General features: G+C 40.0%; 3 protein-coding genes across 10 annotated transcripts; 1 reads left to right on the forward strand and 2 right to left on the reverse strand.

Moving 5' to 3' along the window:
- Positions 1–804: 804 nt before the first annotated feature.
- uimc1 (ubiquitin interaction motif containing 1) lies at positions 805–14,638 on the reverse strand. 2 transcript variants are annotated; one of them, XM_081390349.1, is made up of 17 exons: positions 14,240–14,638; positions 13,503–13,578; positions 13,271–13,398; positions 12,658–12,912; positions 9,829–10,338; positions 8,802–8,844; positions 7,938–8,032; positions 7,200–7,571; positions 6,826–7,071; positions 6,497–6,558; positions 4,928–5,043; positions 4,790–4,854; positions 4,450–4,678; positions 3,779–3,839; positions 3,576–3,684; positions 2,540–2,588; positions 805–2,414 (listed from the first exon to the last, which is right to left on the reverse strand). In XM_081390349.1, exons 1-17 carry the CDS (start codon positions 14,342–14,344, stop codon positions 2,212–2,214), a joined length of 2,724 nt encoding a protein of 907 aa, XP_081246475.1. In that variant the 5' UTR covers positions 14,345–14,638; the 3' UTR covers positions 805–2,211. The 2 variants fall into 2 exon arrangements, with proteins under 2 accessions (XP_081246475.1, XP_081246476.1); XM_081390350.1 differs by having other exon boundaries at positions 13,039–13,398; positions 14,240–14,567.
- Positions 14,639–15,232: 594 nt separating this feature from the next.
- znf346 (zinc finger protein 346) lies at positions 15,233–22,741 on the forward strand (the record flags this gene model as incomplete). 7 transcript variants are annotated; one of them, XM_081390358.1, is made up of 8 exons in its annotated part: positions 15,233–15,338; positions 15,675–15,804; positions 16,147–16,250; positions 18,020–18,112; positions 18,212–18,359; positions 19,125–19,409; positions 20,745–20,844; positions 20,928–22,741. In XM_081390358.1, 7 exons carry the CDS (start codon positions 15,684–15,686, stop codon positions 21,061–21,063), a joined length of 987 nt encoding a protein of 328 aa, XP_081246484.1. The 7 variants fall into 7 exon arrangements, with proteins under 7 accessions (XP_081246484.1, XP_081246488.1, XP_081246487.1 ...); XM_081390362.1 differs by having other exon boundaries at positions 15,249–15,338; positions 15,657–15,804; positions 19,125–19,340; XM_081390361.1 differs by having other exon boundaries at positions 15,249–15,338; positions 19,125–19,340.
- A 35,075-nt stretch (positions 22,742–57,816) lies between these two features.
- Positions 57,817–68,723, reverse strand: fgfr4 (fibroblast growth factor receptor 4). Its single transcript, XM_081390348.1, has 20 exons — positions 68,094–68,723; positions 66,943–67,126; positions 65,103–65,284; positions 64,877–65,015; positions 64,387–64,647; positions 64,201–64,290; positions 63,951–64,117; positions 63,724–63,847; positions 62,806–62,996; positions 62,566–62,704; positions 62,278–62,471; positions 62,028–62,173; positions 61,819–61,940; positions 61,618–61,728; positions 61,343–61,533; positions 60,556–60,678; positions 60,199–60,269; positions 59,826–59,963; positions 59,638–59,743; positions 57,817–59,545 (listed from the first exon to the last, which is right to left on the reverse strand). Exons 2-20 carry the CDS (start codon positions 67,031–67,033, stop codon positions 59,369–59,371), a joined length of 2,763 nt encoding a protein of 920 aa, XP_081246474.1. The 5' UTR covers positions 67,034–67,126; positions 68,094–68,723; the 3' UTR covers positions 57,817–59,368.
- Between the last annotated feature and the right edge of the window lie 3,366 nt (positions 68,724–72,089).

The raw sequence follows: 72,089 nt of genomic DNA on the forward strand, positions 1-72,089 counted from the left end.
CAGTTCAGCCAGCTAAACAAATGGCTAAAACCAGCCGAGACCAGCTAAAACCAGCAGAACACCAGTTTAGCCAGCTAAACAAATGGCTAAAACCAGCCGAGACCAGCTAAAACCAGCAGAACACCAGTTTAGCCAGCTAAACAAATGGCTAAAACCAGCCGAGACCAGCTAAAACCAGCAGAACACCAGTTTAGCCAGCTAAACAAATGGCTAAAACCAGCCGAGACCAGCTAAAACCAGCAGAACACCAGTTTAGCCAGCTAAACAAATGGCTAAAACCAGCCGAGACCAGCTAAAACCAGCAGAACACCAGTTTAGCCAGCTAAACAAATGGCCAAAACCCCTCTAAAACCAGCCTGGGAGACCAGCTAAAACCAGCTAACTAGCCTAGCTTGTTTTAGCTGTTTGTTTTTTTAGCAGGGATGGTTTATAATCTTTGATTTTTTGAACATAAAATGTGTGAAGTACAGGCTTCTTTCAAAGATTATATGTACCAAGTTTTCCTTATTATTGTTGTATGTGTATCACACTCTAAACCCAAACGTTCTTTGTTTTGTAAGATGAAATGAGGGTGGAGCATTTCCAAGAATTTCTACATAATCATACACATACAGATCCTCTCCAGCAGATACCGAGACAATATTCACATATTTCAGTGTCAAACCACATGGGAACTTGTTTTGAGGCTTTGCAAATAATCCCTGCTCTTTATGTCAGTTGTGTTTATTTAATAAATTTGATTAAATATTTTCTTTATTTAAACATAAAATAATCATAAAACTTATCAATAAACTTCAATTTGTTCACATGAATTTTTAATGCATATAATACGTTTTTTTTTACAGTGTTTACTAATGCATTTTTGACATTTCAAGTGTCAATATTATTAGTTCATGTTTTATGGATGAACATGAATTAACAATGAACAATGTTGCATTTATTATTAACCTAACCTATCTATAAAGTAGATTAATTATGTTGTTACATTACATCAGGAGTACTAATTCATCATCTAATTACATTATCATATATACTGCAACTAATGCATTAACATTGAGCCTTATGTACTAAAATAAAACAGAAAAAGTGTCATTAAAAAAATGACATGTTAAAAACTTAAATGTATTGGACCTTGAAAGTTTTCCCATTTTATTTTCCACTGCAGATATGGAGTGCAGAAAACTTGCTCTGTCCATACTTTAGGACATTCTCACATAACTGGGTCACAATTTCAATACAAAGTGTCCCACAGAGAGACGTCACCCCCTCCCTCACTCTGTGACATACATTCCTCCTGTTTCCCTCCATATTCTCTTTTCTTTGAGGACATTTGCACATGTGCAGGGGGAAAGCATGAAAACAGATCAATTCTTCAATCATAAGCTGAATTTTCACCTTCATTACTTCAGTCTTCAGTGTCACATGATCCAATATGCTTCTATATGCTGATTTGATCCTCAGTTATTATCAATGTTGGAAAAAGTGTGACGGAAATATAAAAGAAATTACAATGAAGTGCTGTATCATACGAATTCCACAAGATGGCGCTGCCACCCCACAAATCAAATTACATTACACAATACGAAAAAATCACACGCTGCTTATTCCAAACCTATGATCCTGAGTGTGTGTGTGTGTGTGTATCCAACTAAAAAGAAACCACAATGGCGTATTAATGTTGCATTACTTCATTCCTTGTGGCTTAAATATTTCTAGTCAACCTGTAGTTCATCAGGGCGGAACACCAGTGCAACATTAACTAGCATGTTTAGAGAAAGACAACATTTCTGTAAGCCCTTAAAATATACCCAGCACTTAATGGTACGTGGTAAATATTTGCAAGCTTCTCAATGAAAATGTAAAGAAAAGCTTGCTGTAAAGGTGCGCTCACAAAAATTTCGATGAAGCACCGCTCAATTTAAAACCAAGCAACTTTCTTTCATATGCGTGGGGAACTTTTTCTCCCTCATGTTAAACTCCGATCGTGAACTTTCACTGAAGAAAAGGGCGCAGGCAGAAGTATGTTTGATAGGTTAAAAACAGACACTTAATATAAACGTCATGAGCTGTCAATATCATTTAATACACATTTATAACACAACAAAGGCTTTAAATATATAAATTTGTGCATTTTTCATTTTATAAAAAGCCATAGAAATGGAGAGGCATTGAAAAGCACAGACACCAGTGTTACCTAAAAGCACGTCGACACTATCTTTTGAATTTTCTTTTTCTTGAGAGTCTTAGGCTGTTCTTAGAGAAGTCAGTAAGGCAGTCGGTGTTCTCTGATCGAGGACTGAAGGTGTTACTGGGACAGGAAGCCATCGACGAGGAGTCTACGCTTTCAGACGTCCCCGTCATCGCAGGATCGGCAAGACCGCTGGGGACATCAGATGGTCCAGGTTCATCACCGCCTGAAAGTGAAGAATTAAATATAATAAAAAGCCTCATCGCTCAAGCTTTATTGGCATATACAGCAGAAATCCAATCAATATGCAAATGTATTCAATAAATGTAAATGTAAATCAATATTACACACCTGTGGGTCTCCGTTCTGTCCGCTCCAGAGCAGAAAGTAGGCCGTTTTCCTGCAAAATCACTACAATAATGAAACTCGATACAAACACAGGGCTCGACATTAACGCTTGTCAGGGACGAGTGGATTTTTTGGAGGGGCAAGTGAAAGAGAGTTATAATTGCCCGACCGGACAAGTAGCCTGATGAAAACGGCAATAACAAAATAACTAGGGAATCACCAAATTGCGAGAACGATTCTGCATTCATTTAGCATAAGTGCCAATTGATAGTGGATAATAATATAACATTTATAATGTACTGACGGTAACCAGGTTGCGCTATCGAGGCGAGGAGAAATGGAAACAAATGATCGCAGCACACACACAAAGAAACTCAAAATGTGGAGTTTTTCGATTTATAACATATGATACAGTTAAGCAACATCACACGACCAAGAGTGTGAATAACACTGATTTAACATGACAGTTCAATAAACAAGTAATTCATATTAAGTCACTTCGATTTTAGACGGTTGAGTCAAAGATTCAATGACTCATTGAACGAATCGTTTGAATTAATGACTCACTCATTAAGACGGTCACCTGCCGCCACCTACTGGCGGTTTAGTGTTTAAAAGTATCATTCTTTCCAACATTTCTTATTTGTATATTCAACAAAATGTTTTAAAACAAATCTATTTAAAGCAGTTGTAATTTTTTAGTGTAAATTATTTCATTTGATTGGTAACAGCCCTATGGTGTCTTTTATTTCTAATTTAATTTATTGATCAAATTTAAGAATTTAAAATGAAAGATAAAGCATATATTTATAAGATTAGAGGGAAAAAATGCCCTTTATAAAGCTGAAAATATCATAAATATGCAGATTTAAATATGTCAATGCTGAATATTGCTTCAGAATAAATAATATTTACAACACAAAAAAATAAAAATAAATTAAGACAATGTCGAGCCCTGACACATTACAAATCCTTTCAGAGAACGCAAAACATTTAAAAATGATGAGTAAGCATACTTGTTTCAGTATGTAACGGTCACCTGATTAGTTCCCGGGTCTTTCTTTTTAAAGCACGACTCAACATGTTCTGTATACTCCTGGGGAGAAACCAACTCCTGACACAGGAAGCACTTCTCCATCTCTGCTGATCTGTGAAGAAAAAGACCATTACAATGTGTGTCATGTCTTTTATGACACTGCTATTGTAATTTATTCTCAACATGTTCATGTTTGCTTCACCTACTTGCCAGATCGCTGAGACGCCTCTGTTAAATTTCCTCTGGTCCTCTTCCGTCGGGCAACAACTACAATAAAATAAAATATTTCATTTCATTGATTGACCTTTTCCACAAATATCTCACAGACAATAGACTCTATGCACACCGACTGCATATGCACTTCCACTAAAATCTCATGTCTAATTGATATATACATTTATATATTAATACATTATTAACATTTAAGTATAACCATAACGTTTTAGTAATAAATCCCAGAAGCGTAATACCTTTGATGTGAAGGTGGATCGGATCAATGCTAATTTGTCCTGTTATGTGACACTTCCTGAAGATTTAATTTTGTGCTAAATCTCCATACCCTGCACAGCACCGGAAGTCACGATGGACACTGATGTTAAATGTGCATAGAGTCCATTATAACAATCATAATATTTGCATAATGAATACGATTGATCTTCTTCCCTAGATCTATTTGCTACAGAGCTGCTTTATAGCTGAATTGAACTCATTTCATACTCACAGTTACTGAACGGAGCTGAATAATCGCAGAACTGATTTCAGCTCAATAATGACTTTACTATTGTCTTTCATTTCCATCACTGAATCATTATTTTCCTGTTTAACCCTGCTTTGAAACGATCTGCATGGTATAAAGCGCTCTGTAAATAAAGGTGACCTTGTGATTGTTCTTCCTGCTGGTCTGCTTCTCCGTCACAGAAAGCTGCGTGGATCTCGATCCTGCTGAAGGGGAAGAGTTTAGAGCACATGGGACACGCCATCCTCTGACCGTGAGGAGGAGCAGCTTCTGCTGGATTGATCTCCTGCTCCATCATCTCCTCCGCTGCCACAGACGCACCATCTCCCTCCTCCACCTCCATCACCTCGCTGGCAGCGTGAGACTGGGGCTGTGAACCAGGGAAGCTCTCTTACAATTACAAGGTCCTTCAATCTGCTTGTAAATAAAAAGTGTATTTCTTTAAGGATGCTGCGTGTGTGTTTGTATAGTGCTACTGTACCTGTGCGGGACTGGCGGGACTGGTGATCATTAGCTCTGGTGAGCTGTTTCCAGTCATCTGAGTCTCTGTATTCACATTCAACCGAATTATGTTTATGCCACAGGAAAGGCTTTCATCATCTACTGAGGAGTCACTTACCTGGACAAACTATGTCATCCTCGTCACAACCCTCATGAGTCTGGGCTTCCTGTTCCTCTTGCTGAGCTGGACCCTTTATTTGAGTTTCATCTGAAATATCCCACGGAGTTTTCTTCCTGTCAATGAGATGCGATACGACAGCTTTATAATACTTTTATGATGCTACTTGTCCATTTTTAGAGCTTCAGCACCATCCACTTCATCACTTTTGAGTAAATCTTTCAGTTCTATGCCAACTATTCCTTCAAATACTGTATATGTGACCCTGGATCACAAAACCAGCCCCCTAAGTCGCACGGGTATATTTGTGGCAATAGCCAACAATATATTTTATTATGCCAAAAATCATGAAGATATTTTGTACATTTCCTACCGTAAATATATAAAACATTTATTTTTGTGAGTGAATGCAGCACAAACATAAATGAACAACTTTAAAGGAGATTTTCTCAATGTTTCGATTTTTTTGCACCCTCAAATATCTCGGCCAAATATTGTCCTATCCTAACAAACCATACATCAATGGAAAGCCTATTCATTCAGCTTTCAGATGATGCATAAAGCTCAATTTAAAAAAATGTACCCATGTGACTGATTTTGTGGTCCAGGGTCACATATAAGAAATGAGAAAAATAAAATGGGTACATATGCAATAAAACAAATGTAAATTATATACAATACATTTATATTATACTATGATAAATTTTTTCTTTGATGAACAGGAGGTTCAAAAGAAAAGCATTTATTATATAAATCTTAAATAAATGAATAAATAAATTAAATATAAATCTTTTGTAACATAATACATGTCTTTTTAACTTGCAGACCGTATATTAGACCATACAATGCATTACAAGGCATAATTACTACATTGAAAATACTTTTATAATGCATTCACATAAAGGCTTTAAAGGAGAACTTGGTAGCTTTTTTAACTTAATAAAACTGTCTAGAAATCATTTGGATGGTTAAACAACCTGTTCTGGTGATATTGGTGACTTTCCCCGCTCCCCCCAGCGTTCCCAGGCGGAAAACCAACCTTGCAACTTGTTCACTACCGTCCCGGCAAGATAGAAATTGGAAGTCTTGTGAGAAGCGAAAGCGAGAACGAGAACGAGCGCGAAACACAAATTGCTTTACGGCAATTCGACATAAACACACACGCATTTATGATGTATTACCAGATTACCCACCTCAGTAGACATAGCTCCACGCGATACAGTTGGCTTGCTCCGATCAAAACAAACGCACATGAGCAGCGGTAGAGAGGGGGAGGAGGCTGCCGCAAGTGAGTTTTTTACGACTGTGTTGTGAAATATACGCCCCACCACAGCTGTAGGGGGAGCTCGTGGGGAAAACATGCGACAACAAAAGGGAAAATCAGCGAAGAAGTGACTAGAGTTCGCTAGAGTTGCCGAGTTCTCCTTTAAGTAAAGTGTTACTGATGAAGCCTTTTTAAATGTGGTGCTGACTGTGTGCTTCTGACATAAGCATAAGGAAAAGAGTTCTTTCAAAGGGTAGAATGTGTGACATAATTGGTGGAAACACCAGAACTACACGCTATTTTACCTGAAAGATCTATTTGCAGCTGCAGTTGCAGGCTCCTCTTGGCTGAGGAAAGGGCTTTTTTCCTGTTGAGAAGGCAAACAAGATATCAGCAACAGGTGCTGTCTTTGTTACAGTCAATAACTGGAGTGTCATCTTGTGGTTGATGATGGTATTACACAAAAAAAAAAAACCCTACAAAGCTACTTGGAGCCATGGATCCAAGCAGACATGCTGAAATTCTAGTTCTGACAACAAAATCAGTTAATTTCACATGACACCGACATCCCTAGATCTAAAAAATCACCCTGATATAGAGATTACAGTAATACCAAAACCAGTAGACTCACTACCTGCTCATCTTTTGTCTCTGGAGAAGACACGACTACGTATGTTTCGTTCTGTCCTCCCTCAGCCTCCTCCTGTGACCCCACCACAGACCCCTGCCTTTCTTCCTCCCTCGCTTCTTCTACCGCTTTTCTGTTCTTTTCCTTCCCTCCCTCTTCTTCATTCTCCTCCTCATCCTCTGACAGCTGAGGAGCTCTGTTGCGCTTCCATCTCCTCCCACCGAAAGGCCTCTCCGAGGACCCAGGCAACACCTAAAAACACACAAATGTATCATTTGGCAATCTTGAGGATTGAGGAATATTCATAAGGAAAGCTGATCAGTTTCAGATTGTTCCTATAAACGCTGTAATGTGACGTTTTGACAGTTGCTGTCACTCACTGGCTGCCCCCAATCTGCTTTGCGCAGCAGCTTTCGCTGGGCCTCCTTCAGGCTCTTCTCGTACACCTCCATCTGACACATGATCACACGCGTGTACTCGTCCGGGCTTTGGCCCATGGGACAGAAAGGCACTCCCCAGTAGTAGGAGATCGTGCATGGTCCTTTTCCCACTGAAGTACGTGTAGGTTTACGGTCAGAGGTTTGGGATTCAGCACCTTTGGACGCTCTTGAGTCATCCTCCAGGACAGACCGAGACGTTTGTGTGTCTTGTGTGGAAGGATCGAGGGTGATGGTAGCTGAAGAGATACAGGACTGGTTTGGAGAAAGCTTAGGCCTGATTGAAATCTTCTTGACCGGGCTTGGGAAGAGAACCTGCAAATGACATCATTTTCCAATTCTGGTTAAACCTGGATGTTTACATGTAGCCATTGGAATATTTTTGTAATCAGCATATTCCCAATAATCTAAGACATGCACATATTATATTTTTTGGACATGCACTGATACAAGTGAATGTTCATTTATGTGGATATTTTGACCCAAAATTCTGAATACAGGCATTCGATTCGAATTTCTAGAAACCAGAACATTAGCTGTAACTGGTTATGGCAATATTGTGCTTATAAGGGGCTTACATAATCGGAATACATTCAAATACTGATTATATCCTTGTGCATTAACATGCAGTTGTTTTAAATTTACAAACTGTTAACTTTAAAAGTACCGTATCCTGCCTACCTCTTCACTGCCATCATCTTCCTCATCATCATCATCTGCTAAATGCAAGACCATGTGACTGGTGATTTCATTCCAAGACTGGTTTGGAGCTTTTTCTGCAGATTAACACATGATGAAATGATTAGGGTGAACCCAAGTGTTCAGAATCACAGATATTGTGCACTACCGTTCAAAAGATTTTTTGTTTTTACATGTTTTTGAAAGAAGCCTCTTGTCAGACTTCTTACATATGTTTTTGTAGGATTCGTTGATAAATAGAAAGTTTAAAAGTCCAGCAATTATTTGAAATAGAAATCTTTCCTAACATTACATGTCTTTACGGTCACTCTGTATAAATACGGTAGAGTATGTCAATAGGAGCTTTTCAACTTTTATTTAAATTTTTTTTTTAAAAAGGCTGAATAATTGGCCTTGCTGAATTAACATTTGTATGGAACCATCGCACAGAGAACCCAATAACTTGTCAGGCCCTGTCGGCAGGAACCAAACTCGCTCTGTGTGGTGACGAATACTACAAAACACAGCTCAGTCTTGCAGCAACAGTGGGTCAACCACACATGCAACTTGAAGTAAATGCTTTTCTATTGCCAGAACTCACAATCAAACTGCCTTACTTCTATACTCAACACTAAGCACTTCGTTTGACATGACAATACATCCCTAAAGTACCACTTAGAAATGAACTATGCAAGTTAATCTATATTTGTGTGGCAGCATCAGACAAAGATGGCAAGTTGAAAATTTTAAACTCTTGGTTCTAGGCCATATGTCTCAGAGTAAATAGAGCAAACAATGCCAGTATGGCCACAGTAGAGAGGAGGAGTGTAAGAAACAAGATACCAGTGTCAGATTTTACATTCTCACCCTGAGTGGTTTGATCCTCCACTTGCTTTTGGTCAGGAGTTTTCTGTTAAAATGATAACACAATAGAGTTAGAACACAAATAGAGATGATAGATAGAGTCAGGGACGTTCAATCTCACCTCTGGAGATCTAGGGCGAATCCCAATTCACATTTTATGTATCCTATACAGAATGAGAACGTATGGGTAACATAGTAGGTCAAGGGTTTTACAGATACTACAATATTTCCAGAGATTTTTACACATAAGACCCTCTTGGGTAGCTCTCCAAAAGCAGAATTGTGTTATTATAAGTTAAATCTCTGAAATAAAAATGATTAGAACATGCATTACAGAGGAGTAAGGCCTGTTGACACCATGGACGATAACTATCCACACACCAATGCAGAATAACGTTCTGCTTCTGATTACAGAACGATTTTTAAAACTATATTTTTATTGTTATAGTTGTCATCCTCGGTGTGAATTGGCCTTTAATCCAGTCAAAACCTGATAAAATAGAACTAGTCTTTACAAAAAACATGTGAATTGGATTAGAATGAAGCTCTCTGAAGAATATACACACTAATGTTCAAATGTAAGGGGTTGGTGAGACTTTTTAATGTTTTTGGAAGAAGTCTCTTATGCTCACCAATACTGCATTTATTTAATCAAAATACAGTAAAAACAGTATGATTCTGAATTTCTTACCATTTAAAATCCACTTTTCATTTCAAACGTAATAATAATTTATTCCTGTGATGGTAAAGCAACATTTTCAGCATCATTACTCCAGTCTTTAGTGTCACATGATCCTTCCATCATTCTGATTAATATGCTGATTTAGTGCTTAAGATACATTTTTTTGTGTTAAATGTTAAAAACAATTGTGGTACTTAATATTTTTGTGGAAACCGTGATACATTTACTTTGCTGTACAAAAGAACAACATTTACTTGAAATACAACAAAAAAAATCATAGTAATCCCAAACGGTTGAACAGTAGCGTAACTGATAAACATCTACACAGTTTTAAGCTGTGCTACTTACACTTGTTTCAGTGACGTCTTCATTGCTGTTTTCGGGCACACATTTGGGGCTTGATTTCTGGGATCTTCTAGAAGGTGAAAGGCACGAATCTGGATCTGTGCTCAAACCTTGGCTTAGCTGTGGTAAAGGAGTGTCTTCATCAGGTATTTGAGTATCATCTTCCTTCCCGTTAGCATTTGATTGGCCATCTTTGTCCTCTGGCAGATCCCTTGTTGGTCTGAAGCGATCCTGAGTGTAAACGGGCCATTTGGAAAGAGGTGAATCCTTCTGTGGGGACAGAAACCTGTCAGCGCAGGTGGAAGTGGCAGTGCTGTCCTCTGTGTGAAAGTTTATCGAGCCTGCGCTCCCCGGGATGAGTTCCTGACTCAGTTTCTCCACACACACTATAGGCTGGCGAATGAAGCTGCGATGCCTGGGGAAGACAGGGGACAACTGGGACTCTGAGCGAGATTTGAAGAGCTCATCCTCCGGAGTGTCTCTGATAACTGTCAGTTTATCTGAGGTCTTGTCCTGGGAATATGCATCAACATGTGGGAAACAAAGGGGAAGGTTAATACTTTTATAATTAAAGGGATAGTTCACCCAAAACTTTAAATTCGTCATTAATTACTCACCCTCATGTCGTTCCAAACCCGTAAGACCTTTGTTCATCTTCGGAACACAAATGAAGATATTTTTGATGAAATCCGAGAGGTTTCTGAACCAACTATTGGCAGCAACGTCATTGCAACTTTCAAGACCCAGAAAGGTAAAGACATTAGCCAAGTTTCCATCCACTTGTCAATCGAATTATCTTAAGTTCGGTAAAAAAAACTCATGCGAATAAAGCTGGTGAAAGTGTGTTTCCATCCAACGGCTTTAAAGCGAATAAAAACCTGTGCGTAATGACGTCACATGCTGTTTTGCGATCAAATTGGTATATCGAATTGATTTGAGACATTTTAAGGTGTTTCCATTAATTTTCGCACTGAATCGCACAACATTCAAGCAAACATTTGTGAACAAAGTTTTGCTAGACAAAATGGATCGCACCATATAACGTTTCCATCAGCGTTTATCGCATAAGCCGTATATCGATCAAGATAAAATCCGATGAGACCGAACGCATTTCATTTGACTCGATATTCATGAAATTCAATCGAATTTTACTGTTTCCATAAGGCATTTTTCATTCGATATCACTTACTGTAATTCGGATAAAAACGTGTGGATGGAAACATAGCTAATATTGTTAAAATAGTCCATGTGACTACAGTGGTTAAAAAATGTTATGTTATGAAGTGACAAGAATACTTTTGTGTGCAAAAAACAAAAACGACTATTAAACAATTTCTTCTCTTCTGTGTCAGATCTCCTATTTCGCTGTTCGCGTAGTGTAAACAGTGCAGCGCTTCCGGGCCGCCTCACTATTGGCCGACGCTGGTCACGAGAGCACCACAACACATGCGTGTGATGCTGCTGACGCAGGAGCTAGTATAGCCAATATTGAGACGATGTTCTGACGTAGAACCAGGAAGCGCTGCACTGTTTGCACTACGTCAACAGCGTAGGAGAACGACGTGGAAGAGAAGAGATTGTTGAATAAAGTCGTATTTTGGTGTTTTTTTTCGCACAAAAAGTATTTTCGTCACTTCATAACATTAAGGTTGAACCACTGTAGTCACAGACTATTTTAACAATGTCTTTACAACTTTTCTGGGTCTTGACAGTTGCAATGACGTTGCTGCCTATGGAGGGATCAGATTTCATCAAAAATATCTTTTAGAACGGTTTAGAACGACATGAGGGTGAGTAATTAATGACAGAATTAAAATTTTTGGGTGAACTATCCCTTTACCCCTTTAACTATATATGAAATAAAAGTCCAAAAACTGTATTTTTAAATGAACCTTTAGACCTTTTTTTGTTGTGTTGTGTATCATATACAGCAAAAAAGGCCTTTTACTTTGCTAAAACAGTATAAACTATGAATCAGATGAAAGAAGGTATATAATAGATTGCGTACAAAAGCAAGGTTGAGATCATTTTGACAATTTAGAGGCCTTGGAAATTTGTGTATCAAATATGATACAGTAGGCTTTATAGGGTTAAAGGAACACTCCACCGTTTTTTGAAATAGGGCTTATTCACCTTCTTTCCTACATTTAGATAGGTGGGCAAATGCATTTTTGTCTCAGTGCATGCATTGTTTTAGTTTGACAGGGTCGGCACTAGCTTAGCTTAGCATAATGAATGGAATCCTTTGTTGCCAGCTAGCATGTCCTGAGAAAAAGTAATATAAAAAATAAAAAAAAACCACCTAATTACTTCCTGTGGCCTGCGTATTCACAACGAGTACAAATAGCGATGCAGATTAACACTAGGCGATTTCCTAGGCAGGTATTGACTTGGGACTATATTAGGCGGAAGCACAGGCGAAGCACTGCTACTTGGGCGCAGAGATATCATGCCCAAGTAGCAGTGCTTCGCCTGTGCTTCCCCCAAATATAGTCCTTAATATATAAGTCAATATCTGCCTAGGAAATCGCCTAGTGTTAATCTGCATCGCTATTTGTACTCGTTGTGAATACGCAGGCCACAAGAAGTAATTAGGTGGGGGTTTTTTTTTTATATTACTTTTACTCAGGACATGCTAGCTGGCAACAAAGGATTCCATTCATTATGCTAAGCTAAGCTAGCGCCGACCCTGTCAAACTAAAACAATGCATGCACTGAGACAAAAATGCATTTGCCCACCTATCTAAATGTAGGAAAGAAGGTGAATAAGCCCTATTTCAAAAAACGGTGGAGTGTTCCTTTAAGAAGAAACCCCATTTCATAAAAACTAACCTGAGAGGGAGCAGGAGTCTTGGAGACCTGAGTTAAACTCCTCGATGAAAGTTGCGAGGAGGTCACCTGTGACAGATCAGGCATTTCTAGCAGCGGACTAGTCTTTTCCCTCTCATTCTCGCTGTGTCTCTGATCTTGCCTGGGGTAAGACAGCTTTCGTCTCAAGTGCAATACTGTATTTGCTACATTCTGCTGTGGTTGACCTGAAGAGCTGGCTGCTTCATCCTGACCCTCTGAGTCTTTTACAGCGCTCTCCTGCAGAAACACACACAGCATTTTTGATTAATGCCATTCTGCTCTTTTGGTATGAGACTTGTGACTTGTGAGACTTAAGGATGGAATCCACTACACATTTGCACAGACTTCATCGCATCGACTTACATGTACCGTCATGTTTAACTTTTACACAGGTTGACACAGTTCCTGAGGTCTTATAAGACAGCTGTGACATTTTTTGGCGGCGCCGGGTTGGTAGATGCACCGGGGACCTGATTATAGCACTTAAACACGGAAAAAGTCAGATTTTCATGATATGTCCCCTTTAAAATCTGTTCCCATTTTTAAAAGTCGTGTAGTGGATTCCAGCCTTTATGAGAAAAAGTGTTTCCCCAACATGAAGACTTTCTTCTATGGCTTTCTGCATCTCGTTGTCTTCCAGCTGTCGTCTCTCTTCGGCAGCGCTCTCCGCTTCCTGAGCGCTCAGTCTCATGGCCAAGAGCAGCATCTCTTCTTCCGTCATCTCTGAAATTTCAGAGAATTGAGGCACAGAAGGGTCTGAATGAGATGTACGCCTAATATTTCAGGCACAATTTATGATTTGTTAAGAAAATCTTGAGTTGCGGTACCTCGTAGTTGGGACTCGTTCTCTCTTCGTCTCCTCCGGGATGTCCGAGAGGACCGTTTAAGGGGACTATCATCCTCCTAAGGATAAAAAGGTCAAATCTAAAGTCGGTTTATTGTCATTTTATTCCTTTTATTTAAAATGAACCACAGGTATGTATAAAAATGTCATAGTTATAAAAATCGCATGAAGCGGAAGTTGCAATTGTCCTTTCTTCACTATTGTGACGTATATCCAAGTGAAACGGCTTCTGGAGCAAGAAGAAATGTAGGGCGGGACTTGATTTTGTCCATGGGAAATTGATGGTTTGCTATTGGTCAATCTCATGTGAGTGACAGGTTGTCCTGCCCTTACATCATCAGAGAAGAGAAGTTGTTGCAAGAGGGAAGGGAAATTATTTTGATTAAAGATTACAGGGGCACATTTTTTTTTTTTTTTATGTTGTGCATTGAATCTAGAATGTTTGGAAAAACAAAAACAATACATTTTGCTATTCCATTTGGTGACTTTACTGGCATTGAAATGAGCACAACACAACACAGCCAACTGAGCCAATACTAAATATGTAACGTTAGTACTAACAATGTTTAGCAGAAACAGTTATTACCATGGTATTTCTTAAAGGAGAAGTTGTTGTTTTTCCCACTTAACCAACTCTCAAACCTTTAAACGAGAACACGAGAACACACACACACACACACACACACACACACACACTAGGTGGTACACAGTACACAGTACCTCTTGATCAGAATCAGATATGACCAGGGTCTCCTCATTGTGCTCCACTCTGCTGACTTTAGCTCTTCTTCCGCTTTCATCCGATGTGCGCTTCCGGCGGGGCATCCTGCGACCTCAATAACATTAATTTTCCCTCTCTCTAACTTACACACCTTTTGACACGCTCTCTGAGGCGCTACCTCAGCTAACTGCTCAGAAACTTCTACTGAACGCGTTCAATGTTCATATCAGGTAATACAATGTTAGTTCGGCTAGTCAAAGGCTCGAAAAACAAGGATTTCAATTCCAGGAAATTTTCACAAGCGACGAAACTAGAGTCACGTGAGCCAAGAGAGACCAAGAAAGACGTTACGTCATAGCCGAGAGCGCGCGCGCTGGATCGAATCATTTCCGTGAATCGGTTTGTTTCAAAGAACCGGTTCAATGATTCTTTTACGTCATTACGTCGCCGCATGACGCTGAATTTTAAATGTACAAAAAATATATAAAAAAATAATCCATGGGTTCTCAAGACATTTAACAAAAAACGCAAATGCAATAATAAAATACATAAAAATAATGAAATTAAAGGACATTACAAAAATAAATTAATTTACCAGATATTTTTAGGGGATTTTTTATAGACTCAAAATAAGTTTCAAGGGCTGTTTGCAAAATAACCAATAAGGGTTTTAACTAAGTCACTCCACTTACTCCAATGAATATGATTTTTTTTTCTAATATCAAAAACAGATCCATAATATATATACATGTTAATTTGGGTAAAGTAAAACTGTTGATAGATTGTTATCAGCGTGGTATATTAATCCTCCAACGTTTAAATAAATCGCAGTAATTACTTTATAGGCGCATAGCTTATTATATTTTTTTCAAATTTATTTTACAATGTTGTTTATAATTTCATATGTCCCAATTTAGTTTGCTGAAGACACAATTCAGCTAATAAAAACTAAAGTAAATATCCTATAATTTTCACCAACAAAATTGTGGTTCAGTTAGCGCGAGAATTGGATCGATTTAGAGTCAGACCACTTCCTGAATATACTAATTGGACTCAAAATTTATTCTCAAACCAGCACGCGTCAGAACAGCATTTGAGGTGATAATAATTACATATATGTGTCAAATCTATGGTCTTAAGGCGAATTAAGAGGTTATTTTGCGTTACTTCAAATTGTAAGATGGTAAACAGCTAGTTGGACGATTCGCCGCAACTTAAAAAGAATGCCAACTTCACTTGCCAAGTTAAAAAATTAACGATAAACACTTCAATTACGCTCCAATTATAGCAACACGACATGTTTGCCTAGTCTAGATTCTCTCTTACATATCCTTGTGTCATGCGCATTGCTTGGCGCATATAAATAATTTTGTGAAGCATGTAGGATAAATGGTGCACATATTTGTTTGTAAACAGAATAAAAATGGGTTACAGCGTTTCGGTATGAAGAGACTTGTGCGGCGCATGTCTCGTCTGCGCATGCGCAACCCGCCTCCTGCAACCATCATGGCGCAGCAAGAGCCGAATGGAGATTTTCCATATTTACCTTCAGGGGCGGCCGAGGGTAAGAGATCGGCGACACTCAATCAGAATAAATGGTGTTACTTTCGATGCATTATTTATGCGTAAAACATGACATTTATTCCGAGAATGTACAGTGCCTGAGAGTGGGAAGGAGTGTAAAGCATGGTAGCCTAGCTCAAGCTCTCAGGACTGCTGCTTTAGTGTCTATAGGCAGAACAGTGTACACAAGGTCGATGTAAGACATAGTCTGATACTTGCAATTAAATGCATAGAAAGTCTATTTTAGGTCTGCATACTTAGCCTTGTAGCTTTTTTGTATGTTTCTTGTATGCAACAATGAAATGCCCCTAGTGATTGTTTCTGATGCTGACCTGTCTTTCAGTGAACCGAATGATAAAGGAGAACAGTGACTTGTTCTCCGATTCTCAGTGTAAAGTGTGTAGCGCTGTCTTAATCTCAGAATCCCAGAAACTTGCACATTATCAGGTAAGCTTTCACATTCACATAGACAAAGTTTATATGATCGCAACACGTCCTTTGTTCGTCAGCCGATATAGAGTACAAAACGTGGTTTTAAGGGCTAAATATTGATTGCAAGTATTTCAGGCTGTGTTCACAATGACATGCTAGCATACTACTCGTACTATTTCTGCAGTATGCATACTTTTAAAAAAAATGTATGCATGCAATACTCAGATGACTAACTGAATTTGATTAACTCTGCAGTATATAACAGCACACTGTGCTGAGTGCTATCAGAGACAGTGTATTGTAGATGCAGGACACTTAGGCCTAAATTATATTTAAAGGGAGAAATTTGTACGCCCAATATGGTGCTTTTAATGAAGAAAGTTCCAAATAAGAGAGTGTAAAACAGAGTATGATACTGTTCATGACAGAATGAATTGCTGATTTGAAATAAAGCCTATTATTCAAATGTTTAGTTGAATTAAGGGTGTGTTCACACTTGGCATGTTTGGTTCGATTAAAACGAACCCTGGTGTGATTGCTCATGGTTCATTTGAATAAGTGTGAACGCTGTCATCCGGAATCCAGGGATTCCCGCCTCTGTTTTGACTCATTTACACACTTTATTAGCTCTTCACGAGTTATCAGCTGGTCAAAATACCATCATATGGAGCTACGCACATATAACAAGCGCATTTATCCAAGCACACAGCGTTGTTTTTGGATGTTCGGTAAGTTCCGTAGCGAAATATAGGCTATGTCATAAAAGCCAACCAATCAGGTTGTGAACATATCCATATGCCTGTAGGTTCAGTATCTTTAGGTTTGGTGTTAAAAATACCAATGTGAGCGCTAAGCGGACCAGGACTAAATGTTTTTTTTTTTTTGGTTCAGGCCAAACAAACCAAACGAACCAAACTACTACGATGTGTGAACACACCCTAAATATTTCCCAAGATGGCCGCCGAGTCAGCTGGCTTGCTTTAAAAGGTACTTTTGTGTACAAAATACAAGAAGTGCGCATAAAAAGAAGCAAGTGCGCAAGGCTGTCCCAGGTTGGAAAAATGCCAAAGTTTAGTGCCCACTGAATCCACACTCTCTCTAAAACCGCTTCAGAGCAGTATTTGAGTCTTAAGCCCAAAGTATGCTTTGGATGTCTGCGTTATAATTTTCATCATCAAGAGGATCCGCCAATGTCTACGCACACTTTCACACACGCGCACAATTTTTACTTGACTTTAATTTTTACAAAACTATTTTGTACGTGTGTCCCATCGGGTAATCTAAGTTCTACACACTTGCGGTCTTCACGCCTAACTCTTGGGCCAAATACAGGAAATATGGCATGTAAGTAGACAAGGGGTCAAGTGCAAAGGCTGTATCCCACAATGCAATATGTTCAACATGACCTTCGCATAACCCATGAAAATCATCTGGTCATTTGATCTGACTGTCAAAGTTTAAGAATTGTTTTTTTTTTTTTCAAATGTGAATGAAAAATGCTATACATATTTCCAAAAAGACTGATTACCCCTTGCTGAATAAAGCTTAGAAAATGTTTGAGGTCTTGTGACAACTGTAGTGTACTACTGGATAAAATATTTATCATTGTATGTACAGTATCATACTACACCCTGTTTCACATACTAACCTATGAATAGTACTTGAGGATGGTATAACTTTAGTGGTTAAAGTTCCTGTCCCATGACAGGACTCACTTTCTAAAACATCAGCTTAAGGACAAATTAGGACCTTCTCAATGTTAACCTTCCTGTCTCTTCTTGTAGAGCAAAAAACATGCGAGCAAAGTACGCCGGTATATGAGCATTCACGGTGATGAGGAGCCTATTGCAAAACGGTCTAAGTCTTCAGATGATGCTGTAAGTCAGATGAGCAACCAGATGTCATGGAGACTTGCTGAATATTAGATCACGGATACGTTTGTGTCCTGTATTAATGGGCAGTGTTCTGTTTTGCAGACAAGTAATGTCGACGAAGAGGCCAAATACAAAGCCTGCAATGTGTGCAACATGGCATTCTCTTCCCCGGTGGTGGCACAGTCACATTACCAGGGCAAAGTTCACTCCAAGAACCTTCACCTGAAGACCTACGGTCAGCAGACTCCTGGTAAGAAGACTTGATTATCATTCAATTTAGTATTTGAAATACAGGAATGAACAAACTGAGCTGTACTCTTGTTTTTTATAGTAGATTGAATGCTTTGCGATCAGTTCTTTTGCACTGGGTATTTTTGTAATGCATGAAACCTAAAAATGTTTTCAAAATCTCTTCCCTTCCCTCTTGCAACAACATTGCTTCTCTTTTCTGATGACGTGTTTACTGACACGAGGGCGGGACAACCTGTCACTCACATGAGATCGACCAATAGCAAACCACAACAAGCCAATCAGTTCCCTATGTTTCACTCTGATATACGTAACAATAAGGAAAAGAAAAGACTTCAGTTTCATGTTGACTTAAAACATATAATGTAGTAGAGCTTCACGATTAATCGTTAAAAGATTGTGATCTCGATTCATAACCCACGTGATCTTATACCTATATGACAACTATTCGGCGACATCTATTAAACCTTTGACAAAATCATGATGGAACATTCAACGATCTCCCACGATTCTGAACTGACTACTAAATAAAATAACAAGTAGAGGTTCTGATCAAATATTTATTGCTGCAGTTTATTTCAAAATTAATTAGAACAATTTTTAAAAAATGGTTTAAATGAACGATTCAATGACTGACGACTTCTTCTTTTTCACATGCTAATTGTAGACAATATTCAGTAAATATTACACAGCGCGCTAATATTATATTCCGAACTGGTCATTTCACCTAAAAAGCTGACCTGCTGTGTTTTCCCTCATCTTCCAGCATTACCTCAGCCCAAAGCACAGGTGAAGAAGGATGAAGGGCTACCGAAAGGTGTGCAGGGGCCGGCAGAGCGTGACCCCAACCGCTTCTGCTCCATCTGCCAGGCCTCCTTCAACAATCCCCTCATGGCTCAGCAGCACTACAATGGCAAGAAACATAAAAAACACCTGACTAAACAGAAGCTGATGGAGACCTATGGGCCGTCCATTGTACCAGGTCAGAACATAGAAGGGGGGTCTCACAGCCTTCATGACATCAAACAGGACTTACACTTACATCCCTCATGTAAGGAATTACATCTCAGAATTTCAACCAGTCAGAAATATTGCATTCATTTTGGTGGCTTTATAGATTTTTTTATTTTATTATTAATAATTCATATATAAATATGAAGAGTGTTTTTTTTTTAAAAAAGTACAGGCTTCACAATCCTGTGAAAAACATTTTTTGTTTTTAGAAGTTAAAATTACTTTCATTTGTAAGCGACTGCATCTATAGTTGTATTTAACCTGTAATGTTCCTTTTAACCTTTATTTTTCAATTAAATTCCTATTGATCTACATTATTTTTACTTCTAAATATTTGCTGCCATATTGCAAATGCCATAACTGAATAGGTTGCACAAAACAAAAGGAATATTATTGAATACATTTGCATGCACATCAAATTGTGTTTAACATAATAAACAGTGAGTTGAATATATATTTTGAATTTGATATTCCTTCATATATGGTTATTGCAAGTAGTGGTCAACCGATATATCGGCAGGTTTTGGCTTTTTTTTTTTATTATAGGCATTGTACGATAAGTTTCTCTTTGGCCCATTGTGTCAGAAGTGGGACTTTCATTTTGAAGATGGGCCGGACTTTTATTTTGTCGACGCTGAAAACGGCAGTGCATGAGCACACACAGTCTTTATTATTTTACCGTCACTGTTCAGATAGAATTAAAAAACAACTTTTCTCTGTTTACAAAGATTAAACAGTTTATAAAAAAGCATCAGCATTCAGCAAACACAAATTTACATCAAATAAATAGGGATGTCCCGAGCCGAGCTCAAGGATCGTTTATTTGTATAAGGATGTATTATTTCCTTCAGCTGAGACGCTTCAGATGCGCACTGTTCGCCATGATGGTTTTGAATTATTTGAAATATGATTGGAATAACTTCAAAAAAGGAGTTAATTGCAACATGCAGCTCAAGTCTGTTGTATCGACTATATAACATTATAATGAAATTATTATAAATGTGTGTTTGAGGCATGGCTTTTAATGGTGAGACTTGTTTTTGTATTCAGACTGTTAAAAATGGATTTAGATTTATCAACCAGTATATCGGTTATCGGCTTTCAAATATAAAGAATTATCGGTATCGGCCAAATTTTCATATTGCATCCCTATTAAAAAGTTATTATAATAATATTATAAAAAAAATTATATTATAAAATTAAATGTTACAAAATTTGTTTACAAATCACTTTGTTTGTATTTCCTTGAGAAAAATGTACCTGATAAATATCCAAATGAATCTATCAAATCGAATTCTATTCAGAGTTGAAATTTGTCAATGACTCTTTGTGGTGTTTTTGTCACTAAAATGTTAAACGTCACTTCTCTCAGCCTCCTCACTGAAGGGCTACCCGTGTACTGTGTGTAATATTGAGCTGAACTCCGTGGAGCAGTACCAGGCCCACATCAGCGGCTCCAAACACAAGAACCAGTGAGTATCCCATATGCTGCTTTCCTGAAAACATTTCCTTTTCTTATTGGTCAACAAATAACGTATTTCCCCCATTTCCACAGCAACAGACTCAAGAAAGGGCCAAATGCGTTCGCCTGCCCACCCGACAACTACCAACCCGATTTCCAGTATCCGCCCAACCAGGAGGGTCTGGAGTCCGGGGGGGACTGGAACAGCTTCACTGAAGGCTATGAGTGAGAAGATGCCCTCGACGTTGGCTGCCCTCTGCTCATTTGTGACAAGCTTCCTCTGTTTAGGCACAGGTCAATGTGTGTCTGCACTGTGCATCTCCTAATGCCAGCTATTCACTACGATACATCTCTTCCCGTCCATTGATTCCTTCTGTCACTCTCACACACAGTTGAAGGGACCACAATAAACTTCCACAGCAAAATAGCTTCCCCCCCCCCCCCCCATATCTGAAAGCAACGGAGGCGAAATTTAAGAGTGCTGCTTTTTCTTTTTTTTCTCGAGTGTTAGGAGTGTTTATTAGCGTTTATGTATTTGTTTGGTTTACAAAAATGAATTTCCATGTTCTCCACACACAGATGCAGGTCCTGAAGGTGGTTTCGGGAGATGTTTGGTCTATATGATCGATACTCTTATTTGTTGCTTTTTATCTTAAAACGCTCAAGCTCCACGTTTTGTGTTGAATGAATGTCTTTGGAGTTCAAAGCCGTTGGATTTGATAGTGCGCAACATTTGGAAAGTTTGCTTTTCTTGGGAGCTTCGAGTGCTTTATTTCTTAAGTTCTGATTTTCTACAGCAATTTTGGAGAAATCTATGTATTTTTAAGCAATCTTAGTCATTTCTGTTTAGGCTGGGCAGTAGTTGTCTTTCATTTCTCATGGCTCCTTTCCATTTCCATGTAAACGTGAATCTTTAAGTAGGAAGTATGTTGTAATTTCATATGCTTAGAGATTTAAGCTAAAGCTTCAGTTCTCACATCCAACTGAATTTGTCCTAGTGATTAAAATTGTCCAATCATACAAAAATTAGTCCCACTCCATAAGGGTGATTTATTTTAGTTTCCATTTAGGCACAAACGCATAAGTTCATCTTGACGTTGTCACAACATAGATTCTTGCAGTATATTCTGGTGTGTTACTCTTTTTACAAAGTCAAACTAGTAAGAAATTGATTAGTTTCAAACGTGCTTGTAAGATGAAAGCCTCTGTTAGGGTATAATGTGAAAACGCTCTCGAATTTCAAGTAGGGAAACAAAAATGTAACAAGTTTTCGATGACTGTTGAGCATATGTGTAATGTATGGCTTGCATTGTTTATTTTTGCAGTGTACATTACATTGCAGGTTGTCCTTGGCATAAGAGACTGATGCCAATGCTAAGACGTCAAATCAGCAATAGTTCAATTAGTGTTTAGCACCTCCATATTAAACCAACGCTTCAGTTTAAGAGTCTGTTTATTCGGGGGAATTGTATATGAAGTTACTGTGAAAGGTTGAAACGCTACTTTGTCATTAAAGAACCGAATGTGAGAGACCATTAATGTTTTCTCAGACTGAAAGAGCCTAGTTTTTACTCTTTTAAGCTTGGTATGTTAGATGTATGTTTGATGAGCTTTGGATTCATACAGACTCGTCATAATCCGTTATGCTATTGAACACGATAGCAGTCAGCAGAAGAACTACTGTAAGTGAGTATAGACAGTGCGATGTTATACTGCCGAATGTTTTTGCAGTCTTGAAGGCTTCTACGCAGCACAACAGCAATTATGTGAATGCATAGGGCCTTCAAACTTGGTAGCATTTATGTATTTGATGTCATTTTGCTTTTATTGGTCAATTTTCTTTTCAACAGACATTGTGAGCCTAAAAAAATGTATGTTACTTTTCATCCAGTAAAATGTTTTGAGAACTCCTGTATTTCAGACATGTTTTAATGACCTTACCTGAAAACCAGCGTGTTTATGATTATGATAACAAATGAATATAATTACCAGTTTGTAGCATAACGGACTGTTTTTGAACAGCTAAAATAACTGGAAGCGACCGACACCGAAAGCCTTGCAAATTTAAGTTAGAAATGGCTGTGCCGCTCTTACGTTTAAAATAAGGTGGATACTTTAAAAGGGCCATATTAAAAAAAAATAAAGTCCACTTATAATTAAGTTTGCTGTTTTTCCATTTGTTCTTTATGGAATTTTGTTTCCACCAGAGAAAAAAAAATAAAAAAAGTAATTGCTTTTTATCGCGCAATTCTGATTTTTTTTTTTTTAGAATATGTATGATATATGATAATGAACTCGCAATTGTGCGTTATAAAGTCAGAATTGCTAGGTAAAAAGTAGCAATTATCTCTTAAATAGTTTTTTTTTCGTGGCAGAAACAAGCTTCCATAATTCTTTGACCTTTCGAATTAAAGCTGCCATAAGCAATGTTCCCAATGCCCTCCAGAGACACTGAAGAATCAGATTTTTCAGATTCTGTTTTTGCTACTGCACCGTTAAGATGTCTATATGCAGGGTTAGGGAAATTTACTTTTAAAAGTAATCCATTACTATATTGAGTTACTCTTTAATGTGAGGCCTTACACACCAAAAGTGAAATGAAAAAGCCTCAGGCTGAAGGAAATGTAAATTTAGGCCTGTACAGTAGAGGGCGCCGCTCAAACACCTTTGTGCTGCAATTCTGGATTGAAGAAGAATGGGATTAAAAAAAAAAAAAAAAAAAAAACAAATGTGATGGTTATCTAAAGTCATTTTTGCTTATTAGTATGGTTGAATTGGATCATTGAAGGTCAGCAGCAAAGACATTGGTTCACCCAAAAATTAAAATTCTGTCATCATTTACTCACCCTCAAGTTGTTCCAAACCTGTATGATGATTATTTATTTTTAATTTTTTGTTAAACATGTTAGAAGATATTTTGAAGAATGTTGTTAGCCATTGACCTCCAAGGTATTTTTTTCCTACTATGGAAGTCAATGGCTACCGTCAACTGTCTGGTGACCAACATATATATTGTGCTCAACAGAAGACTGAAACTCATACAGGTTTGGAACAACTTGAGGATGAGTAAATGATGACAGAATTTTCATTTTTGGGTGAAAAAGAGATATCTCAGTCAATAAATGGGATAGAAAAAGTAACTCGTGTTACTTATTTGAAGAAGTGACTTAGATATTGATGTAAATTTAAAAGTAATGTGTTTCTTTACTAGTTACTTTAAAAAAGTAATCTGATTACATAACTCAAGTTACTTGTAATGTGTTACACAACACTGTCTATATGTATGACCTCTGTTATGATGGCCAAATCGCTGAATATGGAATTCTAGACATTTCAGTGTAAATGGTTTTATGTGCGTTTGGCTTTAACTTGTGAATGACCCGCGTTCTTTTTCTCCCCAATGTAATTTTTGTTTTCTATAGAGTCGTGTTGGGCCCTGTCCTAAATGGAATCTAAAACCCTTGCATTCTTCCTCCAGTCGTCTGCATATCACAGCTCGTGAGCACCCATCTGAAACCTAAAATGACAAACGGGACACCTTCATGAATCCGTTTTCCAAACCGTGATTTCACTACGGTACACATAATAATAAGTGAGATAATCCAGATCCATAATAATCCAAAAGTTACGTACTGCAGATTGAATGTCCCGCCGAAATTTAATGTATTATTTAACAAAAATCCCGACGTTGGCCTTAAAGGAGAACTCCGGTCAATTTTAACATTGAAAATTGTTTAGTTACCTATGTTTACGCGCGTGAACTCGGCAATCGATTACTTTGGACTTCAACCGAAAACAGGATGTAAACACAGGTATTTGCGCTGGCTTAAATAACATCATTTTTATACATATCTTTCACATCTACTGCAGTCAGATTCACTCGTGTTCACTCAGAAGGAATCACTCACATTTTCTGTGCACTTGTAATGACACATCAAGGATGTTAAGAGGCTAAAAGCAGGTTTAGTACTTGCCCCATTGAAGTCAACAGGGTGCAAATTTTAAAAATAGAATAACTCGGTGTAGGCAACACCGATTTTTGTCGTTGTTCTCTGTATTGACAGCACTCCAAATGTACAAAAAAATTAGCTCAATGTTAAAATTGGCCGCAGTTCTCCTTTAAGTTCACGGCTACGTGATGTGCTCGTTCGTGTGAATCTGTCAGCGCCTCAGTTCACTCCATCTCGCCCAGAAAAAAGCATACAAGAAATCAAGATGAGCAAAAACGTGACGCTAAGTGGAGAACAATTTGGGACAGGGCCTTGGACTTCAGGTGGGAAGCTAAATGTCTGTTCTTCTGTGGTCCCTGTGTAAAAGATGACACCATTTTGTCATTGTGATGCTTCTAATTAATTAAGTGATAAAAATCAGTTGCAACTTTTTACAAAACACTTAATTTAACTTGCACTGAAAGGTTTTCCTTGAATTCTTCCGATTCTGGGCACATGAGTTCCTAAACATAATGAATGATGGGATAGGCCTTTGCTTTTACTCAAATACCACTATGAAGTGATACTAGAGACAGAGTGTGAGAATTTAGTGTGTGTTAAGGGCACTAAACTTTATGCTTTATATATGTCATTATCTAAAAAAAAAAAAAAGCATACATGTTAAGACCTTGTCCTCTAGATGGCGTACTTTACACACTTGTCTTTACCTTTTCTTTATCACTTTTGGTGCAAGATGGATTTTGGGCCAATACATGGCTAATTTATCTTCTCTGAAATGCATTTGTGGTTATGTAAACTTCTCCAAAATCTAATCAGTTTTATTGCTCATAGTGCTGACAGAACCATTCACCATCTGTAAATCATCAAGGATGAATTGTTAGCATTAGAAACAGATTCTCACTGTCCATTGTGGCTTATTGTCAATAAACTTTTGTCTTTGCTATACAACATAGATAATAAATCAACTCTAATAATGAATAACAAACAAACAACAGTTAAACGTTCACAGTTGCTACACTAAAAAAATATTTTTTTGGTACTATACGGTTATCCGGACCATACGTGACCACACGGATAACCGTATAGTTCCTTATTTTCTAAAAACGTAAGTTTACTTACATTTTTTATTTGAGACTACTAAATAATTTTTGCAGCATAAACGGAAACTAAACAGTGGATTTTTAGTTTCCAGCATGTTTTGCATAGGGCTGGATCAGGTGATTCAATGACAAAATTAAAGTTTGAAATGAATAAGACCTGTTTGTTAATGTTCAGTTAGGCTAAGACATTTAAAGCTGCAGTCTGCAGTTTTTCCTCTTTGTCGCCATCTCTGTTTGAAATCTGCAATTGCAGTTATTTGCGGAATTGTCAATTTTACGTGGGTTGTGCCTCGGAGTCGGCACGGCACAGCGCGGATGAATCCAATATTTTGAGGTGAGCGTGCGGCTGTCGTGCCGGTGTGGATCCTGTCATTCGCAATCACAGATTCTACTTTTTGGAAATATGACCAACATAAGAATTTTAACCGGAAAATGTCGTCTGATCAAGTAAGTAACATCCACTTTTGTCCTGACCAACTAAGGGAAAAAAAGCATTGCCGTAATTGTCACGTCAAACCGTGCAAATTATACTTTGCTCTCAAATTGTTAATGTTAACAACATCAGCATTGCATGACTACATTTAATGCCCTTCCGATATTTATCCTGGTTTTCGCATGGGCCGGTTGCAGCCTTTTTTTTTTCTGCAGCCACTCCGAAGTCCGAAGTCTTTTTACAACGGGTGAATCTCCAGTTGTCACTGGTGATTGTCATTTGAACCTTTCTGGATCCGCAATCAAAACTGATAAGTTTAATTATATCAAGTGCTGTGAGAAAAGGCTATAAACATCCTCACACGCAACACGGTCTACTAGCCGAGACTCTTCTTTGTGTGTACAGATGTGATGTAATGACGCAAAGACATGCTCGAATTTCCCGCGGAAATCCACCAGTATCACTGGAATTAAAAACATTATTACAAGCTTACCGTTTTGAATCGAGCTAAGGCAAGCAGAGAGTTTTGAACACTGGCTGGTTATGTACTTGCTCAAAAATGTATTTTATATACAGTAATTTTTAACCCAAAAATGTTACGGACTGCAGCTTTAAAAGAGTTTCTGTTATATTGATGTTTTTGCAGTTGCCATTGTGTTGAAGAGGATAGCTTGTGCATGGGTTGTAAGTTTATAGTGTTACTGTAACGCTATATTATATATTATTGCTATACCCAATAATCAATAGCTGTAATAATGTTAGTAGTGACAAACAACTTATTTGTCCATTGCAAATGATTGTTAGGCACAGAAAAGCTAACATGTAATAACACAAAAGAGTTCATAACTCTCTCTTTTTGTTAGTTGCCTAATTGTGAAATAAACCTACAGACTACAAATTGTTACCTCAGTTTTTTTGAGTAGATTCTAGGTTTGATTTTACAGTGACAGCGCTATTTCTAACACAGTCTCACCCCCAAACGTCACATACTGACGCGTCTTGACCAAACGGCAATATACGACGAAAAGGGTACCCCTAAAACGTCCGTATGTGACTATTCGGGTTATGGGTAGGTTTAGGTATGCGTTAGGGTACCGCTAAGAGGCGCTGCTGGTGCGCTTATGTCTTCGTCTCATATGGACGTTTTAGGGGTACCCTTTTCGGCGTATATTGCCGTTTGGTCAAGACGCGTCAGTATGTGACGTTTTGGGGTGAGACCGGGCTGCTATTTCCAGTTCCTGTATCCCTCATGTGCTGTAAAAAATCAATGCGGCGAGATTTTGCCAGGTATTTCCATTTATAAAAAGGCAATGGGGAGGAGGCTTGACTATTTTCATTGATAAGATCTATTTACTCGAAGGGGGAGGTATCTGGTGCCTTTCCATTCACTGAAAGAGAGGAGTACTGCCCCTCCAGCGAGGCGCCACGGTGTATAAACAACCTAGTTGTATGTACTATACCAGCATGCTGAAACATAGACTCCCCTGTGTGAGCAGGACAAACCCCACCCACCATCATTTAAAGCTTGCATGTATATTCATCGAAGAGATATTAGCACCGTGTTAGGTTTAGCTCTCCAGTGAATTGCTGTTATTTACAGGCATGACAGATTAATCTCTCCAAATTTCCCCCGACAAAGACGTTTTGAATTACCTGGACCTCAGTGCTGTGAAAAGAGGATTGTGTCGAGCTGGATGTAGCGCAACATGCTGTAACTTTAGTGGTTATAGTCTGTAGTTTCATAGTTCGACCCCTACATTTCATCCGAAATGAGGCCCGGGGAGCTTTGGGTCATGTTGAGTGTAACTTGATGAATGAGTGCTGGACTTTGGCAGACCCATTCAAGTTTACACTCGCGTTTCTAAACATGCCCTTGTGTATTGAATGGCCACATGGACACTTGTTTGAACCGAGTGCTGTTTGCTGAACCCCTTTTTGGGATGTGTAGTCATCCTTTATTCGCTGTTTGCACGCTTTGCATGGAAAAGACCTCAAGCAAACTGTCAAAATGCTTTTTTATTTAAATTTTTTAGTTTTCCTAAGGCAAGATACCACAGGTGAATAGGGTGAAAATGTTAACAATAATCACAGTACATTAAAACAACTGGTTTGTAAAAGCAAAGTTTTCTGAAATATCTGATTTGCACACGTTTCCAGAAAAGAAATCTATTATTAGAAAATGATACGAGATTCAACTCATTATTTTAAGTTGAAACGACTTACACAGCCAATTTGATTGTAGGCTACTTAAAAATTTAAGGCAGCAAGTACATTTTTTTACAGAAGGGATATTTGATCTCTTTTTATCACTCCATAAATCAGAAAATACTTTCAACAGTGTAATACATCACTGTGTATTAGGAATAAAATGTTATTGTGAATGATTTTTGAAAAAACTTTTTTCAGATTAGGAATAAAACTGGGAAGCTGGAAGAATTTCTGGCTCAGTGCAGGAGAAAAAAACTCAGTTTGAGGAAACAACTTTTAAAGATATGTATTATCATTGAAATCTAAAATGCTAATAGATAAAGTGTAATATAATAGACACTTTAATGTGTATCTTGGGTGTGGGTTTTTTTCACTAGTCTGAAAGAAGATAAGTTATGGAAGGTCAAAAATGGTTTTGCCTGCATGTCTTGCCTTAATAATAATAATATATGTATTATTTATTTATTTATGCTACTCTCCAAAAAGTCTCTGGACCTCTTTTATGGTACTTTTGTGGTTTTTTTTGGAGCTTGAAAGGCCCTGGTCACTTGGAAAATTAGTTTGTGTCCCACAGGATTGTTTATGCTTTGAAAAACTCAAGGATGTTATTCTCACATTATTCTCATTATTTTTTTTTGATTGAACTGTCCATTTCAGAATACCTTTATGATTTTTCATAAAACTCATTGAGTCAATCACGCTTTAGAGTGTTATTATTTTGAATATTTGAACTGATGGTACAGTGTGTGTGTGTGTGTGTGTGTGTGTGTGTGTGTGTGTGTGTGTGTGTGTGTGTGTGTGTTTGGGTGTGTGGACAGTCAGGGTTGGGGGTTTGCTCATGGGTGAAGAGAGAAAGTGTTGTTGAGGGGCATGTGGGCGGCAGGAGGCTGTATTCTCTGTTTTGCCTGTCACAGTTTCAGGGGGTTATTGTCTAGGATGGAGACATCCGGAGGTCAATGCCTCAAACCCTGTGTGAGGAAGGGAACAAAACAGCCCTGTATAAGAACAGACCAAATGGGGATCACAGGTGGCAGGAATGGACTACATCTATATGGAAATGAGCTCACTGTTCTCAGCGTCCCACTGCAGTCGCTGCTAATTTGCTTATTTTCACATGGAATAAGAGTATAGGGTGGATCTCACGAAAACTGAGAATGTCCCTGTCAAAATATTAATTAAATACATAAATACGTTTATTTAGGACTATTGGGATTTTTGTACTTTTATTTTTGAATTATAGATTTTTTTTATTTATTTTTATACTTTTTTTATAACAGTTTTTATACAAACACAAAAAAAAAACAAAGTTGCACAAAATGTATACAAAAAGTATGTTATATATAAAATAAATAAACAAAGGGGAGAAAAAGAAAAAGAAAGAAAAAACACTTGAAAAAGACTTGAAAGAACAAAAAGGAAAAAGAGTAAAAAATTTGTCAAGACCGACTTTAAAAATAATGTGTTACAATATTGCATTACTCCCTTAAAAGTAACTAATTGTGTTACTTTTTATGGAAAGTAATCTTGTGTTCATTTTTTTTCACCTGGGCTGGGCTGGGCTTGCTTGATTGTTTTTTTTATAAAAACAAAACAAATGTTAAGGTCCTTTCACACCAAAAGTGAAATAAATAATCAGTCAGGCTGAAGGAAATGCAATGTCACGCCTGTACAGAAGAGAACGCCAATCAAACAAACCTCTCTGCTGCCAGTCTGGATTGAAGAAGAAAAATCAACAAACTTTTGAAATAAAAACAAAAAGATTTAACACAAATGTGATTTTTATCTAGAGTCATTTTTGCTTATTAGTATAGTTGATCATTAGTATAGTTGGATCAAGGTCAGCAGCAAAGACATTGGTTAATAAAGTGAGATTAAATGCATAAAGTATATTTGTGTCATTTAACATATTTAATTATTGCAGGTTTGCATAATATTCAGAATTTGCATTTCACTGTTTTTATTAATTTAGAGGAATACTGAATCTGTTTTTGTGAAAGTGAGATGAGTAAATGCTCACATTTAGTCTAGAGCTACAATAACCAAAAGTTACCAAAAAAACCCCTAAAATTCAAAAGTAATTAGTTACTTTTCTAGTTACTTGAAAAAAGTAATCTGATTACATTAGCTACGTTTCTTGTAATGCATTACCCCCAACACCGGTCAAGACCATGACTAATTATTAGCGATTCTCATTTAATATTTTAATAAATAATGGATAAATAATATAATATGACTTCTTTTAGCAAAATAAAATGGACAAATGAAGTAATATCCTCACTTTTCAACAAGAACCTCTTTCAGAGACACATTAGAAATGAAACAAGCACTGGAGTTGGCTCACCCTGGTTGAGTAAAAGCTTAGTTTTAGCCACAGAAAGGGCTGAGCCGTTCTCCTGAGATTTTGCAATAATTTTCAAGTGTTTATCCTTCAGAAACAAACAGCGCATGAGATACATGTTCGATTTCAGCTCAAACTTATTATATGTAAAAAAAAAAAAAAAAAAACAACATAATTTTCCGAGAGCCATGGTTCCAGGAATTAACACCACCAGACGTTCATGGGCAGTTACGAAAAGGCTGTTTCATTACGTCAAATCGGATGTTTGCTTGACATAATCCAACAAACATGAGAGCATGTTGAACTGGTGATAAGAGGGGGCCAAACATTTGTTTGCCTGATGACTGGGACTTTTTAGCGTTATGGCTGCTTTAGTTTGCAAATACGAAAATAGAACGAATAAGACAACGACTGGAGATAAATAAGTGAGTCTTAATGGAGTGCCCATGATAAAGAAATCTAGTTTAAACACTTCCCAAATTCTTGGCAAACTCTGTGTATTCATGGTTCCATATGATAAAAAAAAAAAAAAAAACATTTTTTTTCTTTTTCTTTTTTTACAAATACAATGAATTACACACTTCGCACAACATGAACTAACCTTGCCTTGTCATAAAAAATCTAATTATTTGATATTTTAAGAGTCGTATTGACCTGTTTCTACATGTTATGTATTATAACTTTTTGGCAGCCAGAAGTTTATATAGTGAAGCAGTTTAAACATTAAAAAAAAATAAAAATTTTTTATAATAATAATAGAAGTTTGTCAAACTACCAAAAAACTCCTTCTTTTAATGAGGCCTTTTTCTGTATTATGATATCAGGACAGTTGTATCACTATAGTTTTTGGGTTTTTATGCACCCCTAAAAAATATAAAAATTAAATGAAAAAAGTAAAAAAAAAACATGATACGTGTATATCAAGTCACTGTATGCTAATGATTTTTTATAAACATTGTTATATAATGCATAGACATTGACATATTAAGTATGACAGTACTTTGTAGGGTCCAACATTGTCTCCTAAACATTTCTAACATTAGCAGGATATTTCTAAAGGAGTCCACGCTGGAGTGAATTTCATACCACCCCTAAACAAACCCCATAAAGGAAGCCGTATATGTCTGCATGCAATTCTCAAGTAGGATTAGTTCACTATGAGAGCTGAAAGAAAGTCCCATGTACTCCATTTCCTGGGCTCTGGGACAAGTGCAGGTGGCTGAGGGGTTCGGATTACACCCCAATGAAAGTTCCCCCTACCCTCTGGTCCCTCCTTTCCCTTCCAGCCCCCCCTTTTACCCAGCAAGCCAAACCTTTCCATGATCTGAGAATTCCTGCAAACTACTCCTAATTCTTCTGACAGATGGACACACTTAATCTGCAGCGGTCAGGCTGGAAGTAAGTGCTACAACCTGTGAACAGGCAACTAGGACAGCCACCTGTCAGGACCCCTGTCACATGATAGGCACCGCATGGCACACAGCTAAGCTGTCGGGACATATTGTTGCAGAAATATGCTTGGGATCTTTCAAAAGTAAAGTTTTACACATTTGAAAAGTATTGAACAGTAAATGAGGCAGTTTGTAGACATCTCTAGAGCATTTCAATCCCTGAAATCCACAAATTTTAGTAATAGAAATCCCATTTTGAGATACTAAAGGCCGGTTTGCAGGTCAGTGGAATGAAAAAAGCACAAGGTCTAGGGGATGGTGTTGTAAATGAGTTTTAAATTGTGAAAATTAAAGGTTGTTCTGTATGTTTATAGACAGAATATACTAGAGGTGTAATGATACCCTCATGTCATGATTCAATACATATCACGATAATAAACTCACAATACGATATTATTGCGATACTCCAAGACACAGGGTAAAAGGTTAACAAAATTTTTTTATACTGTTTAGTAAAATGCTAAACATTATCAGGACCAGCAAATATTCCCCCATTGCAATTATTATACATTATATTCAACATTATATATAGTAGTTTAATATAGTACTGACACGTAAAACTCTAATCTATACACAATACATATTGTCACTATCCACGATACATGAAATATTGTTACACCCCTAATACATACAGATATAATAGCTACCAGTTTTTTTCTCAAAAACGACAGGATTTCTTTCTTTTCTCTCTTTTTTTTTACATTGATTCATTCAGAGCCTATTCAAAATGACACATCTCTAACTTCACCCCAAAAAGGAGGTGTTTCCCACAGCATGCCAACAGATGGATATCATTTTGATAGTTTAAGTGTCCGAGGAAGCAGAGACGGAGTGCGGCTATAAGAACCCATAGACCAGACAACAGGTGAGCGGTTACGGTCAGCCGGCAAATCTTACTGATATTCTAACCTATTGAACTTTCCCAGAACAGGGTTCCCCTGTAGACTCACATTATTGCATTGCAGGACCTGTTCCATGCGCTTTGATCCACTCAATGTGAAGCAGATCTGTGGCGGTGGCCTTAACAGTGAGATAATGAAAGCAGGCTGGCTGGGAGAGAACTGACCCAGGACAATGCTTCTCTTTCAGGCTGCTGGCATGAGCTGTTGGATACTTGTACTATACAGCTAGTAAAGTGACTTTCCAGCTTCAGCACCTTTAGCTGATAAAGCGGAGTGCAAACAAGAATTAGCTTCCTTTTTGGTTCAGAAAGATCTTTCCCTGGGTAACTACTAGCAGTGCCAGGGTTGTTTCAGAGCTTCTTCCTGTGTGACAGCCCCTGCTTTTTTTATATATCCTGCTGAAAAATAGCTAGTGGACCAGGTATACCAGCTCTAACACTGGTTTATGCCGGATTTTTAAGCAGGGTAATGATGGAAATTTATGGAGCATTGGAAAACAACTAGATGTTTACATTTTCTGAAGATAAAGTAAGTTGCCAGCAGGGACTCTTCATTGTACAAATAACATGACAATATGCAATGCTCAAATTTAATATATCATTTGCACATTACCTTATAGCACACGTTGCACATTCGTACACTTGCATTTTGCACATAACTTTATTGTAAATAGCATATAAATACGTAATTCTGTCTATTGTGTATTTTCTATATTTTTATCACTGTATTGTGCTGTATTTAATTGTATTGCCTTTTTTATTATTGTGATACATTCCTTTTAATTGTCCTAACTCCTATGTATGTCTGCTCTTCTTTTTTCTGCACTGGATGCTCCTATAAACATACTTGGGATTAAAGCTCATTCTGAATCTGAGTTCCGAACGTGATTCCGGTCGGATTCAAACCGGGATTTTCTTGAGCGCAGCAACGCTCCTTTCCCTGTGAAGTGGATTTTACATGGTATTCCTCCATCTTATGTGAAATTACAGTAGTGAACATGTACATGAACAGTGAACATGGGAGTGCACATGCAATTTTCGAGAGGTGATATGAAATAACTGATCATCGATTTATCACTTCACAGGAAGCGGAGAGGGAAATTGCACATTGCACATCCCTCAAGCACTTAAAGAAGTTTGAATAAAATATAGGTGGTGAAAAGGAGTTGAGTATCCAATGTTATTTTTGAGTATAAAGTCTCATGAAATGAAAGTTGCGACAGACTTTTCTTCCCTATTGTGATGTATATCCGAGTGAAACGGCTTCTCGAACAAGAAAAAATGTAGGGCGGGACTTGATGTCGTCCATGGGAAATTGATAGGATTGTTGTAGTTTGCAATGTCAAGTAAAGTGAACTTCAACTGATATCCCATTCTCAGATAGCAGAGAGCAGTGAACTGTGTAAATCCTGTCAATCAGAACGCAGCATAAGACAGAAACCCTGAACAGTCTGACATCAACAAGAAGAGAATTTACTATGAATACTTAAAATGACTGATGACCACACACGCAAAGAGGACACAATTTGCCCAAGACTTGAAGAAATGAATGGAAAAGATTATAGATCTGCTTTTTTTGTCATTAGTGGGAAGAGCATATTCTTATTTATTATGAATTTCATTATAAGTTTTAAAATTTAATTTAAAATAACTTCTCCTCCGCTTCAAGAACACAACTCTCTTCTTTGATGACGTATTTACTGGCGCGAGGGCGGGACAACCTGTCAATCACATGATATCATAGCAATAGAAAACCACAACCAATCAATTCCCGATGGACAAACTCAAATCCTGCCCTACATTTATTCTTGTTCGAGAAGCCCAACTTGAATACTGTCTGGCTTCTCTCAGTAGATTGTAAGTATGAACATTTTATTAAACAATAAAACTTATAATATAACACAATAAGTGTAATGAATCAGTTGAATGAATGATTTAATTACTCAATCACACAGACAATAGGTGCTCCTGAAATTGCATTTAGTTTAGTTTTCATACTTCTTAGGCACTACATTTGATGATCAATGTTAAAAAGTGTGTTCTGTAGGCTATATGTGTAGTAAGAATAAAATCCAGACGTACTACATCCGACATCCATCACTGTCATTCACAAATCCTTTGATTGGCTTCATGGAATAGAAAATTGGATTGCGCACTCCATTGGATGCGCACTTTGAAATCTTTATAGAAGTAGTAGGTACTTTTTGGCTACTGTTTTTATGAATACTGTGAATTCGGACATACAACCCATCTCAGGGTCCAATTTTCACTATAACTAACTAATAACTAATACCTTTTCCTTAATAAACTCCTAATTACTGCTTATTAATAGTTAGTAAGGTAGTTTTGGATAGGATTAAGGGATGTAGAATATAGTCATGCAGAATAAGGCATTAATTAGTGCTTCATAAGTACTAATAAACAGCCAATATCCTAGTAATATGCATGATAATAAGCATAGTGATGAACTAAAGTTTTACCCTCATCTCACTCACTGTTTTTCATGAGGTATAACCTGATCTGTTATAACAGGGAAGTGTACATAGTTTTATAGTTATAACCCTATAAGCTGCAAAAGGAGTCACTGAAATGAATCAGTAAAGGAATCTGAACCTGTGAGTTGAATGGACTCAAACAATTTGAGTCATGTGAATCAAAATCCCAGTTAGTATTACAACAGCTTCAAATGTGGCTGATCCAATAAGAAACTATGTGTTTTATAAAATTAATGTATCCTGAACTCAAGGATCAAAACGCAATTGTTGCTTCATAAGCTGGATGTTGCGCTCAAGTTGCACTTTTGTTTTGGGTGAGTAGGGTGAAACAAAAGGCTCGGCTTCGGCTTTTGGGTTTTAGCCTTCCTTCGGACTTATGGAGGAAGGATCTTTCACTTTCCTGCTTGTAATAAGTGACTTCTCCTGTTCCATGCGCACAATGGTCACTCTGTTGGGCCCTTTTTAAAGGCGTTGAGCCTGCACGGTTCGGCAGCCCTCCCTGCCGTTTGCTTAGCCACCCAAACGCCAGGCGCAAGGCAAACAGAGCCAGCCTCCACCGCAGCCTTTCAATGCTCCGTCCTGACTCTAAGAGGCTTATGTCCTCACCCAGGGGTGGTAGGAAGCACAGGATGAATGAATGAAGGAGGGTGGGGCAGGAAGGAGGAAGGTATCGGCCCAATCAGCCGTTACCGCTGAGATCAGAGGAGCTAAAGAGAGTGACCGGTAAAGAATGAGCATTGCTGCGGTACCTCTCCGCTAAGATTCGAAACTCCCCTCTGTGAACTATTTGGTCGACTTTCAAACAAGAGATGAGGAAATAGCCGAATGCCGGTGATGTCACGCTTTGCTGGAGATGCAAACATCTTTAAAGGAATCTCCTCTTTTTGTTCTCTGGGTTTTTTGGGAATGCGGGAGGATCCATAATTATTTGCTAATCTGGGAGGAAGTGCTGTTTGCATGAGTACATTGAGATAGAGGAGAAGGATGGGTCTATTAAATAAGACCCCATTCAGTGAATGAATGAGAATGGAGGGATGAATAGTTCCTCGCACAGATGAATACAAGCGCATTGCTTTGCACAATGACAAGACCACAGGGACCTTTCTTTGAAATCGGGAGTTAATCTGGAAAATTCCTGGCAGCAGGCACCCGCCGCACAAATCCTGATGCCTGGAGAATGGCACACTGGCACAACGTCAGTTAAAGGCCATTAACAAGGTCTTACAGCCCCCATGCAAGTCCAATGCGGAAGAGATGAATACAGCCAGCACGTTTTCTAGGCCAGTCTCGCTTCTGTTTCATCTCAGGAGTGGCATGTTTGTAGCGCTCATTTATTTTTTGTCCTATCTAGTAAATTATTCCAAAATGCATAAATGCTATTCTCACATACAATCATTTGAATACACATCCTCTGATGATGGGCATGTTTTTAGTTTCTTTCATAAAAGGTAAAAAAAAGTCAGCATTATATATCTGTCCTGATATCATAATGAAGAAAATAAAGCGTCATTAAAAGAATGAAGTCTTGAAAAGAAAACCTTATGAAATACCACGAATAATCTTATATTACTGTTATTGTTGCTATTATTATTAATATTTTTTTCGGAGGTGGGGAATCAAAATTAGTATAATTAATTGAATTTCAAAATTCAAATCTGCAGGGGAAAATATATATATATATAAAACAGGAAATTCTATTATACATCCATGGACAAAAGTATTGGCAGTGACATAAGTTTTGCAAAGTTTGCTGCCTTAGTATTTGAAGGTAATTTATTGCATGTTTTATGCTGGAAAACAATGATAAGCAAGGCTTTTATTGGCAAAAACATTCAATATATACACAAAGTTGTTGCTTATAGTGTTGACCCTTCTTCATAACCTCTGCAATTCGCTCTGGCATGCTGGACACTTCTGGGCCAAATCCCGACGGATGGTGATCCATTCTTGCCTTATTGGTGCTCACAGTTCATCACAGTTTTTTGGGCTTCTGCTTTTGTCCACTCACCTTTGGAGGATTGACCACAGGTTCTCAATTTTTCAGTTTTCAAAATTTCAATTTACTGATATCCGATCACTTTTGCCTTGTGACATGATGCTCCATCATGCTGGAAAAAGTGAAAAGCAGCCCACAATTAGCAGGTGAACTGTTAATAATTGAGTTTTTGGATAAGGAGCATCCACCAAAGACTTGGTCTTTGCAAGGAAAGATGGGTCATGGCTCATCACTTGGTGCTAAATTTCATGAGAGAATTGTCAAACCATTCAAAAATGACATTTGTCAATGCAAGATTGCAAAGTATTTAAGTATTTCACCATCTACCATACATAATATTGTGAAAAGATTCAAGGCAAGGCAGTAAATCTCTGTTATGCGTGACCTCAGATGGTATTGCATGAGAAACCGTCATGCTACTGTGTTCAGTATAGCCACTTGGTTTAAAGGTATGAGGAAAATATATGAATTTTTACTTGATAGTTACACCATAGGACATTTTTCAAAATCATATGAATGGAACATGAATAAAAAAAGTACATTTCGAAGAACTTTTCTTCATCGTGAACTCTGTTAAATGTCATTGACCCTTGAACTGGCCACCCGACTGTCTCAAGACAGCACCATTTCCAATACCAGTTAAGCACTTCCTTTACAGGAAGAGGAGGAATGCTGTGCTCTAATGCAAACACCAACATGCATAAATGGCACGGTTCGGAACTGTGATTCAGATCAACCGAACACAAGACTCATTCTTCATTGTGCAACGGTGGCTAACCTTTTTGTGCCATAAGCCAGGAAATCCTGGGTTGGCGTGCCGGTTTGGCTACCAGTCCATTGTCTAAACCCGGCATCAGAGACTCCATTGAAGTTCTCCATCCAGCTGTATAATTGGGTAGAGACGGGACCCCCTCTAAAAACAAGATATTGCCCCACTCAGCCGGGTTAGAGCAAGCCGAAGGTGTAAGCTTGTTCGCTTCCTGCCTCTTCCTTCTCAGGATTCCAGTTTCCTGCCTGGAGCTATTGCGTTTCATGGTGCATTTCCCCACTTTGGTCGCACGCATTCTGCAATATTAGGGAAGGCCAGGTTAACATAAGAATCCCTCCAGGAGTGCTGTCAGTGCAGGAGATGTTTCCTCAGGAAAAGATTTGCTGTGTAATCTTAACTGGCCAAAAGCAAAAAGAAAAGAAAAGAAAAAACTGCAAGAATATGTAATTGTCAGAAGTTAGCACAGCTTGTCTAAATGAACACGTTCAAGGAAACAGAGGTGACCGGCAGAGGAATCTTGGTTTTGGAATGGCCAAGAATCCAAAGCCACTGCCAATTGGTTTCTGTGAACAAACTAAACATGCCTGACCAGAGATCTCAGCAATCTATGTCCAGATATTTTCTGGGAACTTTATTGTTCCATAAAGTTCACTAGAAACGATTTCTTTCAAAAACCCTTTTCTTGTGTTCTTTAACATGTTCTTTAGCATGCTTCAGGGATAATCAGTTTTAGAATTACATTGAAGAACTGTCTGTCAAAAGTTACATATTCTATGCAATGTTTATACAGAATAATTACAGCCGATTTATCAATAATATAAGTGTGAGTGGGCAAGGCAAGAGACCCGATACCTGGGATTCCATTTTGGAAATTACGAAGTGAGACCTCAAATGGACAAGGTTGAAGCCGTCTGCAACTGTCCCAGACCCCATACAAAGAAGGAGGCATGTTCTTTTCTAGGACTAGTTGGATAGCTTCATTGCACGGTTCTCCAGCTGTACCCCTGACTAACCATAGCTGTACCTCTGTTAAAAACCCAGTGATTTGGCCTGAGGACTTTGAACAAGCCTTCACACAGTTATTTGTGCACATCCCCAGTCCTGAGAACAGCACTTGTTTTCTGACAGACAGGGCATGTGGAACAGTGTGAAAGTACATCTGTGTTGTTCATGGTCAATAAAAGCGAGAGCTGATTCTGTGGTACGTTTTCTGATGTTTCAATGTATCTATGTAATTATGACAATATTCTTTAACAGATGCATTTGTCACACGGCATGTTTATTTAAACTTGTGGCGAAAAAACGATGTAAAAAATGTCGACTTTTACAGGACGGTAAACGTTTACAGGACTTTATGATCATGCACTTATACTTATATATACATGTACCCCTTTTTAGATGGGGTGCAAAGTGTGTTAAATAACCAGCGCAATTCACTTTGAGGTACGCAAACTCCATGGAAAGTCACTGTGCTCTTGGTTTGAATAGTCTTGGAGTGATAACCATTAGTCATTTTTACTCTGTTATTTGCTTTGACTTTTCAATTTGCTCTCGGTGTGAATAGTCTTGGAGGTACCCCCCCCCCCCCCCCCGGCCGGCCAAGCCAAGCCAAAGGGTGCACCTTACTGTCCATTCACGCACAAAGACCACATTGAGTCTGCAGTGCTGGACTGAGAGTCTTGACCTGTAGCCCTGAGATAAACCTTCAAAACAACAGCTGTGGTGGAGGAGGGGTGAGACCTGGGCCTGTGGCCATGGTCACGCATGGAGGCCTGCTGTTCTTCAATTGAGATGGTCAGATCCCCTCTTTTCTGTAATTAGTTCTATGAGTGGTCTTGGATCAGAATATGGAACATTTTCTGTAGCATCTTTGTAATTAGTGTGAATATAATGATCTATCTATCTATTTATCTATCTATCTATCTATCTATCTATCTATCTATCTATCTATCTATCTATCTATCTATCTATCTATCTATCTATCTATCTATCTATCTATCTATCTATCTATCTATTTATCTATCTATCATCTCTCTGGTCAGATCCCCCCTTTTTTGTATCTAGTTCTATGAGTGGTCTTGGATCAGAATAAGAACATTGTGATTAGTGTGAATCTATCTATCTATCTATCTATCTATCTATCTATCTATCTATCTATCTATCTATCTATCTATCTATCTATCTATCTATCTATCTATCTATCTATCTATCTATCTATCTATCTATCTATCTATCTATCTATCTATCTATCTATCTATCTATCAATCTATCTATCTATCTTTGTATCGTTCTATCGTTCTATCGTTTTAATTAATTTCAGAATCATTTTAGTGTTCATCGTCGCTACCGCCTCACTCAATCGTACACACACAGCCACAGTCGAAGCTTAAGAGATGTTTTCAGCTGTCATTGCTGGCTGCATAAGTGGTTCTTTGTTCCCCGCATGCTGTGAAAGTGCCGGTTTGAGCCACTGCCGGCCTCCCCGCGGCTCCCCTCCACCCCACAGTTCTGTGACGTGAGGTCACTGCTATGCCCTACCTGAATCCAGGCCCTTTGTCGAGCCAGGAGACCCCACCAATACTGAGGGAGACCTGCAACTGGATCTCGAAGTTCCTCTGGCTTCTATTCCACTGTTCTGTTTTCTCTGTCAACAGAGCACTTGAGAGAGTGAAGGGGCAAAGTACTTCTGGTCTTATGGTGATATGGGAGTGCAAGGACAATTTAATCCTCCACGGCCTCTTGCCCTGAGACCTCTATGGCTGGTGTGTTCCTTTGAGAGGCTAAATGAATGTTCAGACGCACAGCTGTGCGAGAGCTCAAACGAAGTTCGGTCCATGACATAAATCTGCCCTCGAGTGGGCTTTATCTCCTATCTGAGCTAAAAAGGCAATCCAAACATAATTCAAAATATTTGCGTTTGCTTTCTACGAAACTAATTTGACGCACTTAATGTTGTTTTCTCATCGACTTTGTCCAGAGCTTTTCATAGCTCCCTTGGCATTGCAAAATATCAGCATTTCTTTTATTTAATTAAAGTTACAAATCATGCATAAGCGCTTGTCCTCTTCCAAGAACATTTCACAATACAGTTTCCTCTTCGAGAGCAATCTTTAAATGAGGATTTTCTTGTATGTTTCGAGTAGGCCTCAATCACGCTCGAATTTCCGAACTCTGTTATGTTATTAGCTTTTGGCGCAATTTGACTGTAAGTCTCGAAACAGATGTGATGCTTTTGGTCTCAGATGAGGCCGATTTTATGTTTGCGAATGAAATGCCTTTGATATCTGAGATTTATTTGACATTTATTGTGGTCGATTGTCTGATGTGGAATACATAGCTATAGCTTGTAAGCCTACAACACTACAAAACAACTCTGAATCCGATGGGACATTGTGCTCTTAGGAATAGAGAGACTTTATTGAGAATTTATGACTCTTGGGAAAAGCCCAGCACAAATGAATAGTGAATTAAGAGGGACACTTTTAGTGGCAACATAAAAACAAACTCCTAATGCCAGTGCTGAGAACGGAGCACAGCTCACAGCATTTTGTGGCACTCAAAGGAGTTCTTATAGAAAAAGAGTGCAGAATATTTCATTCATTATTATGGTAATAATTAGTATGATGCCTGAAAGTAATCATTTGTTCATTTTATGTCATTTAATATATATATTTTTTAATCGAAACGGCTTTTTATTTTAAAATGAATGAATGAATGAATGAATGAATGAATGAATGAATGAATAAATAAATAGATGAATAAATAAATAAATAAATACATGGTAGCACCTATAAATATTAAAATCATTCGCTTGATTATTATTAATTTATTACATTTGTACTTTTTTTACATTTTGTTTTGAATTGTATCTACAAAATGTATAAAGCAATATTTATAAAGAGTATGTTTTACAGTGTATGTGACCTTAGATGTTTTCTGGTGTGCAAGGAACGACAAACAGAGGTGAAGCCGGGAAGGAGAGAGAGACAGCAGCGAGAGCCCCAGGGACCGGCTGCTGGTAATGGCTTTTGACGCTCACTTCTTCCGTAATTTGCCGATTAATGGGTGACAGATGCGCATAATGCTTCTGTGCATGGAGCCAGCCAGGAGAGGATGGACCGGGAGTGCTCGTGGGATGAGATAATGCCTATGAGAGGAAAAAGAGTTAGGACCCTCTATCAGCCTCTCTCGCCCGCTGCCCCAGTGTGATTTCCAACAGATGTTCAGCACAGAGAGAGTCGCTTGCCAGTAAGTTCAGCATCCTGAGAAATCTCTGGATCTGAGTTTTAGACTGGGAAAAGTTTGAAATCATCTGTAAATCTAAGGCCAGGGTCTTTCAAACCTGTGAAGGGTCTGCAGGAGGTCTGTGATTTGATTTTTGGGAACACTTTATTTCCATGGTCCCCTTTAGACATTCTAACATAAGAACCTTTGCAACTACATGTCAACTATAACTCCATTTAAAGTGTAAGTAGACCGTCTGATAAATATCTGCTAACACTTCATTTCGATGATCCTCCAAAAGACATTTTACTGACTATATATGACAAATATTTAAAATATACCGTCTTTATGTTGTTTCTACATTAATTTGGAGATTGAATGTGAAATTATTATAATATAAAAATATATTAAAAACTTGATTGTTAGGTGTAATTAATCGCGATTAATTACAGAAAAACGTGAGATTAATTAGTTATGTTTCAGTTATTTTATTTATTGACAGCACTAATATACTGGGCAACGATTAATCGCGATTAATCGCATCCAAAGTAAAAGTTTGTGTTTACATAATATATGTGTGTGTATAATTATTTTGTGTATATATAAATACACACACATGCATGTATATATTTAAGAAATATTTCCATGTATATACTGTATATATATTTATACATAATTTATATTATATATAAATACAAATATTTTATATATATGAATAACACATTTTTCTTAAATATATACATGCATGTGTGTATTTAATTATACATAGTACACACACACATATTATGTAAACACAAACTTTTATTTTGGATGCGATTAATCGTTGCCCAGCACTAATATATATTATATTGTAAGAGTATTGATGATTTCAAGCTGCCACGCCCGGGTACCAGCTTCAGCCCTGATGGCCGCGTGTTCTGACCTGTGTGCAAAGTTTCAAGAGTTTTCGAGCACGTTAAGGGCCCCAAAAGTGCCCGAAAGGTTGAAAAAATAATAATAATAAAATATAGCTGCAAGCAAAGATGACGGGCCCAAGCCAGTGGCACCGCTACCCCTGTGCCTAAAGGGTAACTGTGCATGACAGGCAATATGAAGTTAAACCCTGTAAATGTAAAAAAAAAAAAAAAAAAAACATATCAAAGACGCCTGAATATGACACTTTTACTGCAGCAGCTGGTGCCACTATGACCGTGAACCACAACAGCCACATCCATAAGATCATTTAAATTTAGATGAATTTCATGTCATAAGATGTCATAGGTCACTTTTCAATCTTATATCTATATATATATTGAAATCGAATATCTTTTGCAGCTCAAAATGTTTAAAGTCCAGCATTCATCTAAGGTCTTTTTATATTTTTATTAACCTAACTATTAAACTGATTATATAAAACTATATTGTAGGTTCCCTTACAAATGAAGGCGTGTGTGTGTGTGTGTGTGTGTGTGTGTGTGTACAAAAAAAATGTGGCTGCCTTGAATTTTTAAGTGCAATCAACTTGAATGATTGAGTCATTTCAACTTAAATGACATTAAACTGACTTTAAAATTAGTTGAATCTTATATAACTTATAAAACAAAGTCTACTTATTTTGATGAGTTAAAGCAATGTAAAAACATATGTCGTTAATGATCATATAACTTTTTTACAGTGTGTGCATGTGTGTGTGTGTGTGTGTGTGTGTGTGTGTGCGTGCGTGTGTGTTTGTGAATGCGTGTGTGCTTGTGGGTGCGTGTGTGTGTGTGTGTGTGTGCTGAATGCTGAGTAGATTTCCTGCAGTGAGTTGCAGGGCTCCGGATCTGAGGCCATCTCGCCCCCTCTAATCCCCCTTTCCTGTTTTGTGTAAATGCAGCGCCACAGAGGAAGAGCGGGATTTATTTGATAATTAGGCAGATAATACCTTACAGCCAATTACCTGAGATGGGTGGGTTACGAGTGTGTTTTGTGAGCGTGCAGGGCTTGTGGAAGAGGTGGTGACACCCGTATCCCTCCACACTTGATAATAAACACTCACTGATTCAGATTTGCAAAAACCTGGAGTCCTTGTTGGTCGGGTGAATCAGTGCACATGGAAGCGAAGCATCTAATTGAACGCTGTCAAGAAAACAGGCGAGCGTCGGAATCTGGAAGAGTTTGTGGCTTTGCAGTTCTGCCTAAGCAATTTCACCTTGCACTCGCTTCTCCACACACATAAATATGGCCATGGATCAAAGCCTGGCCCACAAAATAGCATCAGTGTGGAGATGCTTCTATGTGGTTTGGGTATTTTTAAGACCGAATGACTGCGAGAAAATCTTTTTGCAGTGAATGAGTTTTTGAGCCCTGTAATCTGATCAATTTTCATTCGAAGCTGAAATGGAAAAGAAAGGAATGTGCTCTAAAGGAAAAGACAGATTTAGACTCGGCCAAATTAGTCTGTAAAGGAAGTCCTTTGTTTATTTTCAGCTGTAAATGGGATCTCCTGTCAGCACGACACTTGCCTTGGCCTTCACACTTCTGTTTATTGGTTTCTGTGGGCAAAGAATGCCCTGCAAGCTCCTCCATACTTTGAAGAACATCCATTTCAATCTCTGGCTGACTTGGTCTGGATGTTTGCAGGGGGACGAGGATACACGCATTTAAGACAATGAGCCAATTGCTTATTTTGGAAAAGGCATCCTTTGGTCTTTAAGACATCTTTAACACACTTTTAACTTTCTTGATGTATTTGAATTTGAATTTGAACTGAAGCTGAATTTGAACTCTCTTGCATGGGATCCCTTTCTTTAAATGGATCCCTTTCTTTCTCGATGGTCCACACTGTACATTCTACTAACTATATAATTTTGCAACTACATGTCAACTATCTCTCATTAGAGTATTAGTAGACTGCAAGGTTAGGGTTCGGGTTAGTAGAATAAGTTGTCATGTATTGTCTGTAGAATGTCTAAAGTGGACCATCAAAATAAAGTGTTAGCAGATATTAAGCAGACAGTCTACTAATGCTCTAATGAGAGTTGACATGTTGCAAAGTTACTTGTAATTAGCAGAATGTCTAAAGTGGACCATTGAAATAAAGTATACCAAATATGCATGTATAGATCTGTTTATAAATTGTGAGAAAAATAGCATGATATTATTAGACAACATGTTCATGTAATAGCATGTATAATAAATAAAAAGTAAAATATAATATAATAAAAAATTAAAAGGTAGCCTAATATTGCCAAAAATGAAAATGAAAACTTTTCTACTTGAAGAAATGGTAACTTTCTTCACAATAAATATTATTTCAAAGCAGCTTTGAAATAATTATTGCTTTTTTTTTTTTTTACAATAATTTGTATACTTTTATAGTTTTTATTAATATTTTGGATTAGATTTTATTTTTACATTCTGTTTTCATTTTTTGTTTTTAAATATTTCAAAATTGCTTTAATTTATTTTTTATTATTTATTTAAAATGTATTCATTTATATTTTGGTTTTAGTTATTTTAGTACTTTTAACTTATTTCAGTTTGTTGCCAAAGCAACATTTCTAATTATTTTTAAGTTATTCATCTTATATTTATATTTTATTTATTTCAGATTTATTTCAATTGAAAAAAGTTTTTTATAAAATAGTTTTAGCTTAACGATAACAGCACTGGTATTTAGATAGCAGAATAAAACCAAAACCTTTTGGGGGGGGCCATGTGAACCCAGTTTGGAAACCTCTGGTTTAGACCTTTGGACCTGGTTTAGACCATTACCTTGACTAATCTGTAATATATTAGCCATAGAAGATAAATTATAGCACTTTTGTCTGATTTTTTGGTTGATTTGACAGACAGGTTATTAAAACCTTGATAAACAGCTTTGGAGATTGTCTTTCCCCATTCAAGATCTGTAACTGAATGGGGCCGCCAAGATGGCCGCCAAGTGGACTGACTTGCCTAAAAATGACTTTTATATTTCTCATGTAAACATACTAATGAGTTGAAATGCTATTTCCACTTCATTAAAGCGCAGATATTTCCCTCATTTTGGTCTTAACTTAAAGTTTTACAGTGTGCCATGCCTCAACATTCAATGTCTGGAAACTTGCTCTTTTACACTCTGATCCACTTCATTGGAGGCTGCCGTTTTCCACAGTCTTGGGCTGGATCCCAGTCTGTGCCCTCGGCATGCGCGTCGCTCCTTAGCTGAAGTGTTCGCGTGGAAGATCATATCGTGTTGGTTTAGCCATTTGATACTGACAAACATTTATTCACCCCTCCACCCTTTCTCGTCGCCCTCTGCTGTGCCGCTCCAGGTCATTAAAAACTTGTCACAGTTTGGGCCGGTTTAAATGATTGCCGTGGATAAGTTGCCGTCACACATCTTGTTGTGGGAATGCTGATAAAGTGGGTTGGTTTGGAGATTATGGCAGACTATGAAGGGAAGTGAGGCGGTGAAGGGGCCCAGATTCCCCATTCCGATTGCAGGGGCCCATCCCACTCCTCCCATGCTTGAAATCCAAGCCAAATCAATTACACTCCCCCGGCACCTCAGAAATTACAGAGCAATAAATAACCCCCCAGAAAAATATGAAGGAGTTTGCAGGCGGTGGTGAGGCCCATGGCTTCTTCATGGTTCCCTCTTCTCCCCCTCCTTCCCTCTTTGCCGCGCTCTTCCTCTTTCAGGGACTTTAGTTTAGGTCCCCTTGATTCCTCCTACATCTCTAGTTTCAGGGCTTTCTGTTGTCCATGACCTACAGTCCAGCTTTAGGATATGTGATCCGGTGTGTAGCAATCGCCCTGCTTCTCCTGTAGCCGACAGGGATTGTGAGACATTTATATTGTTTCCTGAATTGAACCTTGAGCTCTTGGTAGCCCTTAATGGAAGCCAATATCTCACATTTTAGAATTTCCCAGACATTTTTTTGTTTCATTTATGTCTTTGCAAAGCTATCTAAATATACCATATTTAAATTTTAAATTATAGTAATTAATACTACTAAATGTAATAATGTAGCATTGCATTTAATAATAAAATAAATATTCTGTATTTTTCTCTAATTAAATAAATCATTTTATTCATTTATTTATTTTTGAGATGTTACTTTCATGAAGACATGCAGAAAGTTTATTAAAGGGTTAATTCACCCCAAAATTTTAATTATCAAATAATTTACTCATCCTCAAGCCATCCTAGGTGTATATGACTTTCCTCTTTCAGCCAAACACAATCGGAGTTACATTAAAAAATATCCTGGCTCTTCCAAGATTTATAATGGGAGTGAATAGCATCCATGCATCATAAAAGTAATCCATGCGACTCTGGTTGGTTAATAAAGGCCTTCTGAAGCAAAGTGATGCGTTTTTGTTAGAAAAATATCCATATTTCTAACTTTATAAACTGTAATCACTGGCTTACGGTAACGGCCGTACATGAGTCGAGTTCTGACTCGTGAACTAGACTCGAGTACAGCCGTTAGGATGGCTTGAGGGGGAGTATTATTGGATAATTTAAATTTTTGGATGAATTAACCCTTTAATGAAGGCTGCGATTCAGCTACACCAACATATTCTCATGGCAATTCGCAACTACCTGTTTATATCATCTCCTTACACCCACTGACGGTTAGGTTTAGGGGTGGACCCTCATGCTTACATTTGTTTTGTTTTTTACTTTGTTTCCATAAGAATTACATTGTACGAATTAAATTGCCATCTTGTCCAATTGTTTTCTCATGATTGGATTGGCTACACCATAATAATCAGGTAAACCATGATGTATTTACTATATACAGTATAGTTACAATTGCTTCGATTTTTTTTTTTCAATTTGTTCTCACCACTCATTGTACGAAAGCATTTGCTCCTTCATTAAAAACAACATTTAGACGTGTTTTGGCTAATAAAAGCATGTTTTCTGACCTGACCTGACAGACTCCACTTATCACCACACAAAATAAACTCCTTTTAAATCCTTACATAACGCACTCGGTTACTAACGTAACCTCGGTTCTCTCTAGAGAGAGGAACGAGTACTGCGTAGAATACGCTAGGGGAAAATCCTTTTCCACGAGAATACTGAAGCCAACAAAATTATCCTTTAATTTTGCATTAATGTAAAACGCGTTGCGGCAGCATACAGACATAGGCGAGGCAGCTCGCGCGCCTATTGGCTGGTCTGCTGGCAACTGCTTAAGCCTATCGAGCGAGACCTAGAGTGACGTCAGACCCAATGAGGGCGCTTCGCGCCCTCTGCGTCACGTCCCGCCGAAACGGGCGTGGCTTAGGTCTATAAATACCGCTCGCAGGCATTAATTCTCTGGTTTTTCATAGTCGAAGCAACCAGAGCGCGTGCAGGCACGGCAGGATACGCAGTACTCGTTCCTCTCTCTAGAGAGAACCGAGGTTACGTTAGTAACCGAGTACGTTCTCTTACGAGAGATACTCTCGTACTGCGTAGAATACGCTAGGGGAACCTAATGTAAAACGCCGTGCTTGCTGGGATCTGATACCATAGACTCAAGGGCGACAGCCCGGAGTTCATACAGTACATAATCACCCAGGGGACCCACAGGGAGTCCTGGAAGAAAAAAGGGGGGTTAGCCACTATCTTCCTTATAGCAGCATAGAGCAAGGATTGCAGTACTCAATAGCTGCATAACTGGCAACGCCAGCTATGAGATTTTGGCCATACTAGACCGACAGTAGTCTGGCCTGTAGTGCGGGAACCTCTAGGTTGTAAAACCTTATAAATGTAGACGGAGAGGCCCAGCCTGCCGCCATACAAATATCTTGCAAGGCAATCCCACTTGACCATGCCCACGATGAAGCCATGCTTCTCGTGGAGTGCGCTTTGACACCCAGCGGGCACTGCATGCCCTTGGTTGTGTAAGCTAGCGCTATCGCGTCCACTACCCATCTGGATAGGGTCTGTTTCGAAGCGGCTTGTCCCTTAGAACGTCCGCTGAACGAAACAAATAGCTGCTCCGTCTGTCTGAAAACAGACGAGCGAGACACATAAGCTCTTAACGCCCTGACTGGGCAAAGGGAGCTTTCATCCATATTTCCTTCAGTGACCGGCAGGGCAGACAGGGAAATGACCTGTGCTCTGAACGGTGTATTGAGGGATTTAGGAACATAACCGTGCTTAGGTTTGAGTATAACTCTAGAGTCATTCGGCCCAAATTCCATGCACGTCGCGCTTACTGAGAGCGCTTGTAAGTCCCCTATGCGCTTCACTGAAGCGAGAGCCAGAAGAAACGCCGTCTTGAAAGACAGGTGTTTAAGATCAATCTCCTGCAAGGGCTCAAATGGATGACCTTTCATGGCTTCCAGTACCGTAGAAAGGTCCCATATAGGGACTGTGGGAGGTCTGGGAGGATTCAGTCTCTTAGCTCCACGAAGGAAGCGAATAACTAAATCATTCCTTCCAATAGACTGGCCGAGCGTGGTCGAAGAGAACACTGCTATGGCCGCTACATAGACTTTGAGCGTGGAAGGGGACCTGCCCTTATCCAACAGCTCCTGTAGGAAGGAAAGAACCTCCGTCACACCGCAATGCAGGGGTGACACACCACGAGCTGTGCACCAGCTAGAGAACACTGACCATTTTGAGGCATAGAGACGTCGCGTAGACGGAGCTCTGGCCTGTGTGATAGTGTTTAGCACTCCCTGTGGGAGGTCAGCGGGTACCCGTTGATGGCCCACACATGGAGGGACCACAGCTCTGGGTGAGGATGCCAAATCGAGCCGTTGGCTTGAGAGAGGAGATCCCTCCTCAGAGGCACTGGCCACGGGGCGGTGCTTGCTAACTGCATCACGATTGGGAACCAAGGTTGGCTCATCCAAAGTGGGGCTACAAGCAGCACTGAGCATCCTTCTTCCCTGACCCGTTCTATCACCTGAGTCAGGAGGGAGACGGGGGGAAAAGCGTAGAGAGGACGGCGAGGCCACTCGTGGGTCAGCGCGTCCTTGCTCTTCGAGAAAAATTCTGGACAGTGAGCGTTTTCCTGAGACGCGAACAGGTCTACTTCCGCTCTGCCGAATTTCTTCCACAGCAGCTGGACTGTCTGTGGGTGCAAAGACCATTCCCCTGTCGGAACTTGGTTCCTGGACAGTCTGTCTGGTCCTATGTTTAGGAGCCCTGGCACGTGCGCTGCTCTCAGCGAGAGCAGGTTGCTGCGGGCCCATATCAGGAGGCGCTTGGTTAGCCTGTACAGAGTCAGGGACCTGAGGCCGCCCTGGCGATTTATGTAGGACACCACTGAGACGTTGTCTGAACGTATTAGCACGTGGTGTCCCTGTATGAGGGGACAAAAGCGCGTGAGCGCTTTGCTCACTGCCAACATTTCGAGGCAGTTGATATGTAAGAGCTTCTCCCGCTTTGACCATAGGCCAAAAAACGGTCTGCCCTCGAGCAGCGCTCCCCATCCCGAGGTGGATGCGTCCGTGGACACCACCATCACTCTCGAGGAAGTCCCCAGGCTTACACCTGATTGGTACCAGTCTTTTGCCACCCAAGGTTTCAAAGCTGCAATGCATGCTCGATTGACCTTGACGCGAAGCCGACCGGAGGCCCACGCTGAGCGTGGTACTCTCTTTCTGAGCCAGAACTGCAGTGGGCGCATGCGCAGAAGGCCCAACTGGAGAACTGAAGATGCTGAGGCCATCAGGCCGAGCATCCTTTGAAAAGCTCTGAGAGGGACTATCGCGCCGCAGCGGAACGCGCCGGCTGCGCGACGAATGTCTAGTGTGCGCTGAGATGACAGGCGTGCTGTCATTAGCAGCGAGTTCAGCTCTATTCCCAGAAAAGATATAATCTGTCTGGGGAAAAGTGAGCTCTTCTCCCAATTCACTGTGAGACCGAGATTCTCGAGGTGATCGAGTAAAATGGTCCTGTGCTCTACGAGCTCTGAGCGAGATTGGGCTAGAATCAGCCAGTCGTCCAGATAGTTCAGCACTCGTATGCCCCGTAATCTGAGGGGTGCGAGCGCTGCATCCATGCACTTCGTAAATGTACGGGGTGCCAGGGACAAGCCGAAAGGCAGGACTGTGTACTGATATGCCTGGCCCTCGAAGGCGAATCTCAAAAATCGCCTGTGACGTGACGCTATCTGTATTTGAAAATACGCGTCTTTTAGATCTATTGACACAAACCAGTCCCCCTGGCGGACGTGCGCGAGGATTTTTCTGGTTGTGAGCATCCTGAACTGGCGCTTCATAAGCGCTCTGTTCAACTGCCGCAGATCTAGTATGGGTCTGAGACCCCCGTCTTTCTTGGGCACCAGGAAGTATCTGCTGTACAGCCCCCCTTCGCTTTGAGCTTGAGATAGGGGTTCTATAGCCCCTTTGCTCAACAGTTTCAAAATCTCGGTTCGAAGTAGATGGGCTACTTTCGATTCTACCGTGGTCTCGACGCGCGCCGTGAAGCGGCGGGGGCGTCGGCGAAACTGCAGCGAATAGCCTCCTTTTATGACGTTCAGCACCCATCTCGAAACCCCGGGAAGCTTTTCCCACGCAGGTGCGCGAGTAGCTAGGGGCCGGATGCGAAGCGCGCTCTGATCGGCTCGCGATGCAGCGGCTTTTGTGTGCTGTGACATAAGCGTCGCGCTCATGACGTCTGAGGCAGGGGGCGCGCTGATAACAGCGGGCAGAATGCCCGCGCTCGACTCCTCCGCAGTGTTTAGCTGAGAGGAGGAGGGCTGGGCTAGTTTCATGTCTGTGTGTGGGCGTGGGCGCGGAGCGGCGGGCACGTACACCACCTTTGCAGCATTGCTCGCGTGAGCAGAGCATATGCATACGGGTCCTGTATTCACAGGGACCGTGAGACATGTGGGAAGTAGCGTTAGTGGGCACTGGGTAGTGGGCACTTTTGCTACATTTGAAGCGCAATCGATCTGAGTCGATTTTATGTGCGCGCGCCCTGTGTGAAGGGCTGTGCTTGTGTGTAGGAATGGGCGCTGAGTAGCGGGCATTTTTTCTACACATGAAACACCGTCGGCCGTGGCCGGGACACCAGAAAATACACTCTTTAAGGGATTTATCTGGGTAGCCGTAAAAACGGCTTTTGTGTGCAGGCAAGCGGGTAATGGAACCGGCTTGTTGGCTGCTAAATACGCTGGACCAGTCACATTTCCTGGAACTGGACGAGCGGTAAGCTTTGGTGGAAGTCCGGCCGCAGCGGGACTTGGACACCGTCGCTTTCCTAGGCGTGCTAGGATGATTTCGGGGCCTCTGGCTTCAACACAACCTTCTGCCGCGGGCCACGCGGGGCGGGGCGGCGGCCGGATGAGCGAGAGCGCGGTCTCGAGCTCTGGGCTTGGCGGTGTTGAGAAGAGGAGGCGGCGGGCGGAGGCTTAGGCTGTGAGCTCTGAGCAGACGGTTTCGCACGGCCTGCTGCAGAACTGGAGCGCTTCGGGAGGAAGTGCTTCATGGCCTGGGGTCGCTTTCTGCACCTCAGCGAACCTATCGGCGAAATCTTTGACCGAGGTTCCGAAGAGGCCGGCAGGGGAAAGCGGCGCGTCGAGGAACGCGGTGCGCTCCGACTCAGACATGTCAGAGAGCGTAAGCCACAGATGTCTCTCAGACACGGTGAGCGAGGCCATGCTCCGTCCGATGGCCTGTGCTGCTGACTTGGTGGCGCGAAGAGCGAGGTCTGTAGCGCTCCTCAAGTCCGGCACACAGATTGCGTCAGGTCCTTTCTCGTCCATCTGGCGGAGGAGATCGGCCTGGTATATCTGAAGCGTGGCCATGGTGTGCAACGCTGACGCGGCCTGCCCGGCGGCGGAGAAAGCGCGGCGGAGCAGAGTCGACGTCGTGCGGCAGGCTTTTGAGGGCAGCGCCATCTTAGCACGCCGTCCAGCGGAGGGCGGGCATAAGTGCGCTGCGATAGCCTCTTCAACCGGCGGCAGGGAGTGGTAGCCTCTGTTCTTTGCGTCATCGACAGCGGAGAACGCCAAAGAGACAGAGGACCGAGTCCTGGTTGAAAAAGGGGAGTTCCAAGATTTAGCGACTTCTTCATGAAGCTCAGGAAGAAAGGGCGCTGGCTTGGATGCAGGTGAAACGCCCTCCCCAGGCAGGAAGAAGCCGTCCGGCCGGTTATGAGCAGGCTGCTCAGGCGTGGTCCACTCGAGGCCGAGGCTCGCCGTGGCCTGAGTGAGCACGCGCATGAGCTCCGCCTCAATGCTCGCTCTCTTTCCCGTAGAAGCACGGGCAGGAGGGGTGGGGTCCTCAGAGCCCGCCCAATCCTCACTGCCTGATGCTATGAGAGAGCAGGAATCCTCCTCTCGAAGCAGCGCATCGATCTCATCAGCGTCATCGACAGAAGCGGCGGCAGACCGCGGCCGCTGTCCGTCCGTGAGCGAAGCTGATGAAACCGGAGAAGCAGGCGGGCGCACCGGCGAGCTTTGACGGCTGAGAGAGGGCTCCGGGATCCGCTGAGCGCGGCGCTTTTTACGGCGCGGCACAACAGCAGGTGTGGGCGCAGTCTCGGTGAACAGTGCCAAGCGAGTCCTCAGAGTCGCTAAAGGCAACAGCTCGCAGTGATGGCAGCCGCCATCAGCGAGCGCGAGAGCTGCGTGTTCTTGACCCAGGCAGGAAGCGCAGATGACATGGCGGTCCCCGTCGCTGAGTGGGGCTCTGCACGAGCCACAAGCAGGCATCTTGAAAAAGACGCAGCTCTTTTAGATAGTGTGAGTCGCGCCGGCGAACACACACACACAGAGTAAGAAAAAGGATATGGGCGCTGGATAGCGCAGCAGGAAGGCGATGAAGGCGGCGCGGCCAGCAGCTTCTCGACTCGTCCCGCTGAGGTGCTCCTTCGACAGCGCGGCTTCTTCTCGGATCCAGCGATGTGAGTTGCTTCGCTGAAGGATGAAAAATCAGAGAATTAATGCCTGCCAGCGGTATTTATAGACCTAAGCCACGCCCGTTTCGGCGGGACGTGACGCAGAGGGCGCGAAGCGCCCTCATTGGGTCTGACGTCACTCTAGGTCTCGCTCGATAGGCTTAAGCAGTTGCCAGCAGACCAGCCAATAGGCGCGCGAGCTGCCTCGCCTATGTCTGTATGCTGCCGCAACGCGTTTTACATTAATGCAAAATTAAAGGATAATTTTGTTGGCTTCAGTATTCTCGTGGAAAAGGATTTTCCCCTAGCGTATTCTACGCAGTACGAGAGTATCTCTCGTAAGAGAACCAGTGTTTCCCAAAGACACATAAAAGACATTTTAGCATAAACTCTTTCCATCCAGTTGTACACATAGCATGCTAGCGACTGAAAATCCCCTGTGCGGACTCAGAAATGCTAAGCTTAGTTTTTTGTTTTTTTTTTGCAATTTTAGCTAAAATTAACTGAAAACAACAGCATTAATTGTTTCGTCTACTTGCAAACTAGTTAACTAAAGAAATGTCTAGGTTTACTCATTGTGAAGACCACTTTAAAGCAATTCTCTCAAATTTGAGCCTCTACTTAACATGTTAGCATTTCAGCCTACTGAAGAGCTCATGGAGAGATATAGGAGTCTGACGTCAATATTAACTGGAATGTCAAACTCCACTATAATCCAGCAGCAATATATCTTCAACATAAACTCTGACGTATGCCAGTTCTGACAGTCTATTTCAACAAAGTCCAAACCTGTATGGAAGCGTAAGAGCCAAAATAAAATGGCGCCATTTACTGGGGGATGTTTACCCTTCACACTTCCTGGCCTCACACACTCTAAGCATTATCCACAGAGGCTCTGTGTATAGACAAGTGTTCAAATACTTCCCTTGATCAGCAGATAGAGAGAAAGAGAAAACACACTCACTCACACACACACACACACACACACACACACACACACACACACACACACACACACACACATACACACACAGATAAGCCATTGTGCTCTCGTCCGGAGCACTGGGCTGAAGGCTAAGCGGTTGAACATTAACTTTGAACTGCTGGACGGTTAGCATGACTCAAATACAGCCAGTCCTTACATCATGTGTGTAACAGTGAGAAACTATACAAGATTAAATATTCTATAACAAGAGAAATTAGTTTTGTGAATAAGTCTGATGTTTGTGTGTGTTTTTCTTCACTAAGTGAGGGAATGTGTCCCTATTAAGAGAGATTTTGTAAGTGTGTGACCTTAATTGGAGCAGGATACAGGAAGGCAAACATCTGATGTAATATTCTAAAGTAATTGCTCCATAATTACTCTGGCTGGCCTTACTGCACTACACACTGGTTTCTAGATAAAAATGACATTGACATAGTGTACCCACTGTAAGATGTTTCCATTGCAGAACGTTCTGTTATTACTTTGCTCTTTAGCAATATCACTCCTCGAGAGGTTTTGATAATAAGATTGACAAATGATGCAATGTTGCATGCAACATATCAATTGTTTATCCTAAGAATGTACTTTTCAGAGCTAGACGTGTGCGAAAAGGAATGTGTATCAGTTAGAAATACTATGGGAATCGATGGTAAAGCAATGATATCAGATTGTAATAGTACTTTGATTTCCCTTGTAAAAAAGTACACTTTAACATAATTTAAAAAATTATTATGGAAATAATATACTTTAAAATAAAATTGTTAAGTGTGAATGTAATGTTTTTTGGACACATAATTATATTATAGTTTAAATTTATATTAAATGCAATTTATGTAGTTATAATAAATGCTGTTTTGAATTTAAGTGCATCTTTATATGTAATTTCATAATTACTTCAAAAACAAAATTGTTTTTGTTTTTTTATATGGTTAAAGTGTACTGCCAAATACTGAGGCATTTAGGGTGTTAAATCACTTAACACCCTACATTTTTTGTAAAATAAAGTACAAAAAATTATAATCAAGTACTTTACTTGTGCTTTAGTATGTTAGTCAACAAAATAGAAGTATTTCAAAGATTATTAAAAAATATATTATTACAAAAGTGCACTTTTTAAAGATGGTATATATTCATATACCATTATTTACCAGGTTATTTAGTGCACAGTGCTGCTAGCAATGCTAAGTTTATGGGTTAAAATGCTTGAACTGATTAACTGTATACCCTGAACTTGGATAAATGCATTAATGCATAAATGCGGATGTTCAGCTACATTTAGTAACTGCTTGTCTGGCTATGGCTGGATCACCTCTACATCTTGCTGCAAACCAACAGTCAGCAGAAGCAGCCCTTTTTTTGATCAGTAACACCAGAACAGTGATTATGGTCTTGGGATGAGTCGAGAAATATCTCGAAGGTTGGCGGGCTTGAAACACATGCTTGCTTAAATGATTTGAAACAAAGACAAACTATAGGCGGCTTCCAAAAAGCAGTAACTAACAGAAGAAAGACTTGAGGTTAAGTCAAATTCAATCACCAGAGACGAAATGGCCGCTACTGATGGATTCTGAAAGACAGTGAAAACTTACATCATTGATGTTTTGAATGAATTGCCTGTGAACAAAAAAAAAAACAAGGTCAATTCTAGTATGTTTTGGCAGGGACATTTCCGAGGACAGCTCCAGCCAACAAAATCGGGGACTGTCCCTGGACAACACGGACATCTGGTCACTCTAAGAACAAAAATATGAAGTAGGAAGCCAGAGCTTGATGCAGTCCAGGGCATTTGGTAGGCTGGATAGGGCCTTTGCCCTTTGGCTAAACATGCAGGACATACAAAGAGGAGAGACGCCTAGTCCATGGTGGACAAACTCTTATCTAACCAACACCAGCTGGCTGAGATTGTCTCCATGGAGAGACAGACACATGTGGACTGTAGTGATAGTTGTCCCGATAATTATCCCGTCTCATAATGGTTTGTTACACATGAGAGATAACTAAGTGATGCTGTAGACTTGCGTCTAGACAATTTAGATGGTGACACTGAGGTGTGATCAGATAGTCAATCTACTTGATTGAAGCAGACGGAATACTAACAAAGAATTGTGTGAAAAGAATGCATTGATCTGATGTTCATGGAACAAATATTGACCTCGTTAAATAAAAATCAGAAATTCAGATCCCACGCTAAACCATCACAAACACGGTGGCTATAAACCTAGTTCGAGATTCTTCAAACATTCTCTCAGAAATTCAAACATTCTCTGCTCACGCATTCACAGAAACAAGATACAAAAATGGCTCAGTATTTTAAATTATACTTTATTTAATATAAAACAAACAATAAACAAATAAATTAAATATTTCTAAAATAATTCTTTAGAGGGGAAATTTATAATATCATCGATTGTTACAATGGGGAATACACAAATGGAATGTCATGTGTTTTAGAATTCTTTGTACAATTTTTTTTTGTACACAAAGAATGTGCTCTTACAATTTTGGAGGTGTCATGGACTGCTTAAGAATTTATTTCCTATTTCGAGGTCAAACATCACTGTAGCTGCCTGAAAAGAAGATATCGAGCTTTGACGATAAATCGAAATTGAACAATTTTGCTCTCATTGGGGAAATCAACCACCAATTGTCCCAGAATATGCCCAAAGGGAACCGTAGGAGCGTCCCTGGCTGACAATGCAAAGTACTAGGTAAATTAACTTGAGAAAAGCCATTGGCTTCTTATCAGCTTGTGGGATGAGGCTTTGCATTCCCTGAAGGACATTGCTGAGTTTGTTTAGAAAGGCCAGCATTAGCATTTGTATATTAAAAGATAGTGCAGGATAAAGATGGGCAGCTGGAGCCATTAGCATAATAAGGGGCTTTCTCATTTGCACACAGGCCTTAGACAGCCCCCCAATCACCCTAGCCAGCAGTCACACACATTACAGCTGCATGAGACCATTGTCCACCTCGGCCTATGCCTGGATCCCGCAAACAAGCCGGGGTGGTTAAAAGGTTACAGCCAAACAATGGAGGATTCACCATTTGAAATCAATCAATATCAAGGCATTTCACATTCAATCGAGTCCTTTTCTTCCGTACAGTACTGACAATTGAAGCGTTGCTGGTCCCCGCGTTTTCTCAGTTTGAATGGGGTGAATGGTTGGGGAGATGACCACGACAAACCATGCTTACCAAACGGTGAGGCATGAAATGAACAGAACAACAGGAAGTTGAGTGCTCAGAGGTTTAGCCTTGACAGTGTACAATGGTACGAGCAGCGAACAATAGCTATTGTAAATGTGTCGATTGTTCAGGGATAGCTTCAGAATAGATTTACATAATTTCTTCACCTAAGTAACACCTTCACTTTATATCATTTAGAATAATTTATAAAATGTAATTGTTTTCTGTAATGATATGTACATAAAATATTTTAAGATATTCACAGGAAATCAAAAAATCAGGCACTTTGCTGCCACTACAACATGCAAGATCCTGAGATTTAAGACAGTTTTTTTAAATAAAAAATGTAGAATAATTTTATATAGAGAGAGATTTATATTTATCAACGCTATTCGCTTTTAATATCAAAATAAATGTTCTCTTTAAAAAAAAAAAAAATCTGGTTTGAAAACGCTCCTGTATGCTGCTCAATATAGCTTTCTACATCTAGCAGCACCCATTCAATAAAAACTCATGACCAGTCCTCTAGTAGAAATCTGATGATATGAGAGTGAAAATGATTCATCAGCAAGTTTCATAGTGCCAAGCATCAGTATAATGTTCTTAGGCATAACAACAAAGGTGAAAATCCTTGTACCACTTTTCATAGCAACATCTGATGTCCACAAGCTTGTGCCCTCAGCCAAAAGGGCCTATCGCATCGTCGTCTTGAGGTCCATCCGAGAGTGCACATCGTGGTAGCCAAGGAGGCATGGGACAGTTGACATAGCATCATGGGTAAACACTGAATCATTGTCTGAAGAGCAAGAGCTGGAGGTGTCCTCACAAGATGGGGAGTACTGTTCGAAAGGGGTGGATAGGTCCAGGTACTAAAAAATGTAAAAATATGAATGGTTTTAGAGGTTTGGCTACAAAAACAACATCTTGTGGGACTCAAACTTTTGTTGAAACGGGCGTTTACCTCATCTGAAATGGACACCAGCACCCTATCAAGCTCTTCCACAAGCTGTTTGAATGTTGGTCTTTGTGTTGGAACCGCATGCCAGCACTCTCTCATCTTCATGTAGCTATAAAAGCAATTTGAATATAAGTAAATCACACTGAAGACTGAAATTAAACATGTTTTTTGGTGAACAGATTGATGCTTACAGTTCATGGGTGCAGTTGGAAGGTTTGTCCATTCGATGACCTTCCTTCAGCAGCTTAAAAAGCTCCTCTACCGGTATCCCAGGGTACGGCGATCCCCCCAGTGTGAAAATCTCCCACATCAAAACTCCAAAGGACCAACTGCGGAAGCAAGAGTCCAAAAATGTCAGTGCACCATGTAGGATAATCAGCTTGAGCCGTTCTAATTCAATCCTCTTGTTGAGAGCATATTTTAGTCATTAAAAACGTCCACCATCTAATCAGGATTAAACTATACTGGTGCATTCTGGTTAATCTGAATGGACCGGCATTCCAGCAAGGGGGATCCCTGCTCAGCTGATTCTTTGGCATAGCTATAATGATTAGCCAGACTTACACATCGCTCTGGTGTGTGTAGACTCTGTCAAACAAGGCTTCTGGTGCCATCCATTTCACTGGCAGACGTCCCTGAAATTGGAAACAACAGGGCTGTGAGTGGGACAGTTAGCTGCCACACAGGCCGAGCCAAAGCACTCCACCTCCTTTTGATCCACAAAAATATGACTGCCCATTCTTTCGCTAATCCCCGCCCCCCTTTCCCCAATTATCTTCAATTAAGCTTTCTGCCAATCACTATGGACACATTACACATCTGTCTTTCAAGGCATTAAGGCATCAAACAGGGCCATGCAGTCCTGCTTACAAATGGGATGTCTTCAAAAGAGCAAGAAACTTGAATAGAATTGTTACTTACATTAGTGGTTTTTTTGTAGTAATCAATTTGATGCACTCCTCTTGCCAAACCAAAATCTGCGATTTTCATCACGTTGTCCTCTGTCACAAGAACATTCCTTGCTGCTAAATCTCTGTGAATGCACTGAATGGCAAAAAAAAATAAAGAGATTTCTATTTAGTTAAAATGGCACAAACAATGTTTCGCAGACTCTTTTCCGCTTCTGGTAAGTAGATAAACATGTTCACATTGAGGCTAGAGTTTTGTTCCCGCAAACCAGATGAAACAGAAATGAAAGCTGCTTTCTATATGAGGTCTGCTGTATAAATCAACATATAGCAAGCGACATTTGCAAAAGTTTAAACAAGCCGAACTTTAAATAGAGTTGGACTTTACAGAAAAACAACACAGAGCTAGTTTCTGATGTAAATGCATGTCATTAAGTTTATTTTGGTTTTCATTTGAAATAGAAGTGGTATTTGAGGATTGAAAAAGAGGACGAAAAAGGCCCCTGGTTTGTGGCCCTTAATGGAGGGGTTTCAGACGACTGCATTCTTAGCAGGCCACAAAAAGCTAGTAATACGATCCAGTGCACAGGCGGGTCCGAGCGCCTGCTTGCTAACAGATTTATGGCAGTGCTAAAAAGGACAAAGCCCACAGAGACAGGATGGACACAGCGGTAAACACGACACACCACCACTCCACTAAGGAATGCTTGGCATCACGTGTCAGACAAAGGGACGTGTTGATAAGATGCAGGGGGGGCTGGTTTCAAACCGAAGCTAATTGAGCCCTGCGAGCAACTTACTCTTTTGGAGGCCAGGTACTCCATGCCTCTTGCCACTTGGTAGGCGCAGGAAACTAGGTCTTTGAAGGTGAGCTGTTCCTCAGGAACCTTGGTCACATCGAAGGTGTAGTCCATGCCTGGAGGTCGACGAGCTCTGAGGTATTCCCGTAGGCTACCCTTAGACGCATATTCAACCAGCACGTAAAGTGGACCTGATCCAGAAATATAAATTGAAATGAAGTCAAATGTCCATATGAAGTTAGTACAACCATGAGATGTCACTGTGTTTAACTCACCATCCTGTGTGCAAACACCAAGAAGATTTATGATGTTCTTGTGCTTGTCCATCACCTTCATTAGCTCCATCTCAGAGATGAGGTCTGCCAGGTCTTTGTCAGTTGCATCATCTAAAAAAAAAAAAGACATAAAAATCCTTCTTAGTCTGAAATTCGGAAATGCTTAACACTTGAATACGATATCTATAAGTACAAACGTACCTTTTAGCATTTTAACAGCTACAGTTGCCGTTTGATCTTGATTTTCTCTGTTTATCCCATAAGCCTCAGCTCTCACCACTTGACCAAAACAGCCCTCTCCAAGTGGTTTCCCTAAAGTCAAACTAGCACGAGAGAATTCAAATAAATAGTCAGTTCACCATCATATAAAAGAAACATCTTTTACAGCTATGGTTGCTAGTGCTACTTACTTCTCTCTTGGAAACTCCCAGTCAGGGTCATAAGGCAGTTCAAACTCCATAACTCCAGCCAGCATTGGGGAACAACTGGAGGAAAGACGAGCCACCCTCATCAGTGACGCACTTGATTTTCCAGAAGAATTGGACTCCACAGAATACTGAAATAGGGTCCAAAACATACAGGATTAGAAACCAGAATGCTCTGCTGAATACCATGTTCTTGAGGAATTATCATGAGGATTGTTCAGAAGTGTCATCTTACCTGTCTGCGTAGAGGAAATTTGGAGAGTTTCTGCACTGGGAGCGTATCAAAAGGCTCCCGACTGGGATGAACCTGCATGCGGCATAGGACCACGATAACTATGGCCATCACCAGTGCCAGGAATCCAGATGCATAGATGATGATGTCAGTGTACTTGGACTCCGTAAGGTCTATCTCCTTGGCCACGTCCTCCTCTGTGGAATTGAAAAGTTTTCTTTACTTGTACCTCTGAGTCACGAACAATATTTATGATTTGTGTCGTCAATGTGTCTGTACAAACAAATCTACCTAATAAGACTGTAAGCCAAGCAGACTGATGAGAGAATCCAATAGAGTTTCCTGCCAAGCAGGTGTATTCCCCAGCATCCTCCATTGTAATATTGGTAAGATATAAGACTTCCACTTCAGACATGTTCAAGCTTCCTGTCTGAGAAGGTGGAAGAAACGATCAAAATGCTCATTAATTCCATACCGATCTGGTAATGTGATGTACCTCCAGAAAAGTGTAATGAATGACTCGCTAAATACCTTCACAATCTTCACATAAGGAATCCCATCAGGCCCATAACGGCTGCCATTCATCTCTATGTGCTTTAGCCACTGGATGTGAGGCTGGGCATCACTGTAGACTTTACACAGGAACTGGGCATCTCCACCCACTACAGCTGTAATGTTTTTGGGTAGACCAGCTTGAAGGATGGGTCTGTGTGGAGAGCGTTCTGAAAAAAGAAATCTGAAAGTTCAGTACTTTGATACTATATTCAAAATATATTTACAGTTCTATCAAAATTCTCAACATCCCCCCAAAAATAATGTTATCAATGAATGTTAACATTCAAAAGCATTTGAAGGAAGATCTAAGTCTAAGGCACAGGGATAGACAAGCGGCACTTCCAATGCTGATCAACGCTCACTAATTAGTTCCATTAAGGGATTTTTAGAACCAGGCCCATATATTGGGTTGCTTTGAAGTCGATGGGCTCTTTATTTCCTGTTCTTTCCCCCCTGTCTGCTAGGACACAGCAGTTGACCCCACGCCGGACTCTTAACAAACAGGTCTGTCACAGGTCAGGTAGAAAATTGGTCTGGACGCCTCAACCCACAGCGCTTCCAGGCACGTACCACAGACCGATGCCAACCCCCCAACCTGCATTCCCCTGCTGTGATGATATTTATTGCCCTTTTCCTGTGTAGTTCTTAAATATCTGTATAGACGTGTAAAGCCTCGGGTGAACCCCGGTGCCTGTGGTGCAGCAGTGTGCCCTGTGGCTCTCTCTGAGGTGCATTTGGTGCCTGTCTCGCTATGTGACGCCACTGAGCTGCTGGTACAGGATCTCACTGATTTGATGCTTATTGCTTCTGACACTTGCTAAGCATGGCAGACTTGCGATGGCTCCTCGTGGAGCCAGGCGGCTGTCTAGAGCAGGCAAGCAGAAGCCCTCTTACCCAACACGTCCAAGAGGTAGGTGTGAGCAATGGACCCATATTTGTTCTCCACCACACAACTGTAGTTCCCACGGTCTGAGGGAACCACACTCTCCATGACCAGGCTCCAGTGTTGATGTCGTAGCTATGAACACAAAATGGTAATGTGTAAGCATGAGGCGGTGCTGATATTTATTGTGAGATTTTGAAAAGTTTGTCTCCAACAAACCAAAATATCAATCTCTCACCTTGATGCCTCCGATCCGGTGCTCTCCTCTGAATTCTCTGCCATTCTTTAGCCAGCGAATGGTGGGAAGAGGGTTCCCTGTGGCAGGGCAGCGGAATTTGACAGTGTTTCCAGCTGGGACTGCGTAGAGCTTCTTCTCCATCCTTTGAGTAAGAGTCCAGTATGGTGCTAAAATGTAAGAAACAATGGTACATTTCAAGCTATCACTCTGAAACTGAAACGCAAGTAAACGCAACTGAATGTGTAGTTACCTCTGGAGATGTAGACCTGGTCATTTTCAATCTCAGGACCAGCGTCATCAATACCATTGTCCTCATCATCATCTCCTGATCCTACAGCATCTGCAAAGGAGCATTAAGGGTTCAAGTTATTAGATGAGCATTCAAAAGAAAGGGTTATTAATGAGACTATTAATCTTCTTAACGGTCAGAACCAACCTGCCACTGTGATAGTGAAGTTGCGTAGAGCCTCTTTGGTGCCGCGCAGCATACACACATACACTCCTGAATCTTCATATGTGGCATCCGCAATCTCCATGACTGCTGCCCTTATCTGGATACGAGCATTGTGTTGCACCCGCATACCACCCTTGAACCACTGGACAGCTCCAGGACGGTTTGTGTCACAACGGAGTTTTAGTACATCTCCAAGCTCTAGAAGTAGATGCTCTGATGTTTCCTCAGTTGGCTCCTCTGAAACTTTTTGGACAAAACACGAAAAACAAAGTTGCTAATGGCATTACTATCACACTTAACTGAAGCTTGCACCTTAGCTGTGACCTTTTAACTACATTATGTGGTTTGTCCTACTAAATACTCGTAATATGTTTTCACGGCAATAAAACGCCAATGGCTGACCTGTCAGAGAATGATGGTAGATCAGCCCTGAAGATGAGAAGGTTAGATGTTATCAGATGCTATGGCTTACCTGATAAGACTTCCAGCCAGGCAGAGCGCGTTGTTTGACCAACTGAGTTTTCTGCCTTGCATACGTACTCTCCAGCATCTTTCACGGAGACATTCACTAAAGGAAGAATGTTGACTTTGGAGAGGTTCTCAAGAAGAGGCTGCGGGGGAAACAAATGTAACATTACTCCCTCTTTCTTTAAGACAGAAAATATGCACAATAGAGGATCTTTAAATCACTTTCTCACCGTAAGCGCTGTAAAAAATGGTGATCCATCAGGCCCTTGGCGATTGCTGTCCTTCTTGAACCACTGGAGACGTGTTGAGGCTGGCTGGTGGAGTTTACACACCAGTTTCACATGTCCTCCAACTAACACAGTAGCATTCTCAGGAAAACCAGGAATAAGAATTGGTCGAGAAACTCGGATATCTGGCGGAATGTAGAAAAGGAGGTTTTGAACAACTACTCCTATAAATAGTCTGTAGAATAAACCACATTTAATAAACACTTCTAATTAACATAACTTCTCACTAATTGCTAACCAGAGCGTTTCTCACAGAGATCACCACTGTTTTGGAGCAAATCAGGCAAACAAAGCCACAAACAAAAGAGAGAACAGAAACACAATTCTTAGCTGAGAATGACCTAACTTTGACTTCACAGCAGTGTTTCTTGTGGCCCGGAGGTGAATGTGATTTTGAGCATTTGAGTGAAGAACGCCCCCTAACCAAGCAATGTCACCTCCAGCACTGAAGCATAACATTCTTCCACCAACACACTAATGAACTTCACTGAATAAAACTAGGGCCTGGCCCGTATCTGACCCTGAAGAGGGTGTGAATGGTCAGCAGGAAAATAAAGGACAAGCTAAACAAAACACACAAACACATGCGGCCACCAAAAATAGCCTGAATGGCTCAACTGGCAAACTTTACATGAAAAAATATGCCTCTTAAGGACACATTTTGAAGGGGCATGCAGTCTACATTTTTAGCTTTAGCATTTATCATAAGGTTTATCGTAAGAGGGTAATTTGCAATCATGAAGTATCACAGTACTAACGGACTAATGGAAAACTCCATTAACCAAACTCCAATAAATCCACAAAAGACTTGCGATATTTCTAAATTTAAAATGTGCATAAAAGTTATATCAAATAATTATATAACTTACTAGTTGTAGAGGAATCAAATTATCACTACGAAATGCGTGTATTTTTAGTTCCTCTTCAACAAGTTCATTTCTGCCTCTTCTTGTTCGTTTAGCTCTGCATGTCTCACTTGCTTGGGTGGCTCGGCCCATTAAAGTCTTACAGTTGTCAAATGACTTTAATTTCTCCTGGCAGGAACTTAGTGGGGCATTGTTGGGCTGCACCACAGGGATTTTCAACCTTTATCACCTTCCTAGCACTGTATGTAGCTCACAAGTGTTCAGAGAAAGATGCTTTTAACGAAGACTTTGCCCCAGCATTTACAAGGGTCTACATCTTATCCCTTCATTCTCTAGACCTCAGAATGGTGCACTCAGGGTGAGCATATCAACAGCCTAACATAAAATGCCACATAAAGCTTTTAGGTAATCCTGTGATTTACAAAAAAATACTCTGATTTGTATACATAAGGCTTTTTCACACAAAAAAATCTCTTGGAGATAATCGGATACCTCCCTGACAGGTACAAAATGGAGACAACCCGGTGTCTGTACAATTAAATAGGAGACCCATCTTGCCCCAAACCAAGCCCCCCCCCTCAACATCCCACAAGCCCCTGTTACTGGCACCGGGCCAGACAGATTTACACTTCCGAGCCTCAGGGCTCTGGAAGGATCAGGTAGCACTGTTTATGGCTCAAGAAAATACTGGGATTCTCTTACTCTCTAAACGATTACATCCTCTCCAACTTCCCCTGGACTTAAATTCTTCACAATCAGCTCGGCTCGTTTTTTTCATATATTGAATATTCATCAGATATTCAAACCGTTTTAAGTAAAATTCTAAATATTAAGTAACATTGACAATTTTTGTATTTTATACTTGGAAAAGTTGGATTTGGGTGATTTCAAATGAAATTGTTAATTGTAATCCATACCTTTTGCCCGGACTTCCCTAGATGTTATGCTTCTTGAAAACGCCAGTTCCGTGAAGCAGATGGTAATGAAAACCTTAAAGATGCTCAACATCTTGCTGAGGTAATGTTTGTGTGTGTGTGGAAGACAGCTGGTCAGCTTCAAATGCTGACTCCAGGCATTGGCAACCTCACTGTAGTCACAAACCTGAGAGAAAACAGAACTGATTTACAATTCACAGAAGCTATTGTGAAAGATTAACCTTCAAAATGACATAAATGCATAATGCATTGCACATCCCAACCCTGCCCACTAAACCACATTTGAAAATGAATGTCCTATTGTACACCTACATCGTTGTTAGACATTGTCTATATCCTCTTGTACATGAATAACCGTCAGGTACGAATGTGCAGCAGTTAAGGACAGTTGTATATGAATAGAACCTGTACATCGTGCTTTTGATGGGTCGTTTCAATATAAACACGTGAATTGGACCCGGAACATCTACGATTGCAACAACTAATTGTCCAAACTCTGAACTTTTAAAAAGGTATTTTTAAACAAAAATCATGTAGCCTACATTGAAGATTTTTCCACGTAGCTTACTCCGAATGTGCTTCTAAAATACTTATTTTGCTCAGCATGAGAGATAAATAAGAGCAAACGTCACGAGGGTACGAGGAGACACATGTGTTCTCAAAACATACGAGAATTTCACACCAGAGTGAGAGTTTGGTTAAGGTAAATAAATCCGTTTACAAGTGTGAAACCACTTGGTAGAGTTAATGAAATTCATTCTGAGCGCAAGTAAACCTGGTTCTGGTCCGGTTTGGACCAGAGACAGAAAATTGGAATTGAAGCAAATCAATAAAAGTTTTCATTTACGATTCAAAGCGAGCATTGCGTTTTTATACGAAATTCCCCAACTTCGCGGAAATAACGCTTAAGAGAAGTTTAAACTAAACAGTACTATTTAATTTACAATCTAATTAGGCTACAATAAGTCCATAAAAAATAGACTACATTTTCAGTTAAATTTATCTGAAGCAACTAATTAGTTAATAAATAGGCTACCAATTGATATATAAACAGGCTAATATTCATGCAACGAATCTGATCCTAAATTTAACCATATGCACACACACAAAAAACAACAACAAAAAAGTTTTACCTATTTTCGTGCGCCCTTTGCCCGGTCCCTATGGGTTCGATAAGGCAGTACTTAGTGCCCTTGGATCGCGGTGGCCCTCGAGAAACTCATGTGTCCCTTTTTCCCTTACAGATTCACAATACTTTATCCTTGGAAATCCAATAAGCAACTTTTGGGAAAGTCTGGGTTACGCTGGTAAATCCATTTAAAAAATAAAACCAATAGACAGATAGTGCAAGGGTAAGACTACTAATCTTCGGTTTCAAAGTCCAGTGCTGCTTTCCTTTGATGAGCTTCTCCGTGTCTCGCGCTGTGCTCGTGAGCGCTCCCGACTCCAAAACCGCTATAAATCCAGAGAAATCAACGACGCGGAGGATTTAGATAGTGTCTATTTTTTCTTCTCCAAAAAAAAAAAAAAAAAAAAAAAATCCAGCCTTAGATTGTGTGAACGAAAGCATCCGATACCAAACACATTGTAGCGTCCCTCTGTCTTATTTCACATGAATAATGTGATTTGCGCGCACTGACAGCGGAGTGGGGTTTTGCGCGCTCTCTCTCTCTCTCGATTGGGTTTTCTTTAGAATGATTTGCTCCACACAGCTTAGGTGAGTTTAAAACTGAACAGCCCGAAGAGTCTCTATCTGGCAACTCTCTGCTTACACTCTGAGGCAGAGCAAGCGTCTGACTGGCAGTGGGAGACAACAGCACTCTGAGGGGAAGGTTCATAACAATGGACTAAAACCAGAGGGAGAGAGAGAGAGAGAGAGGGGGGGAGAAGGGGGTGTTAAATCCCCCACCCACAAAAACAAATCCCCAGAGGCAGACCCCAGCAATATAGACTATTTATATTAGAGATAGATAGATAGATAGATAGATAGATAGATAGATAGATAGATAGATAGATTGTGTAGATATTAAAAGAAAAAAATAATCATAGAATAGATTGATTAAGGTCTCTCTTTTTTTGGAAGAATTTTAAATAACTTCAGGACAAAAACAGATCTAATATGTAAAAAGTAAACAATCCCACACTTATATGGTAAATAGACTGACTAAATAACTCTAAATTACACCTAGATTTATTGCATTGTAAATAAGCAGGAAAAACAAATTAGGCAGTTCCTTTGAAAAGTTCACGAGCTCTGTATTCAACAACTGTAAATGACACCTTTCCTTAATTACATTATTGTGTTATCTTTCCCACTAATCCTTTCAGACGTGACGTCACAATGCGCGCGTAATTGATTTATTAGTTTGTGATGCCAAGAATGTCTTTTAGAAACATCGCGCTTTTTCTTCTTTCTTCTTCTTTTAATTCCTGGATCAACGTATTTGCGACTGATTATAGGCTACGTTTGTTCAAAATAACACATTATTATGGAAAGTAGGCTAATCACTGTTTCCTGTTCTCGTTGCAAAGCATCTTATAGCGCATCTTAAATTGGACATGCGGTTAATGTGAAAACTGTAATAGAATTGATCATGGTCAAGTTTCCTTGACCGTGCAGGTGTTATAATGAACTGAAGCCCGAGGCGGAGAGAGTGAGGCTTAAAGTGCTTACGAGAAGGATCTGAGGGGAACACTTGGTTTGAAATGATCCCGTTTCTCCCATTCATCAGCGGACTGTGGCATAACGAGCCCCGCGGTCAAGTCCGGAGGAGAAGAGTCTAACACACACACACACACACACACACACACACACACACACACACACACACACACACACACACACACACACACACACACACACACACACACACACACACACACACACACACACACAGTGCACATTCATTTCACGCGCATAACTAATAAAGATGATCAAACGCATTATGTTGATCAAAGGCTAAACATTACTCATGAATAAATAAATAAATAAATAAATAAATAAATAAATAAATAAATAAATAAATAAATAAATAAATAAATAAATAAATAAATAAATAAATAAATACTTTTCATACATTTAAAATCACTTTAAAACCGGTCGAACTAACATAACATTTTCACAAAGAACACAGACCAAATGTATTAAACAGACAGAAAGACAGACAGACAGACAGACAGACAGACAGACAGACAGACAGACAGACAGATAGATAGATAGACAGATAGATAGATAGATAGATAGATAGATAGATAGATAGATAGATAGATAGATAGATAGATAGATAGATAGATAGGCAGACAGACAGACAGACAGACAGACAGACAGACAGACAGACAGACAGACAGACAGACAGATAGATAGACAGACAGACAGACAGACAGACAGACAGACAGACAGACAGCTAGATAGATAGCTAGATAGATAGATAGATAGATAGATAGATAGATAGATAGACAGACAGACAGACAGACAGACAGCTAGATAGATAAATAGATAGATAGATAGATAGATAGATAGATAGATAGATAGATAGATAGATAGATAGATAGATAGATAGATAGATAGATAGATAGATAGATAGATAGATAGATAGATAGATAGATAGATTAGACGGACGGACGGACGGACGGACGGACGGACGGACGGACGGACGGACGGACGGACGGACGGACGGACGGACGGACGGACGGACGGACGGACGGACGGACAGACAGACAGACAGACAGACAGACAGACAGATAGATATTTGAAAAAGCTTGTCTTTTCTCCTATTCCTTCTATATATCACTGTCCATCCCGCTCTTCCCCTCTGTCTGTTTATCTCTTACTTTTTCTAATTTGATCCTCTGGCCTCTCTAAAGAAAACGCTGACATTCCCTCGAACAATGCCAGATTTCCCCCCACCATCGTCCTCAGCTTGTGTCTCCAAGGCCAGGAATTAAAGCACTCTGGAGTAACAATCGGCCCCTCTCCCAAATCCCACTGCCCGGTCTTTGTTATATCCTGCTGAATGTGAATGCCCCATTAAAGCCTATTATCTGGAGCTTCTCCGTTGCCCTGCAGATCCACTTCTAACCGTCCCCTCAAAAGAACTCACTGCTCAGAGCTGTGGCTGACCAGGGTAATCAGGTACACACGATATTTCATGATTACATCTAGTGTTTAGTACTCGAAAAATATGAAAAGCAACCGCTTTTGCCTACTTGTTGCTCACAAACAGATTCTACATATTTTTCTAGATCGGAAAGTCCAAATGTACAAAAAACAGGAACAAATTAAGCTGTAAAAGATGGTCATTTCTTGACAAGCTCACAAACAAGAGGGCAGCATGCCAGGAAGAACACCAATGACCTCAGCCATTAATAATTTCACATTACTCTCAACTATGCAAGGAATCCTCGGCTTGAAAACACAACATCTTAACCGGTCACTATTGAGTTTCCCTCCAATGAAAACACCCTCAATTCCTGTCAGATATATGTATGTTGATAGCGAGTGTTGATGTTTATACTACATTATTCTAACTGTCCAAAGTTCACTCATGTTACTGGTGTTGGGCAACACATACACAATTACAAGCAAGTGTTTGTGCAAGAGGCTGCCTGAATGTTACTGTATTACAGTTCAAACTGGAGAGACGACCTCAGAATGACATCACCAGAGTGTACACTTTTAAAGCATTTTCAGAATTATGAAAAGTGTTTTGGTATTTTGTTTACTCACGGTTAGGTTTAAGCGTTAAAGGGATGGTTAACCGGAAAATGATAATTCTGTCATTAATTACTCCCCCTCAAGTTTTTCCAAACCCGTAAGACTTTCGTTCATCTTCGAAATACAAATGGCAATCTTTTTGATGATATCTAAGCGATTTCTGTCCCTCCGATGACAGATACACAACTGACACTTTGACACTTCAAAAAAATAAGCATCACGTTCGAGCTTCTGCAAGAACCAATGAGGTTCATTCTCGTGTTACGCAGCATTGTTTGAGCTTCAGCGAGAACCAATGAGGTTTGTCCTCATGCCTCAAGCAGGTTCGGTTGATCTTCTGTTTATGTTCGCTGAATCAGGTTTATATGTGAATAAAAGCCTAAATTCAATCTGTTCATCATATAAAGTGATCGTG

This window comes from Scardinius erythrophthalmus (genome assembly GCF_964197995.2).
Source record: "Scardinius erythrophthalmus genome assembly, chromosome: 17".
NCBI lineage: Eukaryota > Metazoa > Chordata > Actinopteri > Cypriniformes > Leuciscidae > Scardinius > Scardinius erythrophthalmus.

Coding starts and splice junctions, on each gene's coding strand:
- uimc1 (XM_081390349.1), bottom strand. CDS start 14,344: ATGCCCCGCCGGAAGCGCACATCGGATGAAAGCGGAAGAAGAGCTAAA. Junction 8,033..8,801: donor GGAGGATCAAACCACTCAGG/GTGAGAATGTAA, acceptor GTTAATCTGCAG/AAAAAGCTCCAAACCAGTCT. Junction 2,589..3,575: donor AAGACCCGGGAACTAATCAG/GTGACCGTTACA, acceptor GTGATTTTGCAG/GAAAACGGCCTACTTTCTGC.
- fgfr4 (XM_081390348.1), bottom strand. CDS start 67,033: ATGTTGAGCATCTTTAAGGTTTTCATTACCATCTGCTTCACGGAACTG. Junction 64,291..64,386: donor CTTCACTATCACAGTGGCAG/GTTGGTTCTGAC, acceptor GCTCCTTTGCAG/ATGCTGTAGGATCAGGAGAT. Junction 62,705..62,805: donor CTTATGTGAAGATTGTGAAG/GTATTTAGCGAG, acceptor CCACCTTCTCAG/ACAGGAAGCTTGAACATGTC.